Here is a 72,089-nt window from a genome sequence, read left to right as displayed (position 1 = left end):
ATGACCCTGTGAATGACATGAAGAGGTAAAATGGGGGAGGGGAGTGAGATGATGTCTCACCTGATGACGGGGGCGCCCCACAATGGAGGGGAACACTGCCCTGGGGGCATCGTCACCGGCGAAGCCGGCCTTCACCAGTCCTGAGCCGTTGTCGCATACCAAGGCTGTTGTCTCTTCCTCGTCACACATGGTTGAGTCCGGTTACTGTGGGCCTGCACGCAGACACACACACACACACACACACACAATACACCAGTTGTCACCAGTAAGTCAAGTATGTCAGAGCGCAATGTGTTTCACACATGGCATATGGCCATAGCAAAATGAAGTGTTACTGCATTAACAGTTGCTGCCATTCACACTGTGAGCTTATTCTGTCTGTCTGTCTAGTCTCTTCTTGTTTGTTCATATATGCCATGCTAGCTCCATAACTCACTTTTTGTTTGACTAACAAATGAATTGACTGACTTGCTGTTTGTAATTGTCATGCACACAACAGAGGACGGTGCTACATTTTGATTGCTCTAAGTGCTTCAACGTATTCCTGTGGTGGTTCCCAATACCAAACTTTAAAGCACAATTAGCAGTTTTAAGAATCTTAAAGCAGGGATCTGTGTTGCATCTTGTATCAACTTTTTATTGTGTATAGTCACGAACTAAAAGCAACATAAAAATGAATTTGCCATTTAGTCTTTGACGTTTATCTGTTAGAAATGTGGATTCATACATCGCTCTTTTTTGAAACATTTATCTGTGAGAAATGTTGCTTCACTCATTGCTCTTTTTTCTCTTGTCCACTCAGGTCTGTTACATACTGTATGTTACAGTTGAATGTACTGTATCTTACATATACATGGTCATGTACGGAAAAGCAATGATAATGCACTGATTGGAAATCGCTCTGGATAAAAAAAGAGCGTCGTATAAATGACTCAAATGTGAATGTATTACTGAATGATAAATGATTAKGATAATAACATAATCCCATTGAAACAGGTTAATGAGAATTGCATGTGTGCGGGAGAATGACTTACCCTGGAGAGCTGGACAGGAGGCGGTGTGTTACAGTCCCTTGAGACAGAGAGAGGAGAGTGCGCCTGGCTCACCTGCTCTCTGAATTTAAATAGGAGTACACAGGACCCATGCCATCACATACCTTCAAGACCTCGGGCCTTTTTAGGAGACATGTCACCCTTACAAACCAATGCGGAACTGAAAGGTAGAGTTGCCCTGTCCCACTACGGTTGTCACACGCGCGCGCGCACACACACACACACACACACTCAAGAGTCTCATTTGGCTAATTTATAGCTGGGAGGTGGCACCGTGGTCTATTGTTGGAAGACTGGAAGACAGGTTGATGATGCGTTCGCACAGAAAGGCATGTTGGAGGTCACTATAAATAAAGTCTGGTGCATCAGTCATAATGGAGATATGGCCCCTCGTCTATCTGACTGACGTTCAGACACAGTGTTACAGCCAACCAATCAGGGCATACCATGAAAAATGACAACCAAAGCCTCTGTGGACCCCTAGCAGGCCTTCAAAGGAAGTTTCAGAGTCTCAYCCTGAATGGGAGTGGACAATAGTCATATAAAGACGAGGCTGTTTTCACCAATAGAAATCTAGGACAGTCTTCACCAAACCAAAAAGTCATCTCTAGTCTGGTCAGTGTTCAATAACCAGAGAATGTCCACCAGGGTTGGGATAATTCCATTTCAATTAAGTTTATTGAATTCAGTCAAGTCAATTAAGTAATGTCAGTTTACTTCCAAAGTTGACTAAATTGAAATGGAATTGATCCCAACCCTGATGTTCATACAGTAAAAGGATTGTCCTCATGGCCTGTCAATTTAGTAAGTCTTTACACAGTGGTACAACACAGCAGACTGGCCTCACTGACCACAGTGTAACCTGGTTTCCCAGTCCCATTGATAACCACATACCTGAGGAAGTGGTTCAGAAGGGGACGACCGAAAAAGCAAGGGATCGTTTGAATGGTGTGGATAGGAGGGGAGTCCACAACGCTTCTATTAAACGGTGTGGTTTATAGAAACATCCCACAGGTGACCCCCATTGGCCATTCAATTACTGACGAGGAGACAATATTCAGATTAGATTCTCTATCGCCAGACACGGCACAGTGCTCCACCCACAGAGACGTGGAGTATGTGGGGAAATACTATTCAGATGAAGTACTAGTAGGAAGTTTAAGGAACAGGTTTAAGTAGAAAAAGGGTATTGACAGGATAGGTATAAGTCAAGCACATTGAGCCACACACACTAATCAGTTGGCATAAGGTAAGATTGTTAGCTAGCATAGTAGGTTCATAAAAATTAGATTGCGGTTAGGATAGTACGGTCATGTTATTTTAGAATGTGATCCAGCCAAGGTAATTACACATTAGGTTTACTTGTATCAGTGTTTTGGGCAGCCAGGTGTGGCGGAGGAGAGGAGGAGGTTATGTGAGTTTATGTAACATTGGGCTACTGCCCATCTTTTAACTCTGTCCTTGGCTAATCTTATAGCCTCAGATACTTTCCTTGCTGTAGTTGACTTTACATTACTGGCCTGTTTTTACTGTACAGCTGGCACAAATCAACTGGATGATTTAACGCATTAAATGCTTAGCTTAGGTTTGGTACATTTCCTTGTTAAATCATAAATCAATTCCAAAAGTCTTGTTAGTGTTTGCATTCGAGGTCAGGATTTTATGTAAGGGTATTAGCATACAGCAGTAAATTCACTTGAAAGTGACATCCAGAGTGCGACTTATACCTCAACATTTACGGGACCTCCTAAAGTCATGGAATTTAATTGTAAAAATGTATGACTTTTTAATGTGTGGTGAACACCACTGGTCATGGTGTTTTCATCTGATTGTCAAACAAATCAGTTCAAAAAGTAAGTTTGTCTACTCCAAAATAAGTCCAGCACGCCATTTGAATGGAAAGGGACATCTATTACAAACACCACAATGACATTCAGTCTACAAAGTGGTGTCTATTCATTGAAAAAATAAACAAACATAGAAAATGATTCATAAATGTTCCTTCAATTTGCAACCGGCTGAATCAATTTCACCAGAGAAAACATCCGAGCGAGGCAAACGGCGCTCCTCTGTCTAAGTATCTATAGCCCACRTATCTGATGGTGTCTTGACAAAAAGAATATGACATGTCCTACGTAGGCTACACATACTAAGATAGAAGGGAGCCGTTTCCTCGCTCGGATGCTTTCTCMGGTAAGATTGAGTCTTGTTGTCAAAATTGTCAATATATTCAGAGACGACCTATCAGATCTCAGAATTTCTGTGGGGGCCACTGGGGTGGCCAATCAGATTTCAGGGGGTGTTACCCCCTGGACACACCACTGACACCAGCAGCCCAACAGCTGTCTGCCAAGMCACCTGGAGAATGTGCACCAGATACACACACACAGAGATGATCTGATTCTGAGAACCACTTTAAACACAGAGACAGATGCAGACACAGCGTTTTGATGACACAAAATGGGAGGAATAAATGCTTCGCATTGTCTTCCTYACAGAAGTTCTAACATTAGATTAGACCATTCGATTTTGACCCGGAGGTTGTTAGCCTCGTAAAACAGACTGACCGCTGCGATCACCATTGTTTTACTTCAGTCAGGTTGACCAGGCATGGAGTGTGTGACCTCTTTCATGACTTACTTACTCTAGCAATGGTCATCAGCATTGTTAAAAGGTTTGAAAAACAATTCTAATWAATGCAACAGTTAGACAATGGATGAAGATACTCCAAACCTTTTGATTTAAAAAAAAATCCATCAGGTTTTGAATTCATTATAGCACTGTAACGTCTGCTTCCAACTCACAATCTCAAACACGTAGATCCCCTGAACGCAGCTCACTTTCCAGACCACTTTTCAGCTCATACTCTCAAACACATAGATCCCCTGAAAGCAGCTCACTCTCCAGATMCCAATCACCTGAATTATGATCACCTGTTCACAAACCTGTATGTCATTATCACACACTATTTAGTTCAGTTCTTTGCACCCCATCATTGTGAGGAATTGTTTGTTTTGTGACACACTTCTGGAGACTTATATTTCCCGCACTAACTTTAAACATCAGCTATCTGAGCAGCTAACCGATCGCTGCAGCTGTACACAGCCCATCTGTAAATAGCCCGCCCAATCTACCTACCTCATCCCCATATTGTTTTTATTTACTTTTCTGTTCTTTTGCACACCAGTATTTCTACTTGCACATCACCATCTGCTCATCTATCACTCCAGTGTTAATCTGCTAAATTGTAGATTACTTCGCTACTATGGCCTATTTATTGCCTTACCTCCTTACGCCATTTGCACACACTGTATATAGATTTTTTTTTCTTCTATTGTGTTATTGACTGTACGCTTGTTTATTCCATGTGTAACACTGTATTGTTATTTGTGTCGCACTGCTTTGCTTTATCTTGGCCAGGTCGCAGTTGTAAATGAGAACTTGTTCTCAACTGGCCTACCTGGTTAAATAAAGGTGAAATAAAAAATATAAAAAATTMAATATTCGGAGTGCTGTGTTTCCTGTAATGTAATCCTCCWGTGTATGATAGTTTTGGCCTGCCTCATTAACGATGCCTTTTGCCTATTCTCTGCCTGTACTTTAGCCTATCGGATTTCCTGTTATCAACCTCTTGCCTGATCTCCCGGATGACGTTACTAGCCTTTTCCCTGCCTGTACTGTTGCCTTTTTGGACCCCCTGTGTATGACCTTCTGCCTGCCCCTGGACCCAGCTACCTGCCTCCTCCTGTGTATGACCTTCTGCCTGCCCCTGGACCCAGCTACCTTCCTCCTCCTGTGGTCCTTTACCAATAAATGCCTGCAGCGCACTGCGCTTGAAACCAGCTCTCTGTCTCCCATCGTGTTCACTACAAGCACATAGAACATTTATTGGCATGGACAAATAACGAATGGAATTCATTTATTTAGGTGGGAATTCAGCTTCTCATTCATCATTTACTGTAAAATGTCCCTGTTTTCTTAGAATGCACTCATGTATACATTTTGTAATGATATCAGGTTTATTTTTGGAAGTTCCTTTTCATTTCAGCGCATCTAATTTGTAAACATTACAACTGTATCAAATTATAACTTTTTTTTCCAGACATCACCGGGGTGTGATTGACAGGTCAYAACAAACATTTCCGCGGTCGTAATGCTAACAGAAAAAAAYRACAGGCACGAGCAAGAGTCTGAAMGAGTCGGSAGGAKTAAAATGAAAGCAGTCAATCCAGCGAGATTTGWGTGACAAGTGGATTTTGCTMCCCTCAAACACAGGAAATAGATGGCTGAAAAAGAAAGCTCCTCAGGTGGGCGGGGCATGCGCATTGCTATTTAAGTACATAAAGCCTTGACCTCTTACATTAGAGGGTGACACCTGGCCACATTTTGCTCTCCTGTCCCCTCCTGTAGGAGTTATATTTGGGCCCTGACTTTTCCCTGAACACGGGACCTGGTCCTTAATTTTGCTGCCTCATGGATCTTCACTACAGCATTCAACTGGTTCTCTAAAGCAGTAACTACTAGCGTCTCTTTGGTAGACACAATACACACACACAAACACGCACAGTAGCCTATTGTTTAATGAGGATTCCTCCTCTTGTAGAGTCCTATTGCCATGAGATCATGTGACCAAGGGTCCAACTTGTGCCACTGCCAGCCCCTCATAGTCAGCATTCCCTCCCACTAGAAATAGCACTGCCATTATTTCCTCAAATGGTTTCCTAGGATAGGAACAGCTTAGTAGTATGAGCACTGAGCATTAGAGTAGCCTGTGTTGACTGCCTTTGTTATTGGAATTTGAAAATTAATTAAAATCTACAGGTAACTTCCAAAATACAGGAAACGCCAACATAGTGTCTTAATAGGGCGTTGGGCCACCACGAGCCACTAGAACAGCTTCAATGCTCTTTGGCATAGATTCTACAAGTGTCTGGAACTCTATTGGAGGGATGCAATTACCATTGTTCCATGCGACATTTTCTCATTTGGTGTTTCGTTGATGGTGGTGGAAAATGCTGTCTCAGGCGCCGCTCCAGAATCTCCCATAAGTGTTCGATTAGGTTGAGATCTGGTGACTGAGACACACACACACCCTTTAAACACCTCTTTCAAAGTCACTGAGATCTCTTCTTCTAGCCATGGTAGCCAAAATAATGGGCAACTGGGCATTTTTATACATGACCCTAAGCATGTGGGATATTAATTGCATAATTAACTCAGCAACTACACCTGCTTCTAATATACWTTGTATCCGATGTTCTCAAGCGTTTCCTTTATTTTGGCAGTTACCTGTACTTGGTCAAAGCACAATGGTGAATGGTTTCGCTTGGAAAATATTGGGAGTTTTTTTTCTTCTGGCATCAGACCAGATAGACTGCAATGGTGTTTGGAATTGGGATGGGCATTTGGATCTGATACATACAGTGGTATGGACCAAACGTATGGACACAATGCCACAGAAAACCTGTCAATCATCATGAATCAGTTACTCATAAATGCTGATTTACTGTAAAGACAGCCAGAGAGACTCACAATAGAATATCCCTCTAGTGGTGTGGGGGCTGTGCTTTGGCAAAGTGGGTGGGGTTATATCCTGCCTGTTTGGCCCTGTCCGGGGGTATCATCGGATGGGGCCACAGTGTCTCCTGACCCCTCCTGTCTCAGCCTCCAGTATTTATGCTGCAGTAGTTTATGTGTCGGGGGGCTAGGGTCAGTCTGTTATATCTGGAGTATTTCTCCTGTCTTATTCGGTGTCCTGTGTGAATTTAAGTATGCTCTCTCTAATTCTCTCTTTCTTTCATTCTCTCTCTCGGAGGACCTGAGCCCTAGGACCATGCCTCAGAACTACCTGGCATGATGACTCCTTGTTGTCCCCGTCCACCTGGCCGTGCTGCTGCTCCAGTTTCAACTGTTCTGCCTATGGCTATGGAACCCTGATCTGTTCACTGTGATTATGAACACTATTACTATTATTTGACCATTCTGGTCATTTATGAACATTTGAACATCTTGGTCATGTCCTGTTATAATCTCTACCCGGCACAGCCAGAAGAGGACTGGCCACCCCTCATAGCCTGGTTCCTCTCTAGGTTTCTTCCTAACTTTTGGCCTTTCTAGGGAGTTTTTCCTAGCCACTGTGCTTCTACACCTGCATTGCTTGCTGTTTGGGGTTTTAGGCTGGGTTTCTGTACAGCACTTTGATATATCCGCTGATGTAAGAAGGGCTATATAAATAAAATTTGAATTGATTTTGATTTGGTTTAAAACCATTCAAGACTAGACATACACATACATCATGGTCAACATGCAGTGCACACTGACATACCTCTTGTTGTTTAATATAACCTCCATTACGTAACTTTATGGGAGACGCGAGGAAAACCTGTAGGTTACATCTTATTGCTGAACTTTTCTCCCTCTAGACTGGTGACCTTACAAAATAAGAAGACCGAATTGATTGTGTGTGTTTCTTGGTGAGTGAGTGGGCCCTTCCTGACATGTCTGTGTTGACATTTCTGCGAAGCTGTATATTGTAGGATACTTTGAGGGGATTCCATGCAACGCAACGTTGCATTTGCATGCTGTGTAACATCCAAAAGGTGCAAGGGTGCACATGACCATTCTCAAATGCATGTCTTAATCTGTATACTTTATGTATTTCCACATTGTGCTGTGTATGTCTTTACCTCCTATGAGCACACTGGAAAAGCATGAGTATGCCATGGTCCCAGTGCCACCACTCAGTCACCGATGTTACAGTAATCCAATAAGATGATTATCCTGAGAGCCGTTCATTCACAACATTGCCGAAGGAATATCAGTCCATAAAACATATAATATCTAGATAGAAATCCTGAGAATTATTATTCATTTAGGGGTTGGAATGATGTACTTCCACTCCTGCCTTAAGCTATCAATAGTGTTGTGTGACAGAGGGGTTACCAGCCGATCGTTATTAGTCGGTCTTACTTATTGTGGGGGGGGGGGGGGGCTTCTTTGAAGCTTGGGGGGGCTAAGAATAGGTCATCAGAGAATAGGTACTCAGGTCTCTCTGGGAGTTTATGGAATGATAGGTACATTTCACAGAACCATGTGGGAGATTCCATTACTGCGTTGCTGATCCCGATATACACCACTGACGGTAGAAAAACAACAACATTCATGACAAAGAATATGCATACACAGTATGACATGTATCATAAGGGTGATTGCATTTTTTTTTTTAGGTTTTGTTTTGTGTAAGTGAATGCAATAATAGACACATTAGYTGCATAAGTGTGTAATAATGAAAGAGATTACACTTCTTCAAATGCGTTTTTTTTGTTGACTTACCCAACTTTTTAATGTCCCCTCATGCACTCATCATCAATGCAACATGCATTAGAAAATGGAAGTATGATGAACTAGCATGACATTCTGAAAACAGTCAGTGGTTAAGATGAAATGACTGTCAGAATAAACTAACTTAATTTGAAATCCAGGGCACACTGTTAGAATTACTGATGCCGAAGTTTGAATTCGTAATAAGTCAGTCAACACAAATGCATGCAAATGTGGCTGCTTTCAGAAAAAGGTATGTCAAATTGAATCCACGGAAATCATGAGATTGTGGCATGGATAAAGAACTCTCTAATGAGTGAGCTTGCCTACTACTAATTGAACATACGCACACCCTTACGTCACATTAAACACTTGGATAAGTTTGAGTTGTTTTCACATTACAAAGTGGTTTATCAGTCTCGTATAATCCCTTCACATGAGGTTTACTTCTTAGGTTAGTACAGTAGGAAAGTCAGGTGAGGTCAACCTTGACCTATTCAATTTCAAACAAGGTAATGACCCATTTGGGTCCCGCTTTAAATTACGTTCAGCTTAAAAAGTCTTCATAAAGCCTTCATAAGCACTACATAAATGTGTTACCAAGCATTTACAGTATAACCGTATGTCATGCTTTATACATGGTTAATAAAATGTGGCATAACTTCGTGACTTAATTACCGATGTCAAATGTGACATAACCCACAACGTCGAGTAAGATATAAACATGTGCTTTATAAAGGGTGACGCGCTGAAGGATGGCATATTCTCTAAAGTGATGTCATGTTAGTCACATTACACCTCATCTCGTTTGCAGACACTTCCACCTAAGTGTGCGGAAGGTCTGGTGGACCAACCAACGCATCAACYGGTCCTTCATTAGTTTGAGTTATGTTTAAAATCACATTTTAAGAAGGTAAATTGTGGGAATGCGCAGGGCTTAGCAATATTTATGACTTTTTGACTGTGTTAAAGATTTAGTTTCAGTATAACTCTGACTTGTGTGATAAATGTGTCTCTCCTCATTTGATAGTAAAGAAATGAACCACCACAATGTTCACTCCCACTGAGGTCAACTTTGAATGGTTGATATCTCCGGCTTATATGTGCTCTGTATGCAAAATCCTTGGGACGACAGTACACCAAGAAAGATGTACCTTGATGGAAGCCCCCAACCTAAAGAAATTCAAAGTGCCTTTCTTCTGGAACCAAGTTACATGTTCCTCAGTACACAAAACACGCACACACACAAAAAAAAAAMCGATTCACGCGGTGCTGGGCCCAGTCAGGTCTTTGACACATTCACCAACGCCACAAAATGTTGCCACCATTGTAACAGGTTATAATCAAGCCCTGGTCTCCTGCATGGGAACAGAAGAGGATTACCTGGTGCAGTAGTCTCAGGTTGGACTACTCCAAATCCTCTTGGTTCTGACACACACACACTCACAAGCTTTGCAGGTCCATTAACAATTTAAATACCTCTCACACCCTACAGCAACCTGTGAATCCTGAAAGAACCTTCATAAATCAGCAGAACATTGAAGACCTATTTATTGACACTTTATGTAGTGTCCTGTAATACTTAGTTTGAAATGAGACACCTTCGGTCATTCATAACACATCCATAAAGCATGACGCTGTACTTAATTTAAAGCCAGACCCCTATGGTCATTTATAACACATACATAAATGCCTTACATCACACGACGCTGTACTTACTATAAAGTCAGACACCTTTGGTCATTCATAACACGTACATAAACGCTTGATGATGTAAACAGAAATGTACACTTTACAAAAATATGAATGGAACATGTAAAGTGTTGGTCCCATGTTTCATGAGCTGAAAACAAAAATACCAGAAATGTTCTATGTGCACAAAAAGGTTGTGTCACGCCCTGGCCTTAGTATTCTTTGTTTTCTTTATTATTTTAGTTAGGTCAGGGTGTGACATGGGTATTTATGTGGGTTTTGTAGTGTCCAGGGTGATTGTAAGGTTTAGGGGGTTTATTTAGAGTAGTTGGCTTTATGTTTAGTATAGTTGTCTAGCTGTGTCTATGTTGTGTGTAGTTGTCTAGGAAAGTCTATGGTTGCCTGAATGGGTTCCCAATTAGAGACAGCTGGTTTCTGTTGTCTCTGATTGGGAGCCATATTTAAGGTAGCCATAGGCTTTAGTTTGTTGTGGGGAATTGTCTATGTAGAACGTTTGTAGCCTGTGTGTGTGCACTACGTTATTTAGCTTCACGATMGTTTGTTGTTTTTTGTTTGTTTGTATAGTGTTTTCGTTTCATGTTCATCTTCGTTCATTTATTAAAAGAAGATGGCTTATTTTCCTCATGCTGCGTTTTGGTCCGTCTCTCCTCCACATGATCGTGACAGGTTGTAACATCCCTGTTACTGAGCATTTCTCCTTGGCCAAGATAATCCATCCACTTGATAGCTGTGGCATATCAAGAAGCTGATTAAACAGCATGATCATTACACAGGTGCACCTTGTGCCAGGGACAATAAAAAGCCACTTTAAAATGTACAGTTTTGTCACACAACACAATGCCACAGATGTCTCAAGTTAAGAGGGAGTGTGCAGTTGGCATGCTGACTGCAGGAATGTCCACCAGAGCTGTTGCCAGAGAACTGAATGTTAATTTGTCTACTATAAGCTGCCTCCAACGTCATTTTAGAGAATTTGGCAGTACTGTATGTCCAACCGGCCTCACTACCGCAGACCATGTGTCACCTTGCCAGCCCAGTACCTCCACATCCGGCTTCTTCACCTGCGGGATATTCTGAAGGGGTTGGTTCTGGGCTTGGCTGCCATGTGGGTGGGCCTATGCCCTCCAAGGCCCACCCATGGCTGCACCCCTGCCCAGTCATGTTAAATCCATAGATTAGGGCCTAATGAATTCATTTCAATTGACTGATTTCCTTATTTAAACTCTTACCCAGTAAAATATTTTAAATTGTTGCATGTTGCATTTATAGTTTTGTTCATTCTATTAACACTTAGGGAATTATCACTAACTGCTAAAAACAAATAAGCATTCAAGACATGTTTAAATCAAACATATCCTTTTATTTGTACATTTTTAAATCCTTACAAATACATGAAGTTTCAAAAAGTCCAGAAATGCAATTACATTGAACATTACACTGGGCTGTGAATAGTGCAGCTTGTCCCTGAGCTGGCGGACGAATGGTTCTGGCCTCTTCCTGCTGGACGTACTCCATGTTGGTTCCAACCTTAAAAGTAGCAACAAAGAAAGTTAGCAGGTCTGTTAGGAAATGCCTTTGCCACACCATCTGGATAAGGGCAATTCTGTGCTGCACCAGAAACTCTAAATGGGAAGATGGGAAACTCCATTCAAWTCATATTATTYTATTCCTATTTAATTTACAAATCGCATGACGTGACTACGAGACATGGCTGTATCTAGGGGGATTTKTATTTAACTGAGCCTGCTAGCTAGCTACATATCCCGGGTAGCTAGAAATTGTTGTGAAGTTACCAGTAGCGATTTTAGCATGTAAATCTTGGTAGGGTGAAAAAAAACATGCCATCAAAGTCACTACACAACACTAAACAATACATTAATTGCACTATAACGGTGACAAACGGTGCCCACAAACTGTTAAGGCCTATACAGCAGAGTCCCAACACCTTACCACTGCTACACCTGGCTATCAGCGGAGACTTGTCTGGCAGCAAAACTCATTCAGCCTCATTTACAGCCTTTTAAAAAACACAGCTGATATAACTGGAACAGTATTAAACAAATGTGTTTTCTACTGACAATTGAGAGGTACAAACTATGGCATAAGGGAATGATGAGCAGATAAGAGGCAATCCGTAATTTCGATGAAGGCATTAATGAGCGCACCAACATGGACGTGGTCGTTATAACCATTTGACTTTTGAAATGTACAGTGACAGAATTCAGAACATGGGCTTTTCTTACAGTACTCTCCCAGTACACCAAGTCAGAACCATTGGATAAATAAAGGGGGTATATAAGCAGACAATGAAAGCTCTTACAATATTCAATGATTACATTTCTCTAAAACAGGCTATAKGCTACATTTGCAGCACCAAGTCAGAACATTAGGGTAAGTTATGAGGGGGAAAGGGACCAAATTATTAGGGTGAGGCATGATGGGCCACTAACCGCTTACTACACAACATTCACTTAGTATTACTTTCTTAGCAACAGTATATATATCTCCCTGGCATATGACATCATTTATGCAGCAATATACAATACATCTTTGGACACACCTTGTTGTGCTGTGCTCACTCGAACAGGAAAGTGGCGCGGCGGTCGTTYGTGGGCTAAATTTGTCATCAAACTTTGTCATCAAAGTCTTGCATTCTCTGGATTTACGATGCTTTCAAGAAAACTGGGAACTCTGAAAAAAACAAGGTTGAGTCATGCTGTCAGTCATCTTTGGGTAGGAGCTCTAGAAAGAGGCCTGAGTTCCCGACTTGGAATTCTGAGTTGGATGACCGTTCAAAACGTATTTTCCCAGTCAGCGCATGTTTTTTCCCGAGTTCCCAGTTGTCTTCAACTAACTGAAGTCTGAGTTTTCCCAGTTCCGAGTTTCCAGTTGTTTTGAACGCAGCAGATATATATATATACAATTTTGCAGACACATTTATCCAAAGCGACGTATAGTCATGTGTGAATACATTTTTACTTATGGGTGGTCCCGGGAATTGAACCCAATATCCTGGCTTTGCAATGCTCTACCAAGACTCATGACAGGGTTGTAAAGGCTTTGTGATGCCTCAATTTAATATGATTTATAAGGACTTTATTAAGTCGGTGCTTATGCCACCCATTATAAAGCACAGGTTTATGTCRTATTTAATATAGTGGTTTATGTAACATTTTAAGTCAACCAGCGTTTTCCCCATTCTCCTGCTTTTTGCATTTCTCCTTTTTTCTAGACCTCCCGGTTTTGACCCTTGCCTGTTTCTGGACTTTGTACCTGCCTGCCTGACCATTCTGCCTGCCTTGACCAGGAGCCTGTCTACCACTCTGTACCTCCTGGACTCWGATCTGGTTATGACCTTTTGCCTGTCCACGACTATTCTCTTGCCTACTCCTTTTGGATTAATAAACATTGTAAGACTCCAACCATCTTCCTCCTGTGTCTGCATCTGGGTCTTGCCTTGTGTCATGATAGGATAAACATATACAGTACCAGTCAAAAGATTGAACACACCTACAAATGCTCAGCATATGTGGGAACTCCTTCAAGACTGTTGGAAAAGCATTCCAGGTGAAGCTGGTTGAGAGAATGCCAAGAGTGTTTAAAGCTGTCATCAAGGCAAAGGGTGGCTACTTTGAAGAATCTCAAATATAAAATATTCTACAATGTAGAAAATAGTAGAAATAAAGAAAAACCCTTGCATGAGTAGATGTTCTAAAACTTTTGACCGGTAGTGTATGTTCAGTACTAGTCAAAAGTTTGGACACACCTACTCATTCCAGGGTTTTTCTTTATTTGTACTATTTTCTACACTGTAGAATAATAGTGAAGACATCAAAACTATGAAATAACACATATGAAATCATGTAGTAACCAAAAAAGTGTTAAACAAATCAAAATAACACTTTTTTTGTTACTACATGATTCCATATGTGTTATTTAATAGTTTTGATGTCTTCACTATTATTCTGCATTGTAGAAAATAGTAAAAATTAAAGACAATCCCTGGAACTAGTAGGTGTGTCCAAACTTTTGACTGGTACGGTATGCAAAGTACAATTGTTATAGTTCATATAAGTTTCTCTCCCATTTTACCCCTGTTTGATGTTCTCTCCTTTTGGCCACACAGTTGCCAACCCATCCCTTTTGATGAGCGTACTTTTAGATTTGTTTTACTCAATGTTATACAACAGACTGTTATTGACCCATAAATAATTATTATAATTAATTAATTGTTATAATTGTATTTTTTTTGTAKTTTTTGTTTCTTATTTATTTTTATTTTTTTGTAAAAACACTTGCTCCAAAATGGAGAAAGAATGGAATGGTGGGACGTGAATGGCCAGCCAGGGGATGGTTGGAGTTTGGGTTGGAAAATCAAGATAGATAAGGCTAGGAAAGCAGCCATGTTGATATGTGAACATTTTCGGACATAGCACAATGCTCTGGTTTGTCTGTTTTAATCTGGAGCTCTTCTCGAGTTTGGCAATTTGCATGATTGCGATATACATTTTTTAAAGTGGTAAGGAGTTGTTCAAATGATAAAATTTAAATATTTAAATTGGTGCACATTGGTATATGGCTGATGTTGTTTATGATTTGGGCATGTTACAGTCAAGCATTGATCATCATGTCATCAGAAGAAGACCCTCAATGTTTATTAGAAAGGAGCATCAAGCTCATTACAGTGCACTCTCACCACCCTGTGCAGTTCAATACCTTATTTCATTTGAAGCCTAGTAAACTGCATGGTTTTTCCGAGTCGTAGTGGGGGAACCACACACCATATCATCGTGTGACTTTACGTCRATCTGATAATTATTTAAGTGATAATGCCTGAGAAGCAAGTGTTAGGAGGATATATTGGCACTGGTATTGTTATGCCCGAGACAAGGTTGAGGGTGGGCAAACCGTGCCAATATATCCCACAAACATGAGCATCATCCCTTTTATACAACGGGTTACCAACTGTGGCGTACAGCAGGTCAGCCACCAGGGGAGACTCATCGAGGCCTGGTGACAGACGGAGTATTCATCACGAGGCGATGGCTCCCTCTGCTGGACGTGCCAGGTCTCGACGGGCTCTCCGGCCAGGACTAATTGGGGCTGATTGGGGTTGGTGAGTAATCAAGGGCTGATTGCTCACCAGCTGTACGAGTCGCATAAAGCTGCCAGAAGGGCAGCACACAGGGAAGAGCCTGGGGGGAAGGAAGGACTCCTGTATAGTTGGGGATGGTTCCAGACGTAACAGGAGGAAGTTCCGTTTTTGATCCCCACAGGATACAGCAAGACCCGGAGCCCAGAAGACGGTATTCCGGAGAGAGTCTCATGGGGGAGACCAATTCTTTTCTTTTGAATTATTAGTTTAATAAACACTTTTGAAACTGAGYTAATCCTACTCTGTCCGTGTCTGATCTGTGTAAACRTTTTGACCCAACCCCCTGGTTGGGAAGGAATTGTCCATAGATCTGGGGAAGGGTACCAAACAAATACTGCAGCATTGAAGGTCCCCAAGAACATAGTGGCCTCCATCATTCTTAAATGGAAGAAGTTTGGAACCACCAAGGCTCTTCCTAGAGCTGGCCGCCCGGCCAAACTGAACAACCGATGGTCACGCTGACAGAGCTCTGGAGTTACTCTGTGGAGATGGGAGAACCTTCCAGAAGGACAACCATCTCTGCAGCACTCCACCAATCAGGCCTTTAAGGTAGYGTGCCCAGATGGAAGTCACTCCTCAGTAAAAGGCACATGAGAGCCCACTTGGAGTTTGCCAAAAGGCAACTAAAGACTCTCAGACCATGAGAAACAAAAAGTACTGAATAAAGGGTCTGAATACATATGTAAATGTGATATTTAATTTATTTTTATTTTTTTAATACATTTGCAATAATTTCAAAAAAACAGTTTTTGGTTTGTAATTATGGGTTTTTATGTGTAGATTGATGAGGATATATATATTTTTTTTAATCAATTTTAGAATAAGGCTGTAACTTAACAAAATGTGGAAAAAGTCAAGGGGTCTGAATACTTCCCTAATGCACTGTATATTCCTTAATGTTAATGGATGAGTCCTGGGTGGATGAATCTTTGAACATAATTATTCCAATCAGGAGACCTGAAAGTATAGAGAAGGGTCTGAGAGATGAGGGGCCTGATAGATGAGGTACGTAGCTGGACCCTTCTCTGCTGCTCTGTATTTGGTTATTCCTACTTACGGATCGTTTCAGTTTATTGGAATGGAAACGCTATGTTTATGCAAATTCTGTGTTTGTTTTTGTCATTCAAATGTATAGTGTGCAACAACGTTACATTTTAAAGTGTGATAGCACTTTATGAATTTACCTTGATATGGTTCATGCCAGCTGAGGGTAGCTCCTTTTGGGATGTCCAGGCCTACCTTATGCTGCATTCGTAACCAAGTGGGAAGTGGAATTTACCAGTTGTGAAGTCGTAAATACCAGTTGGATGCATTCACGTGATTTGAACTTGTTGAGAAACGCTGATTGGCTAATGGCCAACAATCTTCGTAAACCAAACTAGAAGTACTGCTATCATGCTTGTAAACAAAAAAATATAGTGTTCAAAAACAAGTTTCCTACTAGTAATTACCAGTTGGTGGGTCATTCAAGTGGATTTTTCACAATCGAATGTGATAAATTTCTAATTCCCACTTGGTTAAGAATAAAGAATTATACTCAGTGGTTATTTTTACATAAATTATATAGGCCAGTAGGCATTTTGCCTTTTGTGCTCCAGTGGAGTATTGCTATTTTGGCCAAGTAGGCCTAAGCTATGTTCGTTTTTCAAGTGAAGTATTTATTTTTTCGCCATTTCTATATTAGATTTCAACTTTCAACTTCATTTGTCCCAGAGGGCAATTGGTTTTGCCGCAGGTGAGACATAAAAACATATAAAATCCACATGGATCACAATGATAGACAATGACAACAACACAATGATACTGAATACAATCGCCCAGTKCATCAGTCATGGGCTGACAGCCATCAATATAGATGTATACAATACTAATAATCAACATATTGCATTCACAGCAGCACAAAAAACAATAGTAGGCCTACAAAGTACATGCTCTTTGCACATTCTAAAATCATCCCATCAACATTGTCATCAAGAATATGCTGACCAAAAAAACCATCACACCCCATGTCATCATCACCATCATCATCAACATCATCATGATCATCCCCTGGTCATTAGGACAGACTAGCCAACTTCCTCATCTTCACTGAATTCTCCAGGAACAGGTTTGGAGTGCCCTGGTAGGGAGTCGGCACAGTCAGASATGATGGATTTGGCCTTCCTCACCACTTGTCTGGATCCAGTCTTCTATATCACCTGCACTGTAAATAAATACCACCTATTTTGCACCTGATCAACTAAACAGTCTGCCGGGCCCCTCATTCTATTCCTTTCCCTTTTCTAGTCACCTAAATKATATACAGTGGCTCCTCCTTTAAAAGTTGTGAGCTAACACCGCGGGACTTAGAAGTACCCAGCTTCACGGCTTCATTGATACAGACCACCACAAGGGGGAGTTAGAGCACTCATTATGCATTTGGGTCCCAAGGTTTTTATATGACCAATCATATCGAGTGGTTCCAATGACGAATTTGACGCGAGCCACCCATCCCTGGTGACTTTCTTCAGCAATGATGACTGACAAAAGATTAAGGGGGAAGCAAATGTAAGTAATTATAACGTCATAACGAGTCAAGCAAAACATTTACAATTGAGAGGAATATGTTAGTTAATGTAGAGACAAATGATTGTGCATATTTTTTGTCATAAAGTTTGTTTATGAAAATCGCTATTTAGCAAGTCAATGAAAGAGGCAAAAGGCATGACAGGCATAAAGTGGAGTCACAATTCAACGGCACAGACATGAGATGCATGTTGCAGGGACTTCATGCAATCACAGCTTATATATAAAGGGAAAACCGTCTGCGTCGTGAACACCAACGACTCACTTCCAGAAAAGGTAAACATATTCTTAGCCCGCTTCTAGAAAAACAACATTGAGCCTCCAAAGCGGGCCCCCACTGCTCAGGAGGATTGTGGGCTCTTGATCTCTGTAGCTGACGTGAGTAAGAAATTCAAGCATGTTAACTCTCGCAAGATTGCCGGCCCGGACGGAACCCTTAGCCGCGTCTTCAGAGAATGCGCAGACCAGCTGGCGGTAGTGTTTAAGGACATATTCAATCTCTCTCTATCCCAGTCTGTTGCCCAACATGCTTCAAGACGTCCACCATAGTTCCTGTACCCAAGCAAGCTAAGGTAACTGAAGTAAATGACTATTGCCCCATAGCACTCACTTCTGTCATAATGAAGTACTTTGAGAGGCTAGCCAAGGACCATGTCACCTCCACCTTACCCGACTCCCTAGACCCCCTGCAATATGCATAGCACCCCGACAGATCCACGGATGACACAATCGGCATTGCACTACACACTGCCCTAACCCACCTGGACAAGAGCAATACATATGTGAGAATGCTGTTCATCAAATACAGCTCAGCGTTCAACACCATAGTGTCCCCCAAGCTCGACACTAAGCTCAGGGTTCTGGGTCTGAAATCATCCCTGTGCAACTTTCTGTCGGGCCTACTTTCTGTTTCATCCACCTCGCTGATCCTCAACCCAGGGGTGCGTGCTTAGCCCCCTCCTGTACTTCCTGTTCACCCCATACTGCCTGGTCACGCATGACTCCATCTCAAGTTTGCTGACGACATCACAGGGGTAGACCTGATCACCAACAATTACAAAACAGCCTACAGGGACGAGGTTAGAGCCCTGGCGGAGTGGTGCCAGGAAAATAACCTCTCCCTCAACGTAAAAAAAACAAGGAGCTGATCATGGACTACAGGAGACAGATCAGAGAGCACGCCCCTATCCACATCAGCAGGCCACAGTGGTGGAGGGTCAAAAGCTTCAAGTTCCTCAGCGTGCATGTCACAGAGGACCTGAAATGGTCTAATCACATCCACACCGTGGTGCAGRAAGGCACAACAGTGTCTCTTCAACATCAAGCGGCTGGAGAAATTTGGCATTGCGCATAAAACCCACCATTGAGAGCAGTCTGTCGGGCTGCATCACCGCCTGGTACGGCAACTGTACCATCCTCAACCGCATGGCTCTTCAAAGGGTGATGCGGTCAGTCCAGTATAGCATGGGGGCCACGCTGCCTGCCCTCCAGGACATTTACAGCACTCTGTGYCTAGTTAAGTAAAGGTTAAATAAAAAATGAATAAGGAAGGCCAAGAGGATCATTAAGGACTTCAGCCACCCAGGCTATGGATAGTTCAKTCTGCTACCGTCTGGCACATGGTACAAGTGATTCAGTGCCATGACCAAGAGGCTTGGAAACAGCTTTTATCACCAGGCCATCAGACTGTTGAACAGTCATCACTAGCCGTTTACCTGCCCGGTACTCTGTCCTGCACCTTAGACTTTTCCCTCCACATACTCCCACACACACACACAGCTCATACACATGTAGACTCCAACTCACATACAGTATACAGTACMAGTCAAAAGWTTGGACAACCCTACTCATTCAAGGGTTTTTCTTTATTTTTGACCATTTTCTACATTGTAGAATAATAGTGAAGACATCAAAACTATGAAATAACACATATGGAATCATGTAGAAACCAAAAAAGTGTGACACAAATCAAAATATATTTGAGATTCATCAAAGTAGCCACCCTTTTTCCTTGATGACAACTTTGCACACTCTTGGCATTCTCTCAACGAGCTTCACCTGGAATGCTCTTCGAATAGTTCCCACATATGCTGAGCACTTGTTTGCTGCTTTTCCTTCACTCTGCGGTCCAACTCATCCCAAACCATCTCAATTGGGTTGAGGTCGGGTGATTGTGGAGGCCAGGTCATCTGATGCAGAACTCCATCACTCTCCTTCTTGGTCAAATAGCCCTTACACAGCCTGGAGGTGTGTTGGGTCATTGTCCTGTTGAAAAACAAATGACAGTCCCACTAAGCGCAAACCAGATGGGATGGCGTATCGCTGCAGAATGCTGTGGTAGCCATGCTGGTTAAGTGTTCCTTGAATTCTAAATAAATCACAGACAGTGTCACCAGAAAAGCACCCCCACACCATCACACCTCCTCCTCTATGCTCACACACATGCAGAGATCATCCGTTCACCTACTCTGCGTCTCACAAAGACACGGCGGTTGGAACCAAAAATCTMAAATTTTTACTCATCAGACCAAAGGACAGCTTTCTACCGGTCTAATGTCCATTGCTCGTGTTTCTTAGCCCAAGCAAGTCTCTTTTTCTTATTGGTGTCCTTTAGTAGTGGTTTCTTTGCAGCAATTCGAACATGAAGGCTTGATTCACGCAGTCTCCTCTGAACAGTTGATGTTGAGATGTGTCTGTTACTTGAACTCTGAAACATTTATTTGAGCTGTAATCTGAGGTTGGTAAMKCTAATGAACTTATCCTCTGCAGCAGAGGTAACTCTGGGTCTTCCKWTCTGTGGCGGTCCTCATGAGAGCCAGTTTCATCATAGTGCTTGATGAAGTTATTGACTTTCCGGTTTGTCTTAACCCTCCTGTTGTGTTCGTTTCATGTTAATTAGTTCTGTGTTCCCGGTCCAAAATGACCGCCACATTACAGCTGATTATAAATCSATGATAATACATACACTATCACCTAATGTTGTGTTAGATCTTTTTAAAAACGTAAGTTATTGTGAACATTACAAGTTTTGAACTTCTATTTGCTATTTATGGGCTGTAGGACTCATTGACCTGAGCTCATACAACTCGTTTTTGAGTAAAAAAAAGAATAATGTATGAATTATTTTGACTATAACAAATACTCAGATGAAACATATTGTGCTATTTATCACAGACTACTTTCTGTCAAAGTTTAACAAGGACATTTGCTTTGAAACCATTTCACATTTCACATTTCACATTTCAGGATTTTATGTCATCAACCCGGGATATGGCGTATCTCGTTTGCCCTGGGGTCATTTTCAGCCGACCTCTCCTCTCAGGTGGGGATGAAGACCAGGACAAATTCCCATTATTTGACCAGAATGTAACAACAACCTCAGCAGGGCCCTCTTCCTCATCACTGGATTGTTCCATCGGTTGTCTCTTGGTCTGGATCATATTCTGTGTTGTCTTCAACTTCTGACACTTCCTCCTCTAATGCATCTTCCCTGTCAGTTTCCTGGCCTCTCTCCTCCTCACCAGTGTCATGATCAAAGATATGATCAAGAGCCTCACATGCAGTACAGTATATCGTTTGGTCGTTGTGCTGCTACAGAATAAATTGTGAGCAAGGCCTCAAAAAAGCTTTATATACCAGAGCTGCGAGAAAAGTTATATATATTATTGAAACAATGTTGCGATTGTTTGCAAGAATGCCAACAGGTGTGGTTCCCGTGGGGGAAAGATTCTATTGGGGAAAGGTTCCCGTGGGGGTTGCCATGGAAGCCAAGAAGGGGGGTGAGGTGTGTGTGTGTGCTCAAACACACATGCATGTGGTGGTCTGGGAGAGGAAGTGTGTCCATCTGATGAATGGGCATGTGCCAAATAGGGCTATCTTCTGTATACCACCCATACCTTGTCACCACACAACTGATTGACTCAAATACATTAAGAAGGAAAGAAATTCCACAAATTAGAATGCCAAGAGTGTGCAAAGCTGTCATCAAGGCGAAGGATGGCTACTTATTGGCTATATATTGTCACGCCCTGACCTTAGTTATCTATGTTTTCTGTATTATTTTGGTCAGGTCAGGGTCTGACGAGGGTGGGTATGCTTGTTTGCCTGTCTAGGGTTTTTTGTATATCTAGGGGTGTTTGTTAGTCTATGTTATTATAGGTCTATGGTGGCCTGAATTGGTTCCCAATCAGAGACAGCTGTTTATTGTTGTCTCTGATTGGGGATCCTATTTAGGTCGAACGTGACATATATTTTGATTTGTTTAACACTTTTTTGGTTACTACATGATTTCATAGTTAAAATGTCTTCTACATTGTAGAAAATAGTCAAAATAAAGAAAACCCTTGAATGAGTAGGTGTTTTCAAACTTTTGACTGCTTCTGTATGCTAACACACACATGTATGCCCATACTCGCAACATATGCAGACACACACTCACACCCACACACACACACAGCCAATGCTGCTGTCCCATGTATATAGAAACATTCATACTGGACACTTCCTGTTTCTTTAATACTGTTTTTCACACTGTGTGTTTATATCCGAAGACGTGGATGTCGATTATGGCAGCCCCCCGCACCTCTCTGATTCAGAGGGGTTGGGTTAAATGCGGAAGACACATTTCAGTTGAATGCATTCAGTTGTACAACTGACTAGGTATCCCCCTTTTCCCTTTATGCTGATTTCTCAACATAGCTTTGTATATATCTTCTACTGTACATTGCATGTTTGATACACTGTTTATACAAACTGTGTATTTATATACTAGATTCTTGACATAGCTGTACTATAGCTCATTCTAATATATATACTACTGTATATATAATTCTTAGTATATATTTTCAGTGTACGTATGCATATACAGTGTTTGTATTACTGATACACAGTTACTTGGGATTGTTAATTGGATTCGTTCTAACATTTCTTGATTTCGTGTTTGTAGTTTTGGATTATTTGTGTACTTGTTTGACATTTTACTGCACTGTTAGAAGGTAGTAAGATAAGCATTTCGCCGTTATAACATTTGCTAAACTGTGTACGCGACAAGTAAACTTTGATTTGATTTAATAATGGACATTATGCTGCTCGTTGAATTATTTGACTCGATGCTACCCCCTTGTGACTGAAAATTATCATTACAAGTTAAAGAAGAAGAATTCAGTAAACATCCCCAACGTCACTTCCGGTTATTATTTTGACAGCAAAACACTGCAACATTTTTCAATACTAATCTCTGGTCCCCATTATATGGGTATTTTAACACCTTTTGTGTTTTTTGCTTCACATTTATTAGCTCATTTTACTTGTGTGGTGGAATTGGCAATATTCGGAAAGAGATCAGTCTTCTGGTTCTAGCTAGCAGAAGATGAAGGTGAGTAGGGGGTGATTTTGTTTTTGTTGAAATCGTAAGCTAACGTTAATGGTTTTGAAATGCAAGTATTGTGTGGAAATMTGTGCTGTTCGCATTAAAGATGAATAAAACATTGTTTTTATTGCAATTGTCTTGCAGACGTATCACATAATTGTACAAATGTTGGCGTCATACACAGAAGAAAATGCACATCGTGTAGCTACGACATCACTAGAGTCCCTCCCCCTGCATAGCCTACTACAGTAGCTAGTAGTGATGCTCTGTCGGTGAAAAACAAGAACCTGTTTGCTACGTGTGTAGTGACTTCACTGCTGCAGAACATGTTGCTGGTTACTTTGTGTTCATGTTGGTTACAGAAACATGATTACACAGTAGCCACTTTGACATGATGCTGTCACAGTATTCCAGCTGCCTCTATTGTCTGGCCAATGAAGTGTGTCAGTGTAATAGGATAATTTTTTTTACCTCATTATTCTTTATTCTATTATTTTATATTGTTTTATATTCTTATATCAAACATAAAGTCTTGATATTAAACTTTATTATTTTTTATTATTTTTACTTTCTTATACTACATTTATTTATTTCATCCCGGTACTATCACCATAGACATACTGCATACTATTGTTTATGTTGTATGAATGATGTCCTCATCTGAACTGGTAAATACAACTATATGATATATAACAGTCTGATATAATGTAATGTATTCAGTTATGCCTATGTGAATGCAATTCTCACACCGTCTTGTCTTGTCCTGTCTTGTAGGTCCCTAGCGATGAAAACGAGGTGGCGGAGGAAGGCAGTAGCAGTTCAACACCAGTAGACAACTCCAACAACGAGGAAATTCCACCTTATCTACGCGAAGAACCTCCTGAAGGTAGTGTCATGGTCTTCTTGGTCATATCCAAGTTTCAGTTTAAGTTTACTATTGAAATATCGAAAAAGAGTATTGTGTGTTTTTGTCTTGGTGAACATTAGATACATGGGATATTATTTATATTCAATCTCTGACACTGATGTTTTATAGAGATATAGCTTAGATATAACCTGATTCAGCTTACCAACTAGCTAATTATTAGAATCCGGTGCGCTAGATTAGGGTTGGAGCGAAAACCTACAGTACTGTAGCTTTCCAGGAACACGGTTGGAGAGCCCTGGCTTACATGAATGAATGTCCACTCTTGAACGGTTGTAACAACCGTTTGTATTTGCTCGGAGAGGGCGTCCATCTGTTGGTTGGAAAGAGTCAAGTCATCAGCTCTGTCATTCAGCCTGTGGTCATGGGTATCAATCTGATCATACAGTATCTGATGATGCAGTGTGGCCTAGTGGCCTGTAGAGTGGCATATTGGCCAGCAGAAGGTTTTAAACATCATTTAATGTTAGAGCATAAAACAGTAGGTGGCAGTGAAACCATATCCTAAGATCTAGGCTCTATCTGTGATGTGTGGTGCTTATACAGGCTATATAAGGTTATTAGTCATTACTTCACATTTCAAATTGACCCCCTAATTCAACCCATTTTTCCGCACTAGAACCATGTGTTCCTAAACGCACAGCATGAGGTATTTGAACCAAGGTCTGCTGTTAAGATGAAGACATACATCTTTCTCTCACACTGATGCCTTCCACAGTCTCGTCCCGGCACGTTGCATCAATCATATCTAGCCTAATCGTGCCTGTTAATATTCAACTTCAATGGAAAGAAATGGGGTCCTTATTCACCTCATTGAGGTGAAAAGTGTATTGGTCCTAGTGCAAAAAAAAGCTTGTATCGGTTAGTACATTTTAGGAAAGATAAAATGGAATATGAATATAAATTCGGCCTTCRTCTTGTTTTTGAGAAAAGTATTATGCCTCTCTTTTTTAATGTAATTTATGGACACTACACAACACCTTGATTATGTTCATTCTCTCCCTGGAAAAGAAAACACTATTTTTGGCCAAGGACTGTAAATAACTGCAATCTGACTCACCAAAGCATTTACTATGGCATATTTGGAACAACATGTTGCTATAATTTACAGAGGCATTGACAGATTGGGAGGCTATTATACAGTGCATTTGGAATGTATTCCGACCGYTTGACTTTTTCCACATTTTGTTACGTTACAGCCTTATTCTAAAATGTATTAAATAAAATAAAAATTCTTCATCAATCTACACACAATACCCTATAATGACAAAGCAAAAACTGTTTTTTTTTTGCAAATGTATTAAAAATAATATCCGAAATACCTTATTTACAGAACTATTCAGACCCTTTGCTATGAGACTCGAAATTGATCTCAGGTGCATCGTGTTTCCATTGATCATCCTTGAGATCCGACTTGATTGGAGTCCACCTGTGGTAMATTCAATTGGTTGGACATGATTTGGAAAGGCACACACCTGTGTATATGAGGTCCCACAGTTGACAGTGCATGTCATCGCAGAAACCAAGCCATGAGAACAAAGGAATTGTCCGTAGAGCTCAGAGACAGGATTGTTTCGAGGCACAGATCTGAGGAAGGGTACCAAAACATGTCTGCAGCATTGAAAGTCATTAAAGGAGCACTATGGCCTCCATCATTCTTAAATGGAAAAAGTTTGGAACCACCAAGACTCTTCCTAGAGCTGGCCACCTCGTTAAACTGAGCAATCGTGGGAGAAGGGCGTTGGTTAGGGAGGTTACCAAGAACCCAGTGGTCRCTCTGATAAACCTCCAGAGTTCCTCTGTGGAGATGGGAGAACCTTCCAGAAGGACAATCATCTCTGCAGCACTCCAGCAATCAGGCCTTTATGGTAGAGTGGACAGACGGAAGCCACTCCTCAGTAAAAGGCACATGGCAGCMYRCTTGGAGTTTGCAAAAAGGCACCTAAAGACTCTCAGACCATGAGAAACAAGATTTTCTGGTCTGATGAAACCAAGATTGAACTCTTGGGCCTGAATGCCAAGCGTCATGTSTGGAGGAATCCTGGCACCATCCCTACGGTGAAGCATGGTGGTGGCAGCATCATGCTGTGGGGATGTTTTTCAGTGGCAGGAACTGGGATTCTAGTCRGGATCGAGGCAAAGATGAAATAAGCAAAGTACAGAGAGATCCTTGATGAAAACCTGCTCCAGAGCACTCAGGACCTCAGACTGGGGAGAAGGTTTACCTTCCAACAGGACAACAACCCTAAGCACACAGCCAACACAACGCAGGAGTGGCTTCGGAACAAGTCTCTGAATGTTCTTGAGTGGCCCAGTCAGAGCCCGGACCTAAACCCGATCAAACATTTCTGAAAATAGCTGTGCAGCGACGCTCCATATCCAGACTGACAGAGCTTTAGATGATTTGCAGAGAAGAATGGGAGAATCTCCATAAATACAGGTGTGCCAAGCTTGTCGCGTCATATCCAAGAAGACGAGGCTGTAATCGCTGCCAAAGGTGCTTCAACRAAGTACTGAGTAAAGGGTCTGAATACTTATTATGTAAATGTGATATTTCCAGTTTTGTTTTTTGTGAACTTGCAAACATTTCTAAAAACCTGTTTTTACATTGTCATTATGGGGTATTGTGTTTAGATTGATGAGGGGAAAGAACATATTTAATACGTTTTAGAATAAGGCTGTAACCTAACAAAATTAGGGAAAAGTCAAGGGGTCTGAATAATTTCCGAATGCACTGTATATAATTTGGCTGTATGTTTTTTTAGATATAGGCCTATTGTAAATGTGTATTTTATTGTTGCGTCACCTGAATACTTTCCGAATGCATTGCATGTGGTGATCAGTCGGTATTAGGGCATAATTAAGTAATAAGGCCCGAGGGGGTGTGGTATATGGCCAATATACCACAGCTAAGKACTGMTCTTATGCACACGACACAACGTGGAGTTGTTGGGTGTCTCATTGCTATTATAAGCTGGTTACAAACGTAATTAGAACAGTAAAAATAAATATTTTGTCATACCCATGGTATACGATCWGTTATACAGTATCACGGCTTTCAGCCAATCACAATTCAGGGCTCGAACCACCCAATTTAAAAAATTGCTTATGGCTTTAATCCAATGTTGAAAGTAGTGCATTTGCATGCCAGCTGTTATGAGCTTGGTATGGGTATTTTAATTGCARGTTCCTGTACATGCCTGGTACGCTAACTAGGCTACTTTATATCCCTAAAGTTACCTTGTGAATATGAACTGTTTTCTACATCCTATCAATTTCAGTGCTTCACAATCTCCCAGCAAGGAGTCATGTTTCACTCATCGTTCAGTCTGCAAGAGTTGAAATTAATATTTCTTTCAAGGTCTTTTCCACTGTAATTTCAGAAARAGCCTGTGAGGTAAATGTACGTTTTTCTTGGGAGGAGAGGGACTTAATGTGATTTTCTACTTGACCAGTTTTCCATTCTACCCTGCTGCAGTTGAGAGCTAGTCTAAGACCCGGTACAAATCTGTATTCTCTGGACCCAAACAAACAGGATTATAACAGARAATGSCCAACAGGATATRCTGTGCCATGTTAAAACACAATCAGAAGCAGTCAGTGTAAACAGAGTAGGCCTACCCTAAGAACTCATCTGTGGAATGGGGCGGCAGGTAGCCTAGCGGTTAAGAGCATTGGGCCAGCAACCAAAAAGTCACTCGTTCGAATCCCTGAGCATGCAAGGTGAAAAAKAAATCTACTGTTCTGCCCATGAGCAAGGCAGTTAAACCCCAACCACAACTGCTGCTCGGGCGCCGATGACGTGGACGTTGATTAAAGGCAGCCCTCCTCAACTCCATGAATCAAAGGGGTTGGGTTAAATGCGGAAGACACATTTTGGTTGAATGCATTCAGTTGTGCAACTGACYAGGTAGAGTGATATCAAGGATATCGTTCCAGTCATAGAAAGGCCTAGACTATACATGAGGCTTGATTATTTACAGTGGTTGCCATTATAATGCATACTAGATTGAATAGGCCTTGTTGTTCTTTTTTTTTTTTAATTATTTTTTATTGGATGCAATTGTGAACAGTAACCATGACAGGCATGGAATGAATCTTCTTGGCCAATTATATAGTTCACTGCAGCTCAAGGACTCCATGGAATGTGAAGTTTGGAGGTGTCCGTGTGCGTTTGAGGTTCTTCTACAGTATGAGTACTATATACCCATTTGAAAATCCGTCGKCAATTATTTACAAAGCAACTTGAGTCAGTCATTCTCACGATTGACAGCCGCATACTGTATCGCCAGTAGAAGCCACCACAACACAACCTGCACATCAGAAAAGCCAAAATCACAGTGCTTGTTTGTTCCTTGTCATAACTTCTCACCAAAGTTGCTCCCGAAGGGTATCGGCTAGAATTCCATCTGTTACGAGTTATTAATAGGACCAAATGAAGTTTTATTGACTTTTTGTCCCTGTTTCTCCTGTCCTGTTTGCTGGTGCAGTCTAGGCTGCTCCATCATGCTGACAGATCCAGTACACATCAGGGGAGGACGGTGATGTGCTGTGTAACTGTGATGGATGGACTGCCACACAGCTGAGCTCTCAGCAACACTGTGTGTGTGTGTGTGTGTGTGTGTGTATACACTACTCCCCCAAAGTCCTATCCCAACAGCCTGTCCACCTGTGTCTCTGCTTCGCTTCTGACTAGTAGAACACCTCTAATCTCCAGCCTTCTGCATGACTCACTCCTCACTCCCAGGCATCACAGATTCACAGCCTTGATCTTATCCCAGTAATACTGGCATAGGCTATATTCGTAAACACACTCGCGTGGCTCTGAAAGGTTATACCGTGACACTCGGGTTGCTTTAAATGAGGGTTTGATGCTTGCTGTGATTATCATCAGTAATTTTTGTAAATGATAGAGCCATTAACGTTTTCATAATAATATAATCAAGCAGAAGTTGATCACTTTGTCTTGTAATGGAGRGGCTATGGGTTATGTTGTTGTTGTTGTTGCTCGTACTTTACAGCCTTCATGCTGCTGTGAGTGTATCCATATCCAACACAGTGAAGTKTGTGTGTGTGTGTGTACGCGCGTATCCATCTCTAACACAGGAAGAGTCGGGGGGAAGACTAAACCTTTCTGTGTTTAATGAGCAGGAAACGCACGCAACGGCATGCGCACACACACACACAACACACACACACATCACCATCCACACAACACACACACACACACACACAACACACACACACACACACACACACACACACACACACACACACACACACACCACACACACAACACACACACACACAACACACACAACACTCACACAGCAAAAACATAGTGCTCACAGATAGATGATTCTAGTTCCTAAGGCTATACTCCATAGATAGACCCTGTCTGTTATTGTCAAACCGCTGATTGTGTGAAAGTTCTGTGTGGATGCCATCTGAACTGTCTCCATCCACAATGTGTCTGTATCCAAAATGGCACCCATATTCCCTACACTGGACTGTATATAGCCATAGGGTTCTGGTCAAATGTATGGCACGACTCAAGGAATAGGGTGCCATTTCAGACTCACCCGTGTCTTCCTGCTTCCAGGGAAACTCACTTCAATTTGTGTCACCTCTATGTGTTGTCAGCTCATTGGAAATGGTTATCTGGGCATAAAATGCACTGTCATTCTGAAGTGCCGTACTGTTGGTGAGAAGAAAGCTCCTCGGTCCATCCCTCACGATCGACATCTCTCGTCTGACTGCTAGTTGGATTTACCGACTGGCCCGAGTAGTGTTTGTGCACTGTAGACCTGTACCACGTGAATATCACGGTGCCAAAATGTCATGATATTTACGATACCAACATTTAGAGTACCGTAGTACCGTTTCAAATGATACTACTGACTTTTCCCAGCCCTACTGATTCAATGAACCTGCTGGCGCCTGTTATAAAACTTGAATTAAGTCGTTTTGTTTATAATTCAGTTGAATTTCAGCAACAGCCACTAGTGGCTTGTTTGGGTAGGTCCAATAATATCCACAGCTGTAATCAGCTAGCTGCATCCCCTACCAGCCCTCAAAGCTAATTTATGCGTGAACCGAAAATCTGGTTGTATGCTCTGTATTTTCTTTTTTTTCTTTATTTAACAAGTCAGTTTAAGAAAAACATCTTATTACAATGACGCCTACCCCGGCCAAACCCGGACGAGGCTGGCCAATTGTGCGCGCCCTATGGCTCCCCAATCACGACCGGATGTGATACAGCCTGGATTCGAACCAGGGACTGTAGTGACTCCTCTTGCACTGAGATGCAGTGCCTTGACCACTGCGCCACTCGGGAGTCCAAACTCGGGAGGGTGTGACGCAATTGCGGAGCCTCTGGTGGCATGCCAAATTGAGCTCTGTACCTCATTGCTGGGCGCCTCTCCAAATGTTGTAAAAATGCAGAGTGCTCCGTATAGCTCCCATTGACAAGATAGGTTGACGGTAGGGGGGGGGGGTCCTGTATAAACACAAACTCACTCCTCACAACTTCCTTCACAACGGCTCATCTCAACAGCTCTGCGCTGCTCGCGAACGCAATAAGTATAAGGCCCAACTTCTGCAGAGGCCATATCACTGTAAATGCTGCACGGCCAATGCAGAGATCGGATTGACCATGCAACGCCTTTTATTCACCTGCTTCTCTCCGTCCGCTCTTCACGCGCAACTAATTCCTCCAGTCAGTTTAAAAATATATATTTAGAGTGATGGCGAGCGGGGTGCAGACTTAGATTTGTACATTTGTTACATTCGAGCAGCGCGCCAAAGCGAGCAATGTTGATGCATTGTATCATTTCATCGCCTGTTATAACCAAGAGCACAGATTTCATGCAGCATCTGCGTGTCAGAGGGAGAATGGCATGCTTGCAGCTTTACAGCAAATAAAACGGCTTGTCTCTAGCCTAAACTGTGTGATATTGAACCATATTACCAGAGATGCTTTTTCTACTTTTATTGGGATTGTGCGCATTTTATATAATTCACAAACCATGTTGCGGCCGTGTTAAAACATGAGTGAACAACATTGTTTGTATCTTCTATCTCAAGGCCATCAGACTGTTATAGCCATCACCAGCACAGAGAGGCTGCTGCCTATATACCACAGACTTGAAATCATTGGCCACTTTAATGAATGGAACACTAGTCACTTTAATAATGTCACTTTAATAATGTTTACGTATCTTGCATTACTCGTCTCATATGCACAGTTGAAGTCGGAAGTTTACATACACCTTAGCCAAATACATTTAAACTCAGTTTTTCACAATTCCTGATGTTAATCCCAGTAAAAATGCCCTGTTTTAGGTCAGTTAGGATCACCACTTTATTTTAAGAATGTAAATGTCAGAATAATAGTAGAGAGAATGATTTATAGCTTTATTTTCTTTCATCACATTCCCAGTGGGTCAGAAGTTTACATACACTCAATTAGTATTTGGTAGCATTGCCTTTAAATTGTTTAACTTGGGTCAAACGTTTCAGGTAGCCTTCCACAAGCTTCCCACAATAAGTTGGGTGAATTTTGGCCCATTCCTCCTGACAGAGCTGGTGTAACTGATGCAGGTTTGTAGGCCTCCTTGCTCGCACATGCGTTTTTTCAGTTCTGCCCACACATTTTTAATAGGATTGGGTCAGGGCTTTGTGATGGCCACTCCATTACCTTGACTTTGTTGTCCTTAACCATTTTGCCACAACTTTGGAAGTATGCTTGGGGTCATTGTCCATTTGGAAGACCCATTTGCGACCAAGCTTTAACTTCCTGACTGATGTCTTGAGATGTTGCTTCGATATATCCACATAATTTCCCCTTCATGATGCCATCATTTTTTGAAGTGCACCAGTCCCTCCTGCAGCAAAGCACCCCCACAACATGATGCTGCACCCCCGTGCTTCACGGTTGGGATGGTGTCTTCGGCTTGCAAGCTCCTCCTTTTTCCTCCAAACATAACGATGGTCATTATGGCCAAACAGTTCTATTTTTTTTTCATCAGACCAGAGGATATTCTCCAAAAAGTACGATCTTTGTCCCCATATGCAGTTGCAACCGTAGTCTGGCTTTTTTATGGCGGTTTGGAGCAGTTGTCCTTCTTGTTGAGCGGCCTTTCAGGTTATGTCGATATAGGACTCGTTTTACTGTGGATATAGATACTTTGGTACTTTCCTCCCGCATCTTCACAAGGTCCTTTGCTGTTGTTCTGGGATTGATTTGCACTTTTCGCACCAAAGTACGTTCATCTCTAGGAGACAGAAGGCGTCTCCTTCCTGAGCGGTATGACGGCTGCGTGGTCCCATGGTGTTTATACTTGCGTACTATTGTTTGTACAGATGAACGTGGTACCTTCAGGTGTTTGGAATTTGCTGCCAAGGATGAACCAGACTGGCTGATTTCTTTTGATTTTCCCATGATGTCAAGCAAAGAGGCACTGAGTTTGAAGGTAGGCCTTGAAATACATCTACAGGTACAACTCCAATTGACTCAAATGATGTCAATTAGCCTATCAGAAGCTTCTAAATCCATGACATCATTTTATGGACTTTTCCAAACTGTTTAAAAGCACTGTAAACTTAGTGTATGTAAACTTCTGACCGACTGGAATTGTGATACAGTGAATTATAAGTGAAATAATCTGTCTGTAAACAACTGTTGTAAAAATTACTTGTGTCATGCACAAAGTAGATGTCCTAACTGACTTAACAAGAAATTTGTGGAGTGGTTGTAAAACGAGTTTTAATGACTCCAACCGAAGTGTATGTAAACTTCCAACTTCAACTGTATGTACTGTATTCTATACTACTCTACTGTATGTCAAAGCTCAGGGGAAGACCCAGATGCATACAGTTTCGAAGTAACAAAAGTTTATTCCAAAAACGGGGGCAGGCAAACGACAGGTCAGGGGGCAGGCAGAGGTCAGTAGTCCAGAGCAGAGTCCGAAAGRTACAGAATGGCAGGCAGGSTCAGGGTCAGGGCAGGCAAAGGTCAGTAATCCAGGGTGGTATAACAAGGWACAGAACGACAGGCAGGCTCAGGGTCAGGGCAGGCAGAATGGTCAAAAACCAGGAAAGCTAGAAARCAGGAACTAGAGACAGCCAGGAGCACCGGAAAAAACGCTGATAGGCTTGACGAAACAAAACGAACTGCAACAGACAAACAGAGAACACAGGTATAAGTACACTGGGGATAATGGGGAAGATGGGCGACACCTGGAGGGGGGGTGGAGATAAGCCCGAAGACAGGTGAAACAGATCAGGGTGTGACACTGTTTCTTAGTCTATGCCGCTCTTGTCACGCCCTGACMTTAGAGAGCCTTTTTATGTCTCTATTTGGTTWGGTCAGGGTGTGATTTGGGGTGGGCATTCTATGTTTTGTTTTCTAGGTTTCTTTATTTCTATGTTTTGGCCGGGTATGGTTCTCAATCAGGGACAGCTGTCTACCGTTGTCTCTGATTGGGAACCATACTTAGGTAGCCCTTTTCCCTCCTTTCAGGGTGGGAAGTTAACTTTGTTTGTGGCACATAGCCTTAAGCTTCACGGTTGTTTTATGTCTTTTTTATTGTTTTGATTGCGTCATCCTAATAAAAGGAATATGTACGCTCACCACGCTGCGCTTTGGTCCAGTTCTTACGTCGGCCGTGACAGCTCTGACATTGCTCGTCCATATATTTATTCTTAATTCCATTTCTTACTTAGATTTGTGTGTATTGGGTATATGTTGTGATATTACTTGTTAGATATTTCTGCACTGTCGGAACTASAAGCACAAGCACATTTAGCTACACCCGCAATAACATCTGCTAAACACGTGGATGTAACCAATACATTTCATTTACCTAGCTAACAACCTGGCAACTTGACAGTAGGTTTAGGCAAATTTAATTTGCACAGGAAGAAAGGAAAAGGGTCTGCTACTCATGAAATGTGCCTCAAAGGTAGGATTCATATAGGCCAAACTATATCAAAAACCTATCTCCTTCTGGTACTCCTTACATTGTGTTTGGTGCCGAACGTGTTTAAAGTTGGGAGCAGTGTGTGTGTTTGTGGGAGATAGAGAGTGGTGTGTGTTTATGGGAGATAGAGAGTGGTGTGTGTTTATGGGAGTGAAGGAGACCAAGAGAGTTTGTGAGAAAGGGAAGGAAAGTATGTGTGCTCCTTACATTCTGTTTGGTGCCTGAAGTTGGGGAGGTGTGGTGTGTGTGGTGTGTGTGTGTGTGTGGTGTGTGTGTGTGTGTGTGTGTGTGTGTGTGTGTGTGGTGTGTGTGTGTGTGTGTGTGTGTGTGTGTGTGTGTGTGTGTGTGTGTGTGTGTGTGTGTTTTAATTTTTTAAAATTATTAACCCCTCCACCACCCCCTTCTTCGGGGGACAAATATCTTTGTTTTGTTACAGCTTTCTGCTACATATACATACATTTTACATATACATTTACATACACTTTTACATAAGCAGTGTGTTGTTTGTGGGAGATGGAGAGTGGTGTGTTGTGTGCGTGCGTGTGTGTGCTGTGCGTGCGTGCGTGCGAAAGGGAAGGAGAGTGTATGTCTGTTAACTGAAGAGTAAAGAAGGTCTCATGCAGTGTTTTCCCTATTACTGACACAATGACATGCAGATCATTTTGCATGTATATTCCTTCCTCCCATTCCTCCAGCCAAATCACAGGTAGGCCTTTGCAAATATGAGCAAATCAGCCATTCTATGCAGTATTCTTTTATACACTGAACAGTGCGAAGTTAAATGAAATGTTTTGTAATGAGTAGAAGTGTGAATTTCTGTGAMAGGTTTTTCGGAGAACGTTGAGAAAATGTGAACAAGCATTTGGGGGATGGGCCGAACAGGATGCTAGAGCTTAGGGAAGAGGACCCAAAGCGCATGCATGCACGCACACACACTCAGAGGTCAGAATTCTGTTTGGACATCTGCCCTACATTATAACAATATCACTCGTCTCCCCCATTCAAGTATGGAACACACCATTGGCATACAAGTGTGGCTAGGCCTACATTAACATTGGTGAATACAGTATTACAGCCAGGTCACCTGTGATACAAGTCAGTATTCAACGTCCATCCATGTCTGAGGACGTCGGGAGATGACGGGGAAGCAGAGGTTTCTGTTTTGCTCAGGTGTTGTGGACAGGGATGGTGAAAGTGCGTAAGCATCTGCCTCGGATTCCAAAGGTTGCAAGTTTGAATCCAGTGATAGAAAGTTGTTTTTTGAGGTTTACGTTTTAAGCCTATCCCAAACATTTAACCCTTACCTTAACCATTCTGAGTTAATGCCTGAACTTAACCTTAAACACTTTGAAATTTGACATTTGCAACAACTTCGCCATTTTTTTTTTCATTTTTTTTTTCTTCGAAACACGGATGGACATTGTCTAATTCTGACATGAGACTGCGAGAGCTAGTTGAGTATTATCCCAGGGAAGGAACAAATAGAACACAACTGCATCGTGGTTTATCATCCAGAAATACCCCCATGAGGGCGCTGCGGGGGTGCGTGCTACGCCACTGCTTATAACTATAAGTTAACGATCTAAGATGTGCCAAATAAATGATGTCCAGTTCAGGGCTCCAGTTATGCATTTGGTTTGCTAACTTGCTAGATGGTAAGATCAAGCTTCTTTGTTTTACAGCAGAGACAATCAATCCCTTCCCTGGATCAAGATCTCTGTTGCCTAAAAAGTTTTGTGCATCAAAATAAATAGCGCCTTTTGTGTGCACTTCCAGTAATACCATATATCCCGGTATGACGGTATGAATATCTGGATACCCCTCAACTCTTATTTGTATCCCATTTGACTGCAAAGAGGTATTTCTTTAGTGGTTTTTCATATCTCTGTATTGCTGTTAACTCATTCCTCCCCTGGGAGTCTTGTCAGATGCTACATGCTTTTARGAGCAAGCGAGACATTTTAAGAAAATGACGAAAACAACATTTGCTGTCTCTTGGAGAGAGAGGGAGAGAGGATGGAAATGTCTACTTGTCAAATATGAACGATTTAGATTAAAGGCYCAGTGCAGTCAAAATTCTGTTTTTTTCCTGTGCTTTATATCACATTGTACAACAGCTGATGAAACTAACACTATAAAAGTGTGAAAACATTTGAACAGTGTTATTCCCTGATAGTTGTTGGTTGAAAATACTATCTACACAGGACCTTCTAATCATCAAGTTTACACGGGCGGGAGTTTCAGCTTTCCATGGTGAAATCACCATGCGGGAAATTGGTTAATAGACCAATAAGAAAGAGTTCCAAACCTCTCTGCCAAACAGCTCATTTCAGTTTCCCCCTCCCCACTCAGACCACTCCTAGATAGTCCTAGCAAAATTATTGCCTGAGAAATCGTTTTTTTGCCCCCAAAAAGCAATGTTTTCCCATTTATAATGCACTTAATTGTTACAGAGAAATGATTTGATATTAATATAAAAACTACTGCAATGGGCCTTTAAGAAAAGCAAGCTGTTTGTGTTGTGGATGTTCACGTCCAATTATATTCCACACTGTGTTATTCTCTTATCAGCTCCTTTTTGTCAGAAGGCATATACATTCAGAATGTGGTGGGGCTGACAGGTTGTGAGAGGAACTCTCCTTCCTCACTGCTGCCGTGTTCAAGTGACTGGCAGACTCTGCAGCACACTTTCTGCACGAACAATGGAATTCAGCAAGGCGCCAAGTCTGCCATCTGTACAGGCAAATTATGACACTTCATTACTTTATTGGCCCATCTCTCTTTCCTCTCTTTCTCTCTCTCTCTTTGTCTTTTTCATTCTCGTTCCCGTTCTCGTTTTTTCTCTGTCTCCCCCCCCCCTCTCTCTTCTGTCTCTTTCTCTCTACCCCTATCTCTCCCTGACACTTATAGTATATAGCCTACCTTTTGTGGTGTAAGGAATCGGGGAGCACACGATAAAGAATCATGTCCGAAAGAGAAGGGGTTAATCTAGCCACATTTAGAGGTAATATTTCCCTCTGTTTCTGCTCTACCACCATGTCTGCGAGCAGCTGTGAGTGTCCTATGTGTTGGGTGGAGAAATAGCCTAAGCTGTCAAGTACCCACAATGGTGGGAAAGGAGGACAGAGGCCAGTGTAAMTTAGCCTGTGCTGTTATGTGGAGGTGGAGGTCAGCAGAGAGAAATGAGGAGTGTGCTTTTAGCCAAGCTCCTCTGTCTGGTCCTAAGCTGTCTCAGCTACTCACATTTCTAGTGTAAGTCACATTTCTAGTCTGCCCCAGGTGCCTGGATATCAAATAACTAAATCAGTGGTTTCCGAGGAAAATGTTTGGCCCTCTTTGGTTTTCAGAACCACAAGGGGATGCTAGCCGTCAGAGATGGTACAAACGTTACCATCAACCAACCGGTTAGAAGTTATGGCCAGATCACAAGGACAGCCTTTGTAGACGAGATTGCCTTGGCTGAGATGAGAGCAGAGTACTGCTTTCACTTTGGTCCTCTTTTTGCTTCCAGGGACACAGGGGATTGGTCAGGGAGACATGCTACAAGGACACAAGGGATTGGTCAGGGAGACATGCTACAAACATGATAATCTACCAGCCTGTCTAAACACCTTCACTTTTCAACACTGCCTGTATCTTCTGTTCTGCCATATGGCTGTACTACAAGTAGATACAGTAGGTTAGAGAACCTTGGCTCAGATGAGAGCGTAGCTTACACTGTAAGCTTCCATATTTCCAAGCCAACACCACATGCCTTTGTGATAGTGATCATAGACAAGAAACAAAATATTGTACATGGAAATGGAAAAGAAACGTCGTCTTAATATGTCGACTAGTTTATATTTTTGCATTTGTTGAAAACATTTMATTGGGCATCATTTTCAGTCAACTAGATTAGATGTCGGTCGGTAGTTCTTTACTTTTTTATATATATATTTTTTTTTGCATTTTAGTCATTTAGCAGACACTCTTGTCCTGTGACTTAGGGGTTAAGTACCKTGCTCAAGGGCACATCGGCAGATTGTTCACCTAGTTGACTCTGGGATTCAAACCAGCGACCTTTTAGTTACTGGCCCAATGCTCTTAAGCACTAGGCTACCTGACGCCTTTTTCTTGCTCTTATAAAATGAGCCCATTTAACGAGCTACACAACATGACCAAACGTATGTGGAAACCTGCTCGTTGAACATCTCATTTCAAAATCAAGTCGGTGTTCCAATTCATTCCAAAAGTGTTCGATAGGGTTGAGGTCAGGGCTCTGTGCAGGCCAGTCAAGTTCTTCCACACCGATCTCGACAAACTATTTCTCTATGGACCTCGCTTTGTGAACAGGGGCTTGTGGCATTGCCACAAAGTTGGAAGCACAGAATCGTCTAGAATGTCATTGTATGCTGTGGCGTTAAGATTTCCCTTTACCTGAACTAAGGGACCTAGACCAAACCATGAAAAACAGCCCCAGACCATTATTCCTCCTCTACCAAACTTTACATTTGGCACTATGCATTGGGGCAGATGGCATCCGCCAAACCCAAATTTGTCTGTCGGACTGCCAGATGGTGAAGCGTGATTCACAACCAGAGTCTAGTGGTTGTGAGCTTTACACCACTCCAGCTGAGGCTTGGCATTGTGCATGGTAAACTTAGGCTTGTGTGCGGCTGCTCGGCCATGAAAACAAATTTCATGAAGCTCCCGACGAACAGTTCTTGTGCTGACGTTGCTTCCGGAGGCGGTTTGGAACTCGGTAGTAAGTGTTGCAACCGAGGACAGACGATTCTTTGGCGGTACACACTTCAGCACTCTGCGGTCCCGTTCTGTGAGCTTGTGTGGCCTACCACTTCGGAGCCTTTGTTGCTCCTAGACGTTTCACTTCACAATAACAGCACTTACAGTTGACTGGGGAAGCTCTAGCAGGGCAGAAATGTAAGAAACTGACTTTTTGGAAAGGTGGCAACCTATAACAGAGCCACGTTGAAAGTCATTGAGCTCCTCAGTAAGGCCATTCTACTGCCAGTGTTTGTCTATGGAGATTGCATGGCGGTGTGCTCAATTTTAAACACCTGTCAGCAACAGGTGTGGCTGAAATAGCTGAATCCACTCATTTAAAGGGGTGTCAACCAGTAGAGGCTGCCGAATGGAGGACGTCTTATAATAATGGCCGGAATGGAGTGAATGGAATCGTATCAAACATGTTTTTGTTTTGTTTTCATGTGTTTGATACCATTCCATTACACTCTCATTCCAGCCATTATTATGAGCTGTCCTCCTCTCATTAGCCTCCACCTGTGTCCACATACTTTTGTATATATTGTGTATCTTTTGCTGCAAAATGAAATATTGAGTATCTAAATGACCAGGTCAGCTCTCAACTCTGGCTTGATCAAAGGGAACGGTATGCCTACTATTAGATGCTATAGACAGACAGATACACAGATAGTCAACCAGTCTGCTCCTGGTGAGAGAACATGCTGGAGCATGCTGCGGCCTCCTGAACACTGGCAGGCTGGCCCATCAACATATCCACATCCACTCTGTCAGATCTAATCTTAAATGTCTTATTTTTCCCTCTTTCTCTCTCTCTCTCTGTCTCACTCTCTCGCTCTCTGTCTTGCTCTCATTCTTTCTCTCTCTCTCTTACTCTCTCTCTCTCTCTCTCTCTCTCACTCGTTCTCTCTGTCTCTCTGCCCCCCCCCCACTCACTCACTCTGTATGTCTCTCTGTGTGTGTGTTACACACATGCACCCTGCTACCCATCCAAATGTAGCCATACATCCCAGAGGTAAGCAGTAATACCCTGTCTGGCTGCCGTGGAAACGGTTCGGAGGATGGATGGATGTCTCTGTTAGATCTCCCCGAAGCACAAACACTGACACAAGATTGTGTGTATGTGTGTGTGTGTGTGTGTGTGTGTGCGTGCGTTATGCAGGCTGGAGGAAGGAGCTGAACAACTTAGATTTTCTTCCATAAATCCCAGCAGATGAGGGATTGGGTCCTGTCAGGGCCAGCAGAAATTCAGCCTTATTTCTCATCTTGTCTGTCAGTCTGTGTCAAGAGTGGGCTGAGGGGAGAGGCTCAGGGAGGGGAGAGCTGGACTTAGAGCAGGCAGTCTGGGATTTGGGAAGCTGTTCAATGGTTATTTCAATTATTGATGTAGACCAATTGATTCTTGGATAATTTAACCTACAGTGAGCTCCAAAAGTATTGKGACAGTGACACGTTTTTTGTTGTTTTGGCTCTGTATTCCAGCACTTTGGATTTGAAATGATACAATACAGGTTAAAGTGCAGACTGACAGCTTTAATTTGAGGGTATTTTCATCCATATCGGGTGAACCGTTTAGAAATTACAACAGTTTCTGTACATAGTCCCCCCATTTTAGGGGATCATAAGTATTGGTACAAATTAACTTATGTGTATTAAAGTAGTCAAAAGTTTAGTATTTGGTTTCATATTCCTAGCATGAAATTATTACATCAAACTTGTGACTCTACAAACTTCTTGGATGCATTTGCTGTTTGTTTTGGTTGTGTTTCAGATTATTTTGTGCCCAATAGAAATGAATGGTAAATAATGCATTATGTATTTCTGGAGTCAATTTTATTGTAAATAAGAACAGAATATTTCTTAACACGCCTGCAGTAATGTGAATGCTACCATGATTATGGAGAGGTTAGAATTTTTGGGGAGTATGATATATATTTTGGGGGTATGATAACCTCTCTTGTTATTTGTAGTGGTGAGAGGTTAGCATGTCTTGGGGGTATGATATTTGTGCGTCTGTAACTGTTTCACTCATCATTCACGATTCATTCAGGACTATCCATAATCATGGTAGCATCCACATTAATGTAGGCGGGTTTAGAAATCATATACTGTTCTTATTTACAATAAAAGTGACTCCAGAATGACATAATACATTATTTACCATTCATTTCTATTGGGCACAAAATAATCTGAAACACAAGCAAAACAAACAGCAAATGCATCCTACAAATGTGTCGAGTCACAAGCTTGATGTAGTCATTGGGTGCTATGAATATGTGACCAAATACTAAAAGCTGTAATATGTCACTTTTTGGGCATAGAAATGTGAGTTACAGAGATGTCATTCGCATTGACAGCAAGTCTAAGAAGCAGTAGATATGTTCTATGTGCGCTATTTCTATGCTTCCCGTTCTTAAGTTTCATTTTAGCATCTTTTACTCTCAGTTTTGTAAACCAGCTTCAAACAGCTGAAAATACAATCTTTTTGGTTATTGAAAAATATTTCACAGAGGTTTAGATGGTACAAGGATTCTCTACTTGCTTGTTTTGTCACATAAACTTAAATTAGCGAACTATTAGAATTTTAGCAACCAGGAAATGGCTATTTCTACATATTGCACCTTTAACTTTGTACTACTTTAATACACATATTGTTTAAGTGAATTTGTCCCAATACTTTTTGTCCCCTTAAATCGGGGGACTATGTGCCACAAGTGCTGTAATTTCTTAACATTCCACCCGATATGATTGAAAATGCCCTCAAATTAAAGCTGACAGTCTGCATTTTAACCTCATAGTCATTGTATAATTTCAATACCTTTGGAGTACCACTGTCTGTCTTTATCATAACCCAAAATATAAGGTTCATTTACTATAGCCACATTCCTCAATGATGTACCAAAACAAGTGGCGGTGTCCCTATTTGTTGATTTTTGAATCACAGACTGTAGCTTTAAACCAGGCTTTATGTGGACGAAGAGCCAGGGGAAATGAAATGACACAAAGTCCACAGCCTACCAGGGATATTACAAAAGAAAACAGGATGAATCACACAGTTGATGAATCAATAAGATTCTGTATAGCGGTTGAAGGTTGCTGGTTGACAAGACATTTGATCTACCATGATCACTCTATTGTTTTACTGTCGAAGGCTAGATTCTAGTTTCAACCATGTAAACAGAGGAATCAAATACAATTACATGACATTGTGTTAGTCACATGCTTCGTAAACAGGCGTGGACTAACAGTGGAATGCTTAATTACGGGCCCTTTCCGAACAATGCAGAGAGAAAGAAAATAGAGAAATAATCGAAAAGTTAAACACGTAATAGTAAAATGAATAATAGATACTCGATGAGCAATGATAACTTCGCTATAAACAAGGAGTACCAGTACAGAGTCAATTTGCAGGTGTACGAGGTAATTGAGGTAGATACAGTATGTACATTTAACTGGGAATAAAGTGACAGCTGAAGAACCCTTTTTTTCTAAGAGTGTACAGATGTGTGGGATACAGAGATGAGGTAGTCATGAAAAAATTATGTTAAACACTGTTATTGCACACAGAGTGAGTCCATGCAAATTATTACGTGACTTGTTAAGCAAATGTATACTCCTGAATTGATTTACTCTTGCCTTAACCAAGGGGTTGAGTACTTATTAATTTCAGTTGTTCATTTTTAAGTAATTTTAAGTAAATAAAATTCCACTTTGACATTATGGGGTATTGTGTGTAGTCTAATGACAAATCTCAGTTGAATCCATTTCAATTCAGGCTGAAACACAACAAAGTGTGGAAAAAGTCAAGGGGTGTGAATACTTTCTGAAGGCACTGTAGGAATCATTTTACCAGCAAACTGTAGTCTTACCGCAGTCTTAGCCTCTAAAGTAGAAGTTTTGTGCTTGGATGGGAAACTGGTTTTGTCTGACTACTATCTGACTCAGAATATGGTGATTTTTCTTGGATGCGTTATCCTTCTGTTTCTTTACAGTAGCCTACAACAATTCACCATAAGCAACATGATTCCTATTGTCTTACTGCAGAACAGGCTTTGTACCACAGTATATTATATTCTCTCTAACACATAGAGGCTAGTTTTCATGTTTGGTTTCAGCATAACTAGACATTCTACAGTATATGAGCACTCTGAGAACAATGGTTTATTTCTGGCTTCCATAGAAAAGTTTGTGGTCATACTCACATCCTTAAAAACATAGGCGCTGGGCTAATAAAGAATACTAGTATAGAACAAGAAGGCCCGCACACTGTTAAAGCTCCCACTTTATTGACAAAGTTTCGATCCGAAACGGATCTTCGTCAGGTCAAACAAACAAACTGAGTGCTCACCTCCTAAAAATAAACACATTTCACCTTACCATGACCAGTACGCACATGACCCATGGTGGGAGCAAAAACAATTTGTGTATGTCTGATCATTTGATATCAGTGAGATGTGTATCTCTGATAATGTGATATCAATGAGATGGGCATATGTAGTAGTTACAGAAAAGAATGTACTGTACATTTACAAAATTGACCAAGTAGGAGACCTGGAAGGCAAGACAAATCAGTGACATCAAATTGTATTTGTCACATGCACCGAATACAACAGGTGTAGTAGAACTTATAGTGAAAAGTGTTAAGTAAAAAATAGACAAGTAAAAGATAGAAAATAAATGTAACAACTAATTAAACAGCAGCAGTAAAGTAACAATAGCGAGGTTACCGGTACAGAGTCAATGTGCGGGGGCACCGGTTAGTCGAGGTAATTGAGGTAATATGTACATGTAGGTAGAGTTGAAGTGACTATGTATAGATAATAAACAGAGAGCAGCAGCCGTGTAAAAGAGGCTCCGGGTAGCTATTTGATTAGCTGTTCAGGAGTCTTATGGCTTGGGGGTAGAAGCTGTTAAGAAGCCTTTTGGACCTAGACTTGGTGCTCTGGTACCGCTTGCCTTGCGGTAGCAGAGAGAACCGTCTATGACTAGGGTGGCTGGAGTCTTTGACAATTTTTAGGGCACCGCCTGGTATGGAGGTCCTGGATGGCAGGGAGCTCGGACCCAGTGATGCACTGGGCCGTATGCCCTACCCTCTGTAGTGCCTTGCGGTCGTAGGCCGAGCAGTTGCCATACCAGGCAGTGATGCAACCAGTCAGGATGCTCTTGATGGTGCAGCTGTAAAACCTTTTGAGGATTTGAGAACCCATGCCAAATCTTTTCAGTCTCCTAAGCGGGAATAGGCTTTGTTGTGCCTTCTTCACAACTGTCTTGGTGTGTTTGGACCATGATAGTTTGTTGGTAATGTGGACACACATGTGCAGCCCCGTGGATGAGAATGGGTGTGTGCTCGGTCCTCCTTTTCCTGTAGTCCACAATAATCTCCTTTGTCTTGATCACGTTGAGGGAGAGGTTGTTGTCCTGGCACCACACGGCCAGCTCTCTGACCTCCTCCCTATAGCCTGTCTCATTGTTGTTGGTTATCAGGCCTACCACTGTTGTCTCATCTGCAAACTTGATGAATGGTGTTGGAGTCGGGCCTGGCCTGGCCATGCAGTCATGAGTGAACAGGGAGTACAGGAGGGGACTGAGCACGCACCCCTGAGGGGCCCCCGTGTTGAGGTTCAGCGTGGTGGATGTGTTGTTACCTACCCTTACCACCTGGGGGCGCCCCGTCAGGAAGTCCAGGATCCAGTTTCAGAGGGAGGTGTTTAGTCCCACGGTCCTTAGCTTAGTGATAAGCTTTGAGGGCACTATGGTGTTGAATGCTGAGCTGTAGTCAATGAATAGCATTCTCACATAGGTGTTCCTTTTGTCCAGGTGGGAAAGGGCAGTGTTGAGTGCTGTTGAGTGCCCGGTATGCAAATTGGAGTGGGTCTAGTGTTTCTGGGATAATGGTGTTGATGTAAGCCATGACCAGCCTTTCATGGCTACAGACGTGAGTGCTATGGGTCGGTAGTCATTTAGGCAGGTTACCATAGTGTTCTTGGGCACAGGGACTATGGTGGTCTACTTGAAACATGATGGATTTACAGACTCAGTCAGGGACAGGTTGAAAATGTCAGTGAAGACACTTGCCAGTTGGTCAGCGCATGCTCGGAGTACACGTCCTGGTAATCCATCTGGCCCTGCGGCCTTGTGTATGTTGACCTGTTTAAAGGTCTTACTCACATTGGCTACGGAGAGCGTGATCACACAGTCGTCTGGAACAGCTGATGCTCTCATGCATGCTTCGTCTGGTAGGCTCGTGTCACTGGGCAGCTCGCGCCTGTGCTTCCCTTTGTAGTCTGTAATAGTTTGCAAGCCCTGCCACATCCAACGAGCGTCGGAGCCGGTGTAGTACGATTCAATCTTAGTCCTGTAATGACGCTTTGCCTGTTTGATGGTTTGTCGGAGGGCATAACGGGATTTATTATATGCTTCCGGGTTAGAGTCCTGCTCCTTGAAAGCAGCAGCTCTACCCTTTAACTCAGTGCAGATGTTGCCTGTAACCCATGGCTTCTGGTTGGGGTATGTACGTACGGTCACTGTGGGGACAACGTCATCGATGCACTTATTGATGAAGCCAGTGACTGATGTGGTGTACTCCTCAATGCCATCGAAAGAATCCCGGAACATATTCCAGTCTGTGCTAGCAAAACAGTCCTGTAGCTTAGCATCTGCTTCATCTGATCACTTTCTTATTTAGCAAGTCACTGGTGCATCCTGCTTTAGTTTTTGCTTGTAAGCAGGAATCAGGAGGATAGAATTATGGTCAGATTTGCCAAATGGAGGGCGAGGGAGAGCTTTGTACGCGTCTCTGTGTGTGGAGTAAAGGTGGTCTAGAGTTTTTTCCCCCCTATGGTTGCACATTTAACATGCTGGTAGAAATTCGGTAAAACTGATTTAAGTTTCCCTGCATTAAAGTCCTCGGCCACTAGGAGCGCCGCCTCTGGATGAGCGTTTTCCTATTTGCTTTTGGCCGTGTGAGGCTCATTGAGTGGGGTCTTTGTGCCAGCATCGGTTTGTGRTGGTATATAGGCAGCTACAAAAAATACAGATGAAATCTCTCTTGGTAAATAGTGTGGTCTACAGCTTATCATGAGATACTCTATCTCAGGCGAGCAAAACATCGAGACTTCCTTAGATTTCATGCACCAGCTTTTGTTTACAAATATACCACCACCCCAAATATACCGCCACCCCTTATTTTTATTTTTTATTTTTAGGGTTGGATCAGCTTAATATTGCGGAAAGAATGTTGCTTTCAATGTAATTGTCTGCATCATTTCAAATCCCCCATATTTTTGGGGTAAATATATATATCCATACACGCATGCATACATATACACATATATACTGTACATACACATACCTATATAGACATACATATGTTTTTTAAAGAATATACCTTTATTATAATTCTCCGCAAACCCTACCACCGATCCCCCAATTGGAGTAAACTAATAAACACTTCTGCTTTTACCTTCAGTTTATACATCTTATACACATTTTACAGACACAGTCTACTTTACAATAGTTCTCTCTTGTTTGTTCTTAGTCCTTTCTCTATTTCTGATGTCCATCCAGTTTGATTTCTATTTGTAACTATGCTATTTCACAAAAGTTCCGAACCTATATACATTTTATAGATCCCATATGCTTTACATTGTTTATCTTGTTATTAGTCCCACCCTTCAGCTCCATTCAACCCCTCCCATCTATCTCTCAACATCATCCATTTCAGATTTCTATTTGCCATATATTTGCCCTTGTCTTACCAGAGGCCGCTGTTCTATCCTGCTGAAAAAGCTTAAAGTCTGCCAGCTGTATGTTATTCATGTTGTCGTTCAGCTATGACTTGGTGAAACGTAAGATATTACAGTTTTTAATGTCCCGTTGGTAGGATATACGTGATCGTAGTTCGTCTATTTTATTATCGATTGATTGTACATTGGTTAATAGGACCGATGGTAAAGGTAGATTTCCCTCTCGGGCGGCGGATCCTTACAAGGCACCCGGACCTTCGCCCTCGATATCTCAGTTTCTTGCGAATGACGGAGATGAGGGCCTTGTCAGGCGTCTGAAGTAAATCCTTCCCGTCCTACTCGTTTAAGAAAAAATATTCCTCGAGTACGAGGTGGTTAATCGCTGTCCTGATATCTAGAAGCTCTTGTCGGTCATAATACACTGTGGAAGAAACATTATGTACAAAATAAGTTATAAAACTGCGGAAAAAAACACAGCACAATTGGTTTCGGGATTGTAAAATGTCAGCCATCTCCTTCGGGGCCATGTAGGAAATGGTCTGATATCAAACTCTTGGTTCAGACCTTTAGGAGACATGGTACACAAACGGTGAATCCAATACAATTATCTTCTCAGTACTAGATTATCAGTATCCCCCCCCCTCCTACGAGTCTTAACATGTTCGACACCAATATATCTAAGAGAGCTGATGTTGTGACGAGCCTCCATGAAATGCGCAGCCACAGGGTTTCTCCGGTCAAGGTTCCTGATATTACTCCTGTGTTCTGCTATCCTTGTTGTCAGAGCTCGTTTTGTTGTTCTCACATAGCATAGACCACAAATACACTTGATCAGGTATATCACGTTTTTTTGTGGAACATGTAATGATGCCCTTAATCTTAATGGCCCTGCCTGTAGTAGAGTGATTGAACATTGGGCATTTGTTCGTAAAGTTACACAGGGTACATCGGCCACATCTATAATTACCGTCCGGGCACATTGTCTAGGAGGATACTACGTGGCGCTGGTGGAAGATCAGACCTCACSGCCGTTTGACTGATGTTGGGGGCGCGTCTGAAGACTACCTGCGGAGGTTCTTTAAACGTCTTTTCCTGTTGTGGATCAGTGCTCAAGATGTGCCAGTGTTTTATTTATGATGTGGTCAAACTATTTACCAATGTGGAGAGTACTGAATGAAGCATTGAACGCGTTGGTCAGGAGGGAGGGGTAGTTTGGGCATGAGGCTGTCATCCTGGGTCATATTTTTGTAACGATCCCTTACGCCCTGTAGCCATTCCTCTGGGTAACCCCGCTGTCTGAAACGCTCATCCATATAGCAGGCTTGTTTGTCATAGTCACTCTGTACTACAAATCCTGCGTATGCGACTGTATTGGCTGATGGGGAGGCTCTTTTTTTAGGGGTGTGGTGTGGAAGCTGTCTCCGTGTAACACGGAATTCCTGTCCGTCGGCTTCCTGTATAGGTCTGTGGTAAAGCCACCCCCCCTTCCTCTTAATCATCAGGTCAAGAAAACTTGTTTCATGCGCATCAAAAGTGAGGGTGAATTTCAAATGTTCGCTCTTTGTATTGATGAAGGAGTGGAATCGATGAAGTTCCTCTGCTGTGCCCTGGAATAGAAGGAACACGTCATCAATGAAGCGTTCCAGAGCCTGATATGGTGCAAGAATGGATTGTTAGAGCTAAAAATCACATTCTTCCTGTCCCTCATCTTTTCAAACTTTTTTTTAAAATTCTGCCTTTTTTTTTTTATTCTGCTCCTTTTTATTTGAGTACGCAGCTTTGCTGATGAAATAGCCCAGAGTCAGAGCTGCTGGCAATTCTGGCTGGCAGGAATTATGAGGAAATATTCCATCAGGGCAGAAAGAGAAGACACTGTTGGATCTACTGATTAGTGTGGGGGGGCGCATGGGGGTGATACGTAACTGTATCGCAATATTATTTTGGACGATATTATAACGATACTTTGACCCCAAGTATCAATTTGTAAAAATATATACAGTTCCAGTCAAAAGTTGGACACACCTTGTCACGCCGGCTCCTGCTCTCCGGCTGCCCTTCATTAAGCACACCTGTCACCATCATTACGCGCAACTGCGCATATTGGACTCTCCTGGACTCCATTACTTTGTTGATTACCCCATCTATATCTGTCTGCTCCTCAGTTTGTTCCCTGTGTCAGCACTGATGTCGTTATTTTTCCCCTGTCCAGACGCTGTTCCTGTTCTGTTTCATGTCCGTAGCTTATTAAATGTTCACTCCCTGTACTTGCTTCTCGTTTCCAGCATTGATCCTCACACACATACTCATTCCAGGGTTTTTCTTTATTTTTTACGATTTTCTACGTTGTCGAATAATAGTAAAGACATCAAAACTATGACATAATACATATGGAATCATGTAGTAACCAAAACATTTTTAGCAAATCAAAATATATTTGAGATTCTTCAAAGTAGCTACCCTTTGCCTTGATGACAGCGTTGCACACTCTTGGCATTCTCTCAACCAGCCACATGAGGGTGGTTACTTTGAAGAATCTAAAATCTAAAATATATTTTGATTTGTTTAACCCTTTTATGGTTTCTACATGATTCCATATGTGTTATTTCATAGTTTTGACGTCATCACTATTATTCTATAAAGTAGAAAATGGTCAAATTAAAGAAAAACTCTTGAATGACTAGGTGTAACCAATCTTTTGACTGGTACTGTATATTCCATTCGTAGCGTTAGCTAGCAATAGTAGGGCTTTACTTCAAATCAAATTTTATTAGTCACATGCGCCGAATACAGCAGGTGTAGAACTTAGAGTGAAATGCTTACTTACGAGCCCCTAACCAACAATACAGTTAAAAAAAATATGATTAAGAAATTAAAGTAACAAGTAATTAAAGAGCAGCAGTAAAATAACAATAGCGATAGTCTGGGTGGCCATTTGATTAGATGTTCCGCAGTCTTATGGCTTGAGCGTAGAAGCTGTTTAGAAGCATCTTGGACCTAGACTTGGTGCTCCAGTACCACTTGCTGTCCGGTAGCAGAGAGAATAGTCTATTACTAGGGTGGAGGCCAAGGTAGGGGCTGAGTGAGGATCTATATACTGTACAGTAGAGGTCTCCTGGGCTTCTTATCCACCAGGGTCCCATGTAACATTCTCTCTCACACACACACACACACACACACACACACAGACACACAACACAACACACACACACACACACACACACACACACACACACACACACACACACAAAGGAGAGAGAAGATGCTATGCCACCAGCACCAGCTCCCTGTATGCTTATCAGTGCACATTATCAAATCACAGTACATATAGAATTGTGAGTATTGCCGATGGAAGTAAAGTATACCCATATACAATGCCTTCAGAAAGTATTCACAACCCTTGACTTTTTCCACATCGTGTTGTGTTACCGCCTGCATTTTAAATTGATTAAATTTCGAATTTTGGATAATATATAATATCTTTTATATAATGGATAATATCTTCTTTTTTTTTTCTTTTTTTTTTACAAATTACTTAAAAAGGAAGGACAATAACCTAAAACACAGTGCCCAATATACACTAGAGTTGCTTACCAAGAAAATAGTGAATGTTCCTCAGTGGCAGAGTTACCGTTTTGACTTAAATCGACTGGAAAATCTATGGTAAGACCCGAAAATGGTTCTCTAGCAATTATCAACAGCCAATTTGACAGAGCTTGAAGCATTTTGAACCCGCAAGTAACTGTGGCCTCTCATGATGAGTTCAGATGTTTTGTGGCCCCCACTCACATCAAAGTTGCCCATACCCGATGTAAGGAACAGGACGCAATTTGGCATGCGCCCCACGCACTTCACAAACCACTTATCACCATAGGTAGTGAGTGCCCTTTTGATATGCAGCCTGGGGTGTCACTTCACTTTAATTTTCTAATCATTTTCAGAATTTTACTTTGGGGACACTGATGATATGGGATGTTTTTCTGGGTGAATGTTCGATGCCCACAGGAAAATAGTTTGACTTAATAGGTAGAGCAGATCTTACTTTCAACACCGTTTACTCTATGGATATTGACAGTATACTGTAGCTTACTTTCTCGTTCGGGCTTTTGTAATTTCACCAGTCATTGGGCTGCGTGTTTCCTCAGCCCCTCCTGGGTGGGGTGAGACCTGCTGTAGATTTGTGGGAATCAACCAGGCTGCTAAGGTGCAGAGAGATAAAAAATAAAAATAAAATGCAAATATGAGCAGAACTTCGGTACACTCGGTATCAGTGAGTGAGAGCTTCTTATACCTCATTGGAAGAACCTCCCTCCTTGTTAAGTCCCTATAGAAAGAGCAATATCTTTAAGAATATCTCAACCTTTTCATCAAACCCTTGAAATGTCATATTTCTGTGGCATATATCAAAAGACAAAGTGACATTTTATTAATGACTGTGGAATTGGATTGATCTTTAATGCTTTTGTTGGAAAGAGCAAAGTTATTTAAATGCCCAATGTTCAGTGCTATTTCCCAATAAGGAGTCTGGAGAGAGGTAAAGTGTTATTCTTTTGTGGCTTGCTTCAGAAGGTGACAAACACGAGGATTCTTTGAGGTTTGGGCTGAAGAGAATAAATTATTTAGAAGCTCTGTGAGGAGTAACTTTAGGTCTTTACTCTTTTAGGCTGAATAGCAGGGAAGGACCACAGAGTTTTAAAGATGCAGTCCGAGATCTTAAGCACAACATATTGGTAACATATTGCACAAATTCGATTCGTAAAATATCACACGAATTGCTAAATGTGTATGATATATCACACAAAATGAATAACGTAGTAGACATTTGGATGACGTAGTACACAAAAAAACGGGGACCCGTCTTGGCTCGTGAGCACCACTTTCGAAACTAGTGTCTGAAATTGTACACAAGATTGAGAGTGCGTCTTTAATTCTAGAATCTTCTAAAACATGAATTGGAATTCTGTAATGAGTGAGTGATGTTTTATTGTTGTTTTTTTGACAGGATTGACTGCTGGCTGGAACACTAACAACACACACACACACACAAACTCCTACCCAGATTCATGAGGTAATTTACCACAGGCATTTTGTGATAGACTGATCTATTATTTGACTGCCTGCTTGGTTTCCCCACTGCTGTAGATTGATAATTGTTGAACAGTGATCCGTCTTAGACACTTATCCACTTCTACCCAACAACAGTCATTAACAATGTAATGGCAGTTTACTAGAAGACAGTCTGACAGGTGGGAGTGAAAGAGGGAGAGTGGGGGGGGGGGGGGGGGGGRCCAGGGAGGGACTCGTTTTCTCATGGCTCTCGCTAGTCCTTCTGCAGCAGACAATATGGTGAGCAATATGTTTGGACCATGGAATCACAATGAAATCACAGTAATGAATTGCAATACATATAGAATCATGAGAATCGCAATACGTATCGTATCGGCGCCTAAGTATCGTGATAATATCGTCCCTGGCAATTCCCAGCCCTGGAAGGTTGTTTTGTTGGGAGTTACAGGGAGTTATGCAGCCTTGAGGAGAGGAGTGTGGGGTCGAAAGGCAGAGTCACGAGGGCAAATATAAGGTGACACGATCGGTTTGTCTGATGTTCGTACACGTCTCCATCACCCTGCCCTGGTTATCCTTAGGGCTGACTGGCCCTGACTAGCCCTGCTGTTTGTGGGGACCATGTTCAGTTAGCAAGCTAGGCACGTACACTGGCTGTCAGCAAAGCTTGTGCGTGTCTGTGTGACTGACTGTATTACCCATTTCTGACAGAAGATGTTAAAAAAACAAAGGCAATGTTTATATCACCCCCTTTCAAACAGCCTCTTATTTACCACTTTCTTGCAGTTATACCCCTTTTATACATATCAGTGGGTAACTGGCAAATTGGGCAGGGTGGGGGCTGGGGGGTGTTGGTAACCCTTTACACTTATACTGTATACGGGTTGAAAATGTCAGATTTGGGCAGTAATAAGCTCCTAAATTATAACGTAATGACTGTACAGTATCATGCTATACATGACGTCAGAGCTCTGCTCTTTAAAGTGCTGTATCGGTTTTGACTGACAACCGAGCTGAACTTGAGCGACACGCGCAATGAGAAGATGCCCCTATCCCTTCCGGGTAATTGGGCAACTCTTTAGCACATTTTTGGTTGTCTGAGTGAGGGAAATGCTGTAAAGTAAAAGGACTCTATGTATTTTGAAAGGTAAGACGTCGAGGAGTTATAATAAAATACCTCTTTGATGTCGTACAAGCAAGCCAAGCAACCCGGGGAAATGTGCACTTCACATTTCCAAATCATAAAGCTCACGCAGTGTCGACGTTTATGATCACTTTGTTTGATGGACAGCTCCAAGATGACATGACGTCATACCCTGGGTTGTTCTGAATAGAATAAGCCTGTGTTTGTTTATTGTGAAGAAAATTAGCCGGCGCACATGCACCTGAATGCAATCATGACTCCTTTCTATACACACCCCCAATTTTTTTTTTTCTTTTCTTTTGACAGGTAACACTGTAAGATCGTATTTTATAACTTAGCTAGTCATGTTGGCAATAGAACAATCTTCCAAATCATTCCCACCTGACCCAGATTGTGATTAATTATGGGACCGTTTTTGGATTGCCTAAGCAACAACAGTAATTGTGTGATTGTTCCCGAACAAAACAACTACAAGTGTGCTTGCTCAAATTCCTCAACGGCACCGCTAGGAGAGCTCMAAAAAAGTATCTAATAGTTGAAGACTCTTCTTTGAGTCATAAAAGGGCATTGAAATTGCTTAGGAACTGTGCACACTTTGTGGCCACTTGGAGACACCAGTTATTCCTCTCACTCAAATCCTTGTAATTGTTTTGTCTTATGTTGCACCTGTCCCACATTTTCCAGGAACATCATGTCATTGAATGTATCCGGAGTATTTTCAGATTTACGTTATCAACAAATGCTGCGAAAAGTACAGTAAATGTCAAATGAACATSAAATYAACAGTGTCRTGTTTGGATTCAGTCTTGTGTCGGGTGAACTGTTGTGTACTCACCTTTGGCTGTGTACTCACATTTTCCCATTATCTCCAAACCGTTCCCTTTCAATTGCTACCATGGTTATGCATACGCTTTTCACATTTCTTCTGAAAGAAACATTTCAATGTAGCCCTATCCATGCTATTTCAGTATCCTATATTATAAGGAGCTTACGAAATCAAGCCTATTGCTCAGCCTATGTTTAGAGATTGTTTCTATAATACTGAGTGTGCAAGTAGCAAGTCCAATTTTTTATAAAGAATGCAGTCCGGGTATCAACCCTGTCAGGTCTAGAACGGATCTGGCCTTGCTGCGAACAAGAGAGTCTAGCCGAGTAAGTGTCCTATTTGACGCCGGTGTAGGTAGGTCAAATCAAATCATTCTTATGTCAAATCAAATTGTATTGGTCACGTGCACATACTGTATCTAGCAGATGTTATTGCGGGTGTTGCGAAATGCTTGTGTTCAGAGCTCCAACAGTGCAGTAGTATATAACAATTCACAACAATACACACAAAACTCAAAGTAAAAGAATGGAATTAAGAAATATATAAATATTAGGACAAGCAATGTCAGAGTGGCATTGAATAGATTACAGTATATACATATGAAATTAGTAAACCGGTATGTAAACATTATTAAAGTGACGAGTGTTCCATTATTAAAGTAACCACTGATTCCATGACTATGTACATAGGGCAGCAGCCTCTAAGGTGCAGGGTTGAGTAACCGGGTGGTAGCCGGCTAGTGACAGTGACTAAGTTCAGGGCAAGTACTGGGTGGAGGCCGGCTAGTGATGGCTATTTAACAGTCTGATGGCCTTGAGATAGAAGCTGTTTTTCAGTCTCTCAGTCCCAGCTTTGATGCACCTGTACTGACCTCGCCTTCTGGATGATAGCGGGGTGAACAGGCCGTGGCTCGGGTGGTTGATGTCCTTGATGATCTTTTTGGCCTTCCTGTGACATCGGGTGTAGGTGTCCTGGAGGGCAGGTAGTGTGATCGGTGATGCGTTGGGCAGACCGCACCACCCTCTGGAGAGCCCTGCGGTTGCGTGCGGTGCAGTTGCCGTACCAGGCAGTGATACAGCCCGACAGGATGCTCTCAATGGTGCATCTGTAAAAGTGTGTTAGGGGCCAAGACAAATTAGGGGCCAAGACAAATTTCTTCATTCTTCTGATGTTAAAGAAGAGCTGTTGCGCCTTCTTCACCACACTGTCTGTGTGGGTGGACCATTTCAGATTGTCTGCGATGTGTACGCCGTGATGTGTACACCATGATGTGTACGCCCGAGGAACTTGAAGCTAAGCAAAACAGAGTGAGTTTTTAAAGTGTTTTGGGCTGTGTCCCAATTGGCACCCTATTCCCTTTGTAGTGCACTACTTTTGCTCTGGTCAACAAAAGTAGTGCACTAAATAGGGAACAGGGTGCCTTAAAGTGCTCCAAGGCATCTGAGTGAGAAACGTATAATTTCAATTGCTAGGTCGAGATAATTGCATTGCATATATGAGGTGTGCTGTACCGTGGAGAAGGTTTGAGTTCACTGAGACTACAGTCATCACCTCAGTCAGCACTGCTCAGCTCCGCATTGCTTTGTCTTCCTTGAGACAACACTAATTAAGAAGCACCGAGAGAGAAGCTGAGAGAGATGCTCGGCTCACTCTGGGGTGATGTGGGGGAGGCTGTATGGTGACAAAAACAGTCGGCGAACTGTCATTTTATTTTCAGGTAATTGAGAAACAGTGTGGAATTAGCAAAGACACTACAAACTAGGATATCCAGAAACTGCCCTCTCCAATAGAAATTCTTGATCATGCTTATAGGCGATGTCATTGTGATGTTGGCTAGCTAAGCTAATGTGCAGAAACGCGTCATCAGGCCTAACGGTTGTCTCGTGCCGTTTTTTTGACTGAAATGAATACGTGTCACTTTCACGAGGTTGGAGTAATAACATGTTCAGCTACTTCAGACATTGGCTCGAAACTAGGTTTTGGCTTTAGATTAGGAGAAAATGAACAACTAAAGACAAAAATGTCATTTCTCCCATTGAATCCCCAAACCCCTGTCTGGTCTATCGAGTCTTCTTCACGAGGTGTTCCCGGAAGTATGGCAATGTTTGGGCCTCTGGGTTTAGAAATTAGTCTAACAAATTGTGAACAAATGTGTTATTTGGGGTCTATTCTAGTTCTTATATTTAAATAACAGGTCTATTTGTTGTCAATTTTTACCCCCATTGCCTTTTAGATGAGGTTGATAGTCGAACCAATTAGGCTGTGTTTACACAGGCAGCCCAATTCTGAWATTTTTTTCCACTAATTGATCTTTTGACCATTCACATCATATATTTTTCAGAGCTGATCTGATAGGTCCAAAGAGCAATTCGTTTTTAATTATATATATATTTTTTAAATGCCTGTGTAAACTCAGCCTAAGACACAGAACCAGTCTATTATTCCTTAAAGTAGACATAACAGTTATTATATTACATTCAATCTGGAGAAATCACAATTATTGTGTTTGTTGTGTACTTACCAACTATTTCCAGGTTGCTGGGGACACTAACAGCCTGTATCAGATGCGACGTTTATTTCTCCTGTTATCTCCCTCAATGAGACACTGAGGTGAGGTGGTAGTCTCCACTGTAGATCTCCTGAGTTCCGACTGCTCTCCTTGTTCACATAGACTAGTGTTTGTATTTACCTCGAGGCTTCCTGCCTTCCCTCTTCGCACCTTGTCCCAAATACTCAGAGCTATCTATTGATTGAGAGAGCAGTATGGTATTGATATCATTCTCTGTTTCACATCCTTGTGYATAGAATTGTTTTAGCGCTAAGCTGTGTTTTCGAGAAATAGGACAAATCTAATCCGACAAAAAGACTGTGATTGTGAAATGGTTTGACGAATCCAAGGTCCAGGCACACACTAAACGCAAAGCTGTGTGTGCTGTGAAAGCTAAACACCATAGCCTTATCTGAGAGCATAGAGCGAGTGTGTCTGTGTGTGTGTGCATGTGTGTGTGTCTGTGTGCATGCAGAGGAATCCAGCTGTTCTTTTGGTGATTTGTTATGGACCAGTCAAGTGTAAAGTCATACTTACTTAAACACGTAAGGATATTAAAGGATCAGAGAGGCGAGCTGTATTTCGCATAAAGCTCTCAAATAAATAAACACAGAAAAGTCCTGGTTAGCTTTTTAAGCTGCAATGCAGGCCCAGGACGAATGGCATCTGCTATGTTAGTGATGGAGGGGGGGAAATCGATTGTTACATATCGGAATATTATTCTTGATGATATATCGTGTCATTTTGACAATATCGCAATATTGTTTTTGCACTTGTTGTCTGCACCTTCACCAAAACTCCAGTATTTGTCCCTATATTTCCATGACTGATCAAAACTCGTTGTTATGGCTCTGTCTTGTCCCACTGCAGCAGGCTAGGGTGAGCAATATGTTTGGGACATCATATCATATCAGCACCTAAGTATCGTGGTAATATTGTATTGTGAGGTCCCTGGCAATTCCCAGCCCTACTCAGTATATAACCTTGTCTCCTATTGCCATTGTCACCCCTAACACTGTTGGCAAAACAGACCAAAAATATCTGGGACCAGGTAGATAGATCGTGTCTGTTATAGCAGCATGCATGGAGCTCTTGGTTGTGTAATCACTTAGGAGCAGGCCTGGGATTCCCATTAAGATGTTATGAGGTGCTTAATCAAGTCAAATTGTATTAGTCACATGCGCCGAATACAACAGGTACAGATAGACCTTACAGGGAAATGCTTAATACAAGCCCCTAACCAACAATGCAGTTTAAAAAATATGAGTAAGAATAAGAAATTAAAGTAACAAGTAGTTAAAGAGCAGCAGTAAAATAACAATAGTGAGACTATATACAGGGGATACCGGGTACAGAGTCAATGTGCGGGGGCACCGGTTAGTCGAGGTAATTGAGGTAATATGTACATCTAGGTAGAGTTATTAAAGTGACTATGCATAGATAATAACAGAAAGTAGCAGCGGCGTAAAGGGGGGGACAATGCAAATAKTCTGGGTAGCCATTTRATTAGATGTTCAGKAGTCTTATGGCTTGGGGGTAGAAGCTGTTTAGAAGCCTCTTGGACCTAGACTTGGCACTCCGGTACCACTTGCCGTCCGGTATCAGAGAGAATAGTCTATTACTAGGGTGGAGGCCATGGTAGGGGCTGAGTGAGGATCTATATACTGTACAGTAGTCCACCAGGGTCCCATGTAACATTCTCACACACACACACACAAAGGAGAGAGATGATGCCATGCCACGAGCAGCAGCTCCTAGCTCCCTGTATGCTTATCAGCGCACATTAAAGCTAGTCTCTAATGGTCTAGTGTGTGTGTGCGTGCCTGTAATGGTCCATCTGAGACTTGGTAGTCTCCACACTGCAGTATCTACATGCTGCAGTCTAGATCCTCTTCCTCCTCGTCCCAAATGGGACCCTATTTTTTTCACCAGAAACTATGGGGCTATATAGGGAATGCTATTATAGGGTGCCGTTTGGCACGCTGCCCTATTCCCTGAGACTCAGCAGAGGCTGAATTAGCCTGCAGGCTGCTATAGCTCTCTCCTCTGTTAGAGTTTAACTACCATGCAGATATTATACCCTCAACAGGTTTATTGTCAATGTCCTAAATAGCACCCTTTACGCTATATAGTGCACTACTTTTGATTGGAGCCCTGGTCAAAGGAAGTCCACTACATAGGGAAGAGGTTGCAATTTGGGAGGGAGCCATTGTCTTTTTGTTTTATGGGATTATTATTTATGGCAAGCATTATGGTAGGCATACCTTACCTCTGCAATATGCTGGCCCCCTGAGAGGAGCTCCTCACTAAGAAGAGACAATGATGTGTCCTAAATGGCACCCTATTCCCTATATCCCTCAAATTCAACTCTGGACCTCAAGGCCAGTTCCACTGCTTTTAAAAAAATGGTTCCCCTCTATCCAGGGACTGATTTAGACCTGGGACACCAGGTGGGTGCAATTAATTATCAGGCAGAACAGAAAACCAGCAGGCTTCAGACCTCATAGGGTAAGAGTTTAATAACCCTGCCCTATAGAGTACACTACACTACCATAGGGCTCTGGTCAAAAGTAGTGCACTATGCAGGGAATAGGGTGCCATTTAGGACACAGTCAATGGATCGTTTTAGAGGTTGTTCCAGCACACAGGCAGTGAGGGAATATTTGGCTCCATCAGCAGCTTGGTTTATTATCGGTCAGTGAAATTCGGTTCTATGGATGGTATATAGGCCTAGATTTGATGTATCTCACATTCTCACTGCAGAGGATGGAAAGGATGCTGTGTAGAATTAGTGGGTTGGTTCCGAGTTGAAACACTGTGTAGGTTATATGTGACCGATCGGCTTGATTCAGTCTTATGTTGCAAAATTTGAAATGTTGTTTTTTACATTGGATAAAAGTAGAGACTCAGAGCTAGAAATGCAGCTGAGGAACAATGGAAAGAAATTGATGTCAGAAGGCACTCACTGTTCCAAAATGTGATTATTATTTTATTTTAAATATTTTTTTTTCCCCTTTTTTTCTCCCCAATTTTGTGGTATCCAATCGGTAGTAGTTACAGTCTTGTGTCAACGCTGCAACTCCCGTACGGACTCGGGAGAGGCGAAGGTCGAGAGCCATGCGTCCTCCGAAACACAACCCAACCAAGCCGCACTGCTTCTTGACACAATGCACATCCAACCCGGAAGCCAGCCGCACCAATGTGTCGGAGGAAACACTGTACACCTGGCGACCTGGTCAGCGTGCACTGCGCCCGGCCCGCCACAGGAGACGCTAGTGCACGATGAGACAAGGATATCCCTGCCGGCCACAACCCTCCCTAACCCGGACGACGCTGGGCCAATTGTGCGCCGCCCCATGGGCCTCCCGGTCGTGGCCGGCTGCGACAGAGCCTGGGCTCGAACCCAGAATCTCTGGTGGCACAGCTAGCACTGCCCGGAAGGCCAGCCCAAAATGTAATTATTACACAACAGGACAGTTAACACACGCTGCCTGCTAATTGTCTGTATCGTGTTGTCGTTTCTACTGTAGGCGCATACAGTATGTATGTATTTTTAATTTTTTCCCCGTTATTTAACTAGGCAAGTCAGTTAAGAACAAATTCTTTATTTTCATTACACAACAGGACAGTTAACACACGCTGCCTGCTAATTGTCTGTATCGTGTTGTCGTTTCTACTGTAGGCGCATACAGTATGTATGTATTTTAAATTTTTTCCCCGTTATTTAACTAGGCAAGTCAGTTAAGAACAAATTCTTTATTTCAATGACGGCCTACTGCCTTGTTCAGGGGCAGAACAACAGATCTTTACCTTGTCAGCTTGGGGATTCGATCTTGCAACCTTTTGGTTGCTAGTCCAACGCTCTAACCACTAGGCTACCTGCCGCCCCGTATCTATGTATCTATTTATGTATGGAGCAAAATGTATTTACAGTTTTATTCACGTTTTCGAGTCCTTTTTTTATTTATTTAACCTTTATTTAACCAGGTAGGCAAATTGAGAACACGTTCTCATTTACAATTGCGACCTGGCCAAGATAAAGCAAAGCAGTTCGACACATACAACAACACATAGTTACACATGGAGTAAAACAAACATATAGTCAATAATACAGTGAAAAAAAATAAGTCTATATACAATGTGAGCAAGTGAGGTGAGATAAGGGAGGTGAAGGCAAACAAATATATGTATAAATAAATAAAAATATAAAAGGCCATGGAGGCGAAGTGAGTCAACACAGCAAGTAAATAAAAACAAAAAAAACACTGGAATGGTTGGTTTGCAGTGGAAGAAAGTGCAAAGTAGAGACAGAAATAATGGGGTGCAAAGGAGCAAAATAAATTAATAAATAAATACAGTAGGTAAAGAGGTAGTTGTTTGGGCTAAATTGTGATGGGTTATGTACAGGTGCAGTAATCTATGAGCTGCTCTGACAGCTGGTGCTTAAAGCTAGTGAGGGAGATAGGTGTTTCAGTTTCAGAGATTTTTGTAGTTCGTTCCAGTCATTGGCAGCAGAGAACTGGAAGGAGAGGCGTCCAAAGGAAGAATTGGTTTTGGGGGTGACTAGAGAGATATACTGCTGGAGCGCGTGCTACAGGTAGGTGCTGCTATGGTGACCAGCGAGCTGAGATAGGGGGGACTTTACCTAGCAGGGTCTTGTAGATGACCTGGAACCAGTGGGTTGGCGACGAGTATGAAGCGAGGGCCAGCCAACGAGAGTGTACAGGTCGCAGTGGTGGGTAGTATATGGGGCTTTGGTGACAAAACGGATGGCACTGTGATAGACTGCATCAATTTATTGAGTAGGGTTTTGGAGGCATTTTGTAAATGACATCACCGAAGTCGAGGATTGGTAGGATGGTCAGTTTTACAAGGGTATGTTTGGCAGCATGAGTAAAGGATGCTTTGTTGCGGAATAGGAAGCCAATTCTAGATTTGACTTTGGATTGGAGATGTTTGATGTGAGTCTGGAAGGAGAGTTTACAGTCTAACCAGACACCTAGGTATTTGTAGTTGTCCACATATTCTAAGTCAGAGCCGTCCAAAGTAGTGATGTTGGACAGGCGGGCAGGAGCAGGCAGCGATCGGTTGAAGGCATGCATTTGGTTTTACTTGTATTTAAGAGCAGTTGGAGGCCACGGAAGGAGAGTTGTATGGCATTGAAGCTCGCCTGGAGGGTTGTTAACACAGTGTCAAAAGAAGGGCCAAAGTATACAGAATAGTGTCGTCTGCGTAGAGGTGGATCAGAGAATCACCAGCAGCAAGAGCGACATCATTGATGTAAACAGAGAAGAGAGTCGGTCCAGAATTGAACCCTGTGGCACCCCATAGAGACTGCCAGAGGCCCGGACAACAGACCTCCGATTTGACACACTGAACTCGATTCAGAGAAGTAGTTGGTGAACCAGGCGAGGCAATCATTAGAGTCCTGATGACAAATAATGCATTCTGATTATTGCATAGATTGTAATGGACACCATGTTTGTTGACATATATCAATGCATTCTGGTAACTAAGGTAACTGAGCTAAACGACTACCGGCCCGTGGCACTCACTTCCATCATCATGAAGTGCTTTGAGAGACTAGTCAAGGACCATATCACCTCCACCCTACCTGACACCCTAGACCCACTCCATTTGCTTACCGACCAATAGGTCCACAGACGACGCAATCGCAACCACACTGCACACTGCCCTAACCCATCTGGACAAGAGGAATACCTATGTGAGAATGCTGTTCATTGACTACAGCTCAGCATTTACACCATAGTACTCCAAACTCGTCATCAAGCTCGAGACCCTGGGTCTCGACACCCCGCCCTGTGCAACTGGGTACTGGACTTCCTGACGGGCCGCCCCCAGGTGGTGAGGGTAGGTAACAACATCTCCACCCCACTGATCCTCAACACTGGGGCCCCACAAGGGTGCGTTCTGAGCCCTCTCCTGTACTCCCTGTTCACCCACGACTGCGTGGCCATGCACGCCTCCAACTCAATCATCAAGTTTGCGGACGACACTCCAGTGGTAGGCTTGATTACCAACAACGACGAGACGGCCTACAGGGAGGAGGTGAGGGCCCTCGGAGTGTGGTGTCAGGAAAATAACCTCACACTCAACGTCAACAAAACAAAGGAGATGATTGTGGACTTCAGGAAACAGCAGAGGGAGCACCCCCTATCCACATCGACGGGACAGTAGTGGAGAGGGTAGTAAGTTAAGTTCCTCGGCGTACACATCACGGACAAACTGAATTGGTCCACCCACACAGACAGCGTTGTGAAGAAGGCGCAGCAGCTCAGGAGGCTGAAGAAATTCGGCTTGTCACCAAATCACTCACAAACTTCTACAGATGCACAATCGAGAGCATGCTGTCGGGCTGTATCACCGCCTGGTACGGCAACTTCTCGCCCACAACCGTAAGGCTCTCCAGAGGGTAGTGAGATCTGCACAACGCATCACCGGGGCAAACTACCTGCCCTCCAGGACACCTACACCACCCGATGTCACAGGAAGGTCATAAAGATCATCAAGGACAACCCACCCGAGCCACTGCCTGTTCACCCGCTATCATCCAGAAGGCGAGGTCAGTACAGGTGCATCAAAGCAGGGACCGAGAGACTGAAAAAACAGCTTCTATCTCAAGGCCATCAGACTGTTAAACAGCCACCACTAACATTTAGTGGCTGCTGCCAACATACTGACTCAACTCCAGCCACTTTAATAATGGGAATTGATGGAAATTATGTAAAAATGTATCACTAGCACTTAAAACATGCCACTTAATATATGTTTACATACCCTACATTACTCATCTCATATGTATATGTATATACTGTACTCTATATCACTACTGCATCTTGCCATCTTTATGTAATACATGTATCACTAGCCACTTTAAACTATGCCACTTTATGTTTATATACCCTACATTACTCATCTCATATGTATATACTGTACTCTATACCATCTACTGCATCTTGCCTATGCCGTTCCGTACCATCACTCATTCATATATCTTTATGTACATATTCTTTATCCCTTTACACTTGTGTGTGTATAAGGTAGTAGTTGTGGAATTGTTAGGTTAGATTACTCGTTGGTTATTACTGCATTGTCGGAACTAGAAGCACAAGCATTTCGCTACACTCGCATTAACATCTGCTAACCATGTGTATGTGAGAAATAAAATTTGATTTGATCACGTAAATGTCTGTCAGACCAAAGAAGGTATAATGAGGTGAGGGAATGGTTCACTCATCTTTCGGGTAAACTTCCCTAAGTGAATGAAGGGAAGTGAATGATTGTAGACGACACACCCCCTTCAACATGTATACTATAAATATRCGTAACTCATCTTATCTCCTCTTATTATCTTTGGTTGATGTGAAAAAAACAAACGGTGCGCACAAACTACCCATCGTCGGATTACTTACGATTTCTAGAAAGTGTTTTACTCAATTATTTAGATCAATGGTGAGCTCACACGTGCTGAATTATAAATAGTAATTGCTATTAGCTAATTAATATTGTAGTTTCTGTCGGCCGAGAGTTATAAAAATATGACTGATTTGTGTTATCTTTCCTCAGTTAGCGATAGGACAAATGTAGCCTACATTTTCCAGTTTGGAAGATTGTGTTATGCTGTAGAAACTTCTGTGAATGTCTGAACATTGCATCCAAAAATAAACTGGTCACATTCTGGACATAACTTTGTAAGGACTGGTTTGTGCAAAATGCTTCTGATAAAAAAACAGTGTAGCCAGCTCAAATGCTGATTGTTGCATCAATCGAAACTGGACGTTCTAAATAAGCATTCTAATCACACCGGTTTGAGCGTACGCTCCAGGGACCACTGTAGAATGATCACACCCGTTTGTTGGTACGTGTGAAAAGATTAACACCCGCCCGCTTAAGCCGGAAGCCAGCTGCACCAATGTGTCGGAGGAAACACTGTTCAACTGACGACTGAAGTCAGCCTGCAGGCGCACGGCCCGCCACAACAAGCCAAGTAAAGCCCCCCCAGCCAAACCCTCCCTTATGGGACTCCCGGTCACGGCCGGTTGTGAGACAGCCTGGGTTTGATCCCAGACTGTTGTGACGCTGCAACACTGTGATGCAGTGCCTTAGACTGCTGCGCCACTCGGGAGGCCCCCATCATGAACATTATATTGAAATGGTTACTTGCATAGTGGGGTCTTATGTTTAGACATAGCTAAATAATGAACCATAATCCCAACTCATAACATTACTACCCTGCATGAATCTGCAGGTAGCTAACCAACCAGGTTCAATGTTAGCTAGCTCGCTAATATTAGGCTATAACTAGAAATCGCAAATGGCTCTGAGATACAAATAATATTACTACACAGATCATACACTCAACGTTAGCTAGCGAGCCAGCCAGGAAACATTAGCTAGCTAGCTAAAATAACGCTTTAACTTGATAAAAAACAACTTTCTGAAATAATTAGAAAGGTGTGATATCTGAAAATGGAGCTAGCTAGACTATTTTACCCATATACATGGATGGACGCTTCTCCCTTTCTGTCATGGATGCCATGGTTTCACTTAGTTTGAAGATGTAATCCGGAGACAGATGTTTTGTAGCACACTTTTTGACTCCCTCTGCATATTTGTAATCAAACGCCATAATTTTCTCCATCTCCTTAGCTACCATACTCTATTTCCATCGGGCATTCCACTGTTTTCAAAACTCCAGAAAGTGGAGCAATTCTCATCTCTCAGCATGTCCAGCCCACCCATTATTTCAGCCAATCATGGCTAGCGGGAAGGTTCCTGCCTTTTTTGGTGGCTAAACCAACCTGACTCGTAATTTAACAATTTTATTCGTATTTACAGATAGCATACAAGTTTGTTATTAAGGTACATGAAAGTTCACATTTTCCAGAGGGGATTTCTGCCAAAAAACGCGTTTTGATTGAAATAAGTTTACGTTCAAATGGCTCTCATGTGAAGTAGTGATGCTTGACATATGCCTAGTTTCCTGAAACGAGTCACATATAGTAGCTACTACTCTTAAGCCATAGGTTACCATCTACCGTAGCGCCCTTCACTTTATTACAGGTGACAGTTTTAATTTTCATCACTGCATCCTATATCAGGTTGGCTGGACCTCACTAAAGTCCCGTAGATCACTACATTACTCGCTTCGTGTTTACAAAGCTCTGCTCCACAAACTTCCATCATATCTCACTTCCCTGTTGAAATATAAAAATATGAGATACCAAACTTGTTTGCAGGGTTGGTTAACTCTGGAGGTCCCGCTCGTCGCCACAAAGTTTGGTAACTCCACCTTTAGTTTTAACGCACCTCAGTTATGGAATACCTTACAAAACAAATGGCAAATTCCCTGGTGCCGATCAGGTAGTTTAAGACTGTTGTAAAATGAGTCTGGGCAATTGTTTCAATTGACTATTATACAGTAACTTATTGTAATAGCATGATGTAATGTATTTATAACTGTCTTGTAGTTTTTATCTTTTTTGTTGTTGTGTTGAAGGATTTTTTTTCTCCCTCTGGGCACCATTGCAAATAAGACACTGGTCTCAATTGGGCTCCCTTGAGTAAATAAAAGTAAATAAGAAGAGATCGCCTATTGCTGTGGTGCATAATCAGGTTGTATTGAGCAAGGCTATCCATAGGGGCCAGAGCACTGCCTCAGCCGCCTCATAGAAAGACCTTCAAACCCTCACCGGCCTGAGTCTCCTTTGATCGTGAAGTTGCGAGCATGCACAGGAATAGGGTGCCATTTCAGACACTTTAAAGTTCCCTTGCCTTCTTCCCAGTTGAACACAAGGATGCGGCTTATTGGGTTCCTCAGGGAGCAGTACCACAACTGTTCTTCAAAAGCGCAGAGGTTCAAAGGAATGATATTCTTAGTTCTAGCATGTGTCTCTGTGCCTTAGTGTATTTCTTAAAAGTCACAGTATGGAGTCCACAATACTTGCACAAGTTTGGAATCAAAAACGTGTCTTTTTTTTGTCTGATTTAAGGGTTTACTGTACAATACTGTAATTGTGCTTAAATTKACTTCTGGGAAAGGATAAGCTTATTGTGATTACCTCTAATTACATTTGAAATTCTTCCCGAAAAAATTTATACTATTATTATTAAAAACGAAACACGGTGTTAAGGGAAACTGCGTTGGTTTGAGGCCGAGAAATAAAGGAAATTCACATGAGCACAGCAATACCTATTCCACCCATGCTCTACCAAGGTTTTACAGCACACAGCTTTGAACTCCTGCAGTAGCTATGTTGGTTTTGTATTTTAGACTATGTGTAGGCAGGTTGCTTCGGCTGTTTGCCTTCTCCAACAGTTTATCATTTATACTCTTAGAAGAGGTGCTTCCACAATAATGTGATTTGTACCGCATGCAAGGTCAAGTATTGGATTCTTCACACACTACAGTAAGACCTATTTCCATTACACTACGTTTTCATGCTTTTTTATAATTAAATGAAAGCTAGCTTTGCTTTTATACTTACAAGACCATCAGGCTTGATTGAGCTGTTTTGTCTTGTAGTAATGTGGTGTCTTCCTGTATTTCCTTAAACCTTTATTTTATCAAAACATCATAAAAAATATTTTTGGTCAGTAGGTGCCCAACATAACAAAATTGTTTTATAATTTTTATAGCAGTGTAAGGTAAAGTTTTCCCTCATCAATCTACACACAATACCCCATAATGACAATGCAAAATTATTTWAAAAAATAAGCTCTACGGACAATTCCTTCGACGTCATGGCTTGGTTTTTGTCTGACATGCACTGTCAACTGTGGGACCTTTTATGGACAAATGTGTGCCTTTCCAAATCATGTCCAATCAATTGAATTTACCACAGGTGGACTCCAAGTTGTAGAAACATCTCAAGGATGATTCATGGAAACAGGATGCACCTGAGCTCAATTTCGAGTCTCATAGCAAAGTGTCTGAGTACTTATGTAAATAAGGTTTTTCTGTGTAAATAAATTAGCAAATATTTCTAAAAAAACTGTTTTCGCTTTGTCATTCTGGTGTATTGTGTGTATTTAATCCATTTTAGAATAAGGCTGTAACGTAACAAAATGTGGAAAAAAAGATGTGGAGGTCCTGAATATTTTCTGAAGGCACTGTACATCTCCAGAGAGTTCATACCCAGGCAGAATTCCAGGTAGGCCTACTCTTAATGATGTAGAACGTTAGGGCGTTGCTTAGGAAGTGTAAGGTTGTGACATTCTACCATAGCTCACCCCTCAGGGTTGTGATAACACCGAGCGTTAGTGACAGTTGGTGTTAGTGTGTCTTGGCCTCCATTATTGTTAATGAGAAGCCTCCATGTTTGAGGATAGACAGCATCAAGAGATCTAGGGCACACATCCCAAATGACACTCCGTTCCCTATATAGTAGTGCACGACTTTTGACTAGGGCCATGTGAATGAAGGGCTATTACAGACCTTCCACCATTCAGAGGTGCGGGTTGACGTGGCGAAGATAATGACAGTGTGTATAGGAGGGGGTGCATGGATATGCTTCTTTCAGCCACAGATGAAGATGTCTATAAATAGCATATGGTAACGGCTCTGCCAACACACTTGGCACAGCCTGGGAAAGAGACAGAATTTGTTGGCGGGCCTACATATTAATACGCAGTTGGTTTTATATCTGTACCTAATGCAGATGGGAAGCTACTGGAAATGTGTTTTATTAACTGTTGAATAGTATTCCAGGTAGTTATTGAACAGTAAGCCAATTGGAGATTACTATTAGGCTACTTCACTTTCTTTATTTTACTGTTACAACACTTTAACAGGGGCCTGTTTGTCCTATACAGCTTTTTAGCAGAAAAGTGAAGGAGCCTGCGTGTATAATGTTCATGTTCTCAGTCAGATAGTGGCGGGTCCGATAGCCTAGTGGCGGCCCTTGAGGAGCAGGATGGCTAATCCTTCTATAAAGACATGTTGTCAGTGTAAAAAGGACGACATGAAAAGCTCACCACTCACTCCTCGCTAGCTACGACATTAGGGAATTCATGTTTGTCAAGCCAAAGGGTGTGGGAGGGGAAAGGGGGGCTGAAAGACATACAGTGCTGTCACCTCGATGTTATGCTTGGATTGAGACGGGAGAATATACATCACTGTGTCAAATCATGCAAGGACGGGATAGGGGGTACTTTATCACCCAGGGTGAAGTGGTACATTATATCTGTGTTAGGAAGTAGGTGATGGGCGGCAAATGCCTTTTTTACTGTACAATGAAGTCAATGGGCTGGATTTACCCAAAAATGTAGATGTATTAATCAGGAAATTAATGTGACTTCACTAAACACTGGAGACATGAATTAGCATGGTACACTTTTCCCCCAATTTCAATTGATTATTGGCATGACGTTAAAATGTACATATTGCCAAAGCATTCTCTCTCTCTCTCTCTTTCTCTCTCTCTCTCTCTCTCTCTCTCTCTCTCTCTCTCTCTCTCTCTCTCTCTCTCACCTATGAAGTTACTTTTTCTGTCCATATTTTATGCCACATTTGAAAGCCTTAGCCTATGACTCAGTCATCTGTACGCAGTGGCAACAACCATGGACATGCATTGTGATTCACTACAGCCACAGACCTTACATAGACCATACACACCATTACCCATTTTATAGGTGCCTTTATTTTCCCCAAGCTGTAAAGCCAAGTTTCCACTAATAAGCTTTTTATACCAACAGGCTTGTGTGGGTGACAGCTTCAATAAAGTGTATGTAGTTGTATTTAGGGCTGGGAATTGCCAGGGACCTCACAATACGATATTGTCACGATACTCACATGTTTTACATTTGACATTTTAGCAGATGCTCTTATCCAGAATGACAGTTCGTGCATTCATCTTAAGATAGCCAGGTGGGACGACCACATATCACAGGCATAGTAAGTACACTTTTCCGAAATGAAGTAGCTATCAGAAAACTCAGAGCTAGAAGGGGGGGAGTCAAGTACAAGTGTTCAGGACTTGTCTTTTCTATATATACTGAACAAAAATGTATATGCAACAATTTCAACAGTTTTAGTAAGTTACAGATCATATAAGGAAATCAGTCAATTGAACTTCATTAGGCCCTAATCTATGGATTTCACATGACTGGGAAGGGGTGCAGCCATGGGTGAGCCTGGGAGGGCATAGGCCCACCCACTGGGGAGCCAGGCCCAGCCAATCAGAATACGTTTTTCCCCACAAAAGGGCTTTTTTACAGACAGAAACACTCCTCAGTTTCATCAGCTGTCCGGGTGGCTGGTCTTAGACGATCCTGCGGGTGAAGAAACCAAATGTGGAGGTCCTGAGTCGGCATGGTTACACGTGGTCTGCGGTAGTGAGGCCGGTTGAATGTACTGCCAAATTCTTTAAAACGACGTTGTTAGGAGGCTTATGGTAAAGAAATGAACATTCAATTATCTTACAACAACTCTGGTGGACATTGCTGCAGTCAGCATGCCAATTACATGCTCCCTCAAAACTTGAGACATTTGTCGCATTGTGTTGTGTGACAAAACTGCACATTTTAGAGTGTCCTTTTATTGTCCCCAGCACAAGGTGCACGTGTCTAATGATCATGCTGTTTAATCAGCTTCTTGACATGCCACACCGTTCAGGTGGATGAATTATCTTGGCAAAAGAGTAATGCTCACAGGGATGTTAACAAATTTGTGCACAAAATTTGAGAGAAATAAGCTTTTTATGCATATGGAACATTTGTGGGATCTTTTATTTCAGCTCATGAAACATGGGACCAACACTTTACATGTTGCGTTTATATTTTTGTTCTCTGTGTGTGTGCGTGCGTGCAACAAGATCTTAACCCAGTTGAACACTTATGGGAGATGAATTTGTGGCGCCTGAGACAGCGTTTTCCACCACCATCAACAAAACACCAAAGTATGGAACTTCTTGGAAAAGAATGGTGTCACATCCCTCCAGACACTTGTAGAATCTATGCCAAGGCACATTGAAGTTGTTCTGGGAACTCGTGGTGGCCCAAATTCTTTTTAAGAGACTTTATGTTGGCGTTTCCTTTATTTTGGCAGTTACCTGTATATTGTAATATACACTACATAAGTATGTGGACACCTGCTCGTCGAATGTCTCATTCCAAAATCATGGGCATTAATATGGAGTTGGTCCCCCCTTTGCTGCTATTACAGCCTCCACTCTTCTGGGAAGACTTTCCACTAGATGCTGGAGCATTGCTGCAGGGACTTGCTTCCATTCAGCCACGAGCATTAGTGAGGTCGGGCACTGATGTTGGGCAATTAGGCCTGGCTCGCAGTCGGCATTCCAATTCAGATCAGTGCTTTCTGCAGGCTAGTCAAGTTCTTCCACACCATTTATTTTTGGACCTCGCTTTGTGCATGGGGGCATTGTCATGCTGAAACAGGAAAGGGCCTTCCCCAAACTGCAACCACAAAGTTGGAAGCACGGAATCGTCTAGAATGTCATTGTATGCTTTAGCGTTAAGATTTCCCTTCACTGGAACTAAGGGGCCTAGCCTGAACCATGAAAAACAGCCCCGGAACATTATTCCTCCTCCTCCAAACTTTACAGTTGGCACTATGCATTGGGGCAGATAGCGTTCTCCTGGCATCCGCCAAACCCAGATTTGTCCATCAGACTGCCAGATGATGAAGCGTGATTCATCACTTCAGAGAACACGTTTCCACTGCTCCGGAGTCCAATGGCAGCGAGCTTAACACCACTCCAGCTGACGCTTGGCATTGCGCATGGTGATCTTAGGCTTGCGTGTGGCTGCTCGGCCATGGAAACCCATTTCATGAAACTCCCGACGAACAGTTATTGTGCTAACGTTGCTTCCGGAGGCAGTTTGGAACTCTGTAGTGAGTGTTGCAACCGAGGACAGACAATTTTTATGCGCTGCGTGCTTCAGCACCTTTCTGTGACTTTGTGTGGCCTACCACTTGGCGGCTGAGCCGTTGTTGCTCCTAGATGTTTCCACTTAAAGTTGACTGGGGCAGCTCTAGCAGGGCAGAAATTTGATGAACTGACTTGTTGGAAAGGTGGGATCCTTTGACAGTGCCACGTTGAAAGTCACTGAGCTCTTCAGTACGGCTATTTACTGCCATTGTTTGTCTTTGGAGATTGCATGGCTGTGTGCTCGATTTCATACACGGGTCAGCAACGGGTGTGGCTGAAATAGCCGAATCCATTTATTTGAAGGTGTGTCCACATACTTTTGTATATATAGTGTACAGTTGAAGTCGGAAGTTTTTTCAACCACTCCACAAATTTCTTGTTAACAAACTATAGTTTTGGCAAGTCGGTTAGAGACATCTTGTGCGATGACACAAGTCATGATTTTTCCACAATTGTTGACAAGACAGATTATTTCACTTATAATTCACTGTATCACAATTCAGTGGGTCAGGTTTACATACACTAAGTTGACTGTGCCTCTAAACAGCTTGGAAAATTCATAAATTTATTGTCATGGCTTTAGAAGTTCTGATAGGTCAATTGACATAATTTTGAGTCAATTGGAGGTGTACCTGTGGATGTTTTTCAAGGGCTACCTTTCAAACTCAGTGCCTCTTTGCTTGACATCATGGAAAATCAAAATAAATCAGCCAAGACATCAGAAAAATAAATTTGTAGACTCCACAAGTTACTGGTTCATCCTTGGGGCAATTCCAAACGCCTGCAGTTACCATGTTCTTCTGTAGATAACAATAGCACAAGTTAAACACCTGGGACCAGCAGTCGCCATACCGCTCAGGAAGGAGACGCTTTCTGTCTCCTTGTTAAGAGAATTATGTCTTAACTCTTATGGCTCAAAAGATCAGCAGTTAAGTATCAGCAGTGGAAAGAGTGTGGCCATTTCAAACGGCCTCGTACTCAATTTTGCTCGTTCAATATGCATATTATTAT

General features: G+C 42.2%; 1 protein-coding gene and 1 long non-coding RNA gene across 2 annotated transcripts in view; both read right to left on the bottom strand.

Annotated features, from left to right (window-relative positions):
- acte1 (actin, epsilon 1) overlaps nucleotides 1-1,191 on the bottom strand; it is a 6,492-nt gene extending 5,301 nt beyond the window's left edge. Inside the window, exons 1-2 of the mRNA XM_023971646.2 lie at nucleotides 1,035-1,191; nucleotides 61-212 (exon numbers count right to left, since the gene is read on the bottom strand). Coding sequence (XP_023827414.1) covers nucleotides 61-189 — 129 coding nt within the window. The 5' untranslated portion in view covers nucleotides 190-212; nucleotides 1,035-1,191. The remainder of the gene's footprint in view (nucleotides 1-60; nucleotides 213-1,034) is intronic.
- Nucleotides 1,192-32,306: 31,115 nt separating this feature from the next.
- Nucleotides 32,307-56,516, bottom strand: LOC139023070 (uncharacterized). The gene is made up of 3 exons (XR_011474218.1): nucleotides 56,140-56,516; nucleotides 54,490-54,723; nucleotides 32,307-33,272 (listed from the first exon to the last, which is right to left on the bottom strand). It is a non-coding gene; the product is annotated as an uncharacterized lncRNA (long non-coding RNA).
- Between the last annotated feature and the right edge of the window lie 15,573 nt (nucleotides 56,517-72,089).

This window comes from Salvelinus sp. IW2-2015, linkage group LG26 (genome assembly GCF_002910315.2).
Source record: "Salvelinus sp. IW2-2015 linkage group LG26, ASM291031v2, whole genome shotgun sequence".
NCBI classification, from domain to species: Eukaryota; Metazoa; Chordata; class Actinopteri; order Salmoniformes; family Salmonidae; genus Salvelinus; species Salvelinus sp. IW2-2015.
Note: the sequence above shows the minus strand (reverse complement) of the source record. Positions and strands in the feature narration are given on the sequence as shown.